At 41.6% G+C, this 51,367-nt stretch overlaps 1 protein-coding gene across 1 annotated transcript; it reads left to right on the plus strand.

The window, feature by feature from the left end:
- Nucleotides 1-8,374: 8,374 nt before the first annotated feature.
- LOC132481809 (homeobox protein ESX1-like) lies at nt 8,375-35,747 on the plus strand. Its single transcript, XM_060086611.1, has 5 exons — nt 8,375-8,480; nt 8,636-9,017; nt 31,828-31,873; nt 35,007-35,402; nt 35,538-35,747. Exons 1-5 carry the CDS (start codon nt 8,375-8,377, stop codon nt 35,745-35,747), a joined length of 1,140 nt encoding a protein of 379 aa, XP_059942594.1.
- The last annotated feature ends 15,620 nt before the right edge of the window (nt 35,748-51,367 follow it).

Below are 51,367 nucleotides of genomic sequence, written 5' to 3' on the forward strand. Positions count from 1 at the left end.
CAGGCTTCCACTGCAGGGGGTGCGGGTTCAATCCCTGGTCCGGAAACTAAGATTAAAAAAAGAAAGAAAAAAAAAAAAAAGCAAGCACGAACAGAACATGGTGTATTTCATTTCACCTTCAACTCCAAACACTGAGTATTTGTGGTTTTCTCCCCCTCAGAAAGGAGCTTACAAGATGCATGTGTGTGACTGAAGCCAGAATATAGGTCAGTAAACCTGAAAAAATTGTGGAGGCAACCATTCTAAAACCTGCTTCAGGACTTACCTTTGCCCTAGATATTCTGAAGTTGTGTGTTTTGTTGCCTTTTCCATGTTTGGGGAATAAGTTTTGAACTTTGGGTCTTTGTGAGTGGAAACTGGGATATGTAAACCCCAGCTTCTGGGAATTTCCTATTACCACCAGAAACATGATTTCCTAAAGGAAAAAGAAAAATAGAACTGAACCACTTCTTCTAGTCTCTGTATACAATTAAATATATATATGGATAATTTATAAGTAACACATAAAATCTGGCAACCACCTGTATGTACTCTGTATCTATAACTCTGTTCTGCTTTGTTTGTTCATTTGTTTTTTTAGATTCCACATATAAATGAACTCATACAGTATTTGTCTTACTGTCTGACTTATTTCACTTAACATAACACCTCCTAAGTTCATCCATGTCGTTGCACATGGCAAGATTTCATTCTTTTTTATGGTTGAGTAATGTCCCATTGTGTATATATACATCTTCTTTATCTATCCATCTATTGATGGGCATTTAGGTTGCTTCCATATCTTGACTATTGTGAATAATGCCGCAATGAACTTAGGGGTGCATATATCTTTTCTAATTAGTGTTTTTGCTTTCTTTGGATAAATACCCAGGAGTAAAATTGCTGGGTCATATGGTAGTTCTATTTTTAATTTTTTGAGGAATATCCATACTGTTTTCCATAGTGGCTGCAGCGATTTACATTCCCACCAGCAGTGAACGAGGATTCCCTTTTCTCTACATTCACTACATGTTTTTTAAAAATTAGAATCAGATTTGAGTAACATAAGCATAATCCTCTGAAATGTAGCCTGTCCAACTATGATTTCTGTCCCATCGATCTGCTAGATTCTAGCAGTCTATGAAATGCTACCACAAATTTTTTTCTTTCACTCAAACCATAGTACCAGATTGACAGACCATTGATGACATAATTGCCTGAGAGTTGCAGTAGTGAAATGTTGGAAATATTTCTACTAAAAGGCATATATATCTAAGTTGACTATTGGATATCACCAAATTTTGAGCACTTTCTCTAGCTATCCCAAAAATTGAGCCTAAGCATCCTTAAATTTGGTGGACAATGAACTTAAAACATAATTTACTTAGGGACTTCCCTGGTGGCACAGTGGTTAAGACTCCACGCTCCCAACGCAGGGGGCCTGGGTTCGATCCCTGGTCCGGGAACTAGATCCCACATGCATGCCTCAACTAAGAGTTCGCATGCCACAACTAAGGAGCCCTCGAGCTGCAGCTAAGGAGCCTGCCTGCCGCAACTAAGACCCGATGCAACCAAATAACTAAATAAAATAAATATTTTTTTAAAAACTTCCTATTTAAAAAAACCCCCAGAAAACATAATTTACTTATATTTTACAATGAAAAAAACAACCAAAATGGAAATCAAAGACATCTGGGAGTTCTATAACAAGTCATTAAATCTTCTTTCATGACATAACATACACAAGTACGTAGCACAATGTCTAGCCACAGAAGAAGCCCTCAGAAATGTTCACTACTGTTACTCCATAATATATCCTTATCACCACGGTGTATTACCTGTGGAATATGTGGCATAATGGAAAGAGGCCTGATTAGGAATCACACATTCTGGTTCTTTAAGAGACACACACTGAAATATTTACAGATGAGATGATGTCTAGATTTGCATCTAAATAATCAAGGGGCAGATGCAAGTGTGTTGGAGAACTGGTTAGGGTGTTGATGAAACAACACTGGTGATGGATAATTGTTGATACCGCGTGAGGAGTACATGGGGTTTATCCTAAGATTCTCTCTGCTATTATTTTGAATAATTAAAAAAACATGTTTTTAAATGATCAGGGTTACAAACAAATGCTGACAAAGGCAGGCCGATAATTTAATAGCAAGGAGCGTGGGGACTGGCAAATTGGGGAAGAATACGTCTCTTCCAAAGAAGATGGCCCATACTCAGCTCCAGCTCAGTGTTGCCAGGCAGGAATGTTGGGCCAGGACTGCCAGATTTTCCCAGTTTTTCAAGACTGGCCCCAAATCAAAATGTTTATATGAAACCTTCCATTCTTTAAATGTTGGCAACTAACTGAAATATGTTTTATCGAAAAGCATGCTGCCTATCTAAAACAGGTCTGTGGAATAGACTCAGTCTGCAGCTGCCAATTTGCAGCCTCTGCCTGAGAAGCTAATAACATTAAACAATTTTCATTTTCTGGAGCAGAAGAATGTAATTGAAAGCACACCTAAAGCTAACAATCATAGGATGCCACTGTTCTGCCCTGTTGTGTCTCATTGTAAGTCCTGCTCCCATACATGCTTTGGTCTCTCCCCTCCATCCCTGCCTGTGAGTTTCTCTAACTTGATCCTTCACTCTGCTTACCTAGTTCTGATCTCAACTTTCTGACCACTGAGGACTAAGACATCACGAGTGTCCAGGACAGGAAGTCCCATGGTAATGAACCAGGTCCCACTTGTCCTAGTCATACTTGCTGGCGAATTTTGGAGCTGTTATTAGTGATAAGCATGCATCTTGGGAGAGTCTTTTTTGTTAAATAAATTTATTTATTCATTTATTTATTTTTGGCTGCGTTGGATCTTCGTTGCTGTGCACCGGCTTTCTTCAGTTGCGGCGAGCGGGGGCTTCTCTTCGTTGCAGTGCACGGGCTTCTCATTGCGGTGGCTTCTCTTGTTGTGGAGCACGGGCTCTAGGCGCGCGGGCTTCAGTAGTTGTGGCACGCAGGCTCAGTAGTTGTGGCACACAGGCTCAGTAGTTGTGGTGCACGGGCTTAGTTGCTCCACGGCATGTGGGATCTTCCCGGACCAGGGATCAAACCCGTGTCCCTTGCATTGGCAGGCAGATTCTTAACCACTGCACCACCAGGGAGGCCCCTTGGGAGAGTATGAAGAAACATTATGCCTCAGGGACAAGGTAACTGGCTGGGAAGGTCAGAGTACCCTGGAGAAGAAAAAGGGGATTTTATGAATCCCCTTTTGTCCCTCATGTGGTCAAGAACGTTTTCCTGAAGTTCAGCAGTTTTTTTCAATCTCCTTTGTTTCTTTTCTTCTGTTAAACGAAGTAAAATTTAATTATAATACTCTATATTTTAAAAGTGTATGTGGTATGATTCCAGTCTTATTAGATTCTCCTGCTGCACACACGGCCCCATTCACCCTCTCTTCTTCATCCTTGTGTGCATAGGGATGTCGGAGGGAAGGTACATCAATATCATCAACCCTGATTATCTCATCTTCATCAGATGTGAGTAGATTTGTTCTTTTTACTTTGGACCTTTATGAAGTCCTTGTATTTTCATAATGCCAATTATCATTTTATGACTAAAATGAAGTATTACATAAAGGAACAACTAGTATATATCCAGGGCTGTCTTAAATTTCCTGCTCCCCTTTCTAAGGCTGGGATTACATATGCAAATCCCCTCCCCCTGAGTTTTCCTTTTACTTTATCAGTGTAGACACAGAAAAACTTATATCCTATAAAAACCAACTGTAAGAAGTCATTTTTGAGGCAATCAGGGAATTTGGAATACAAGTGACTGGGTGATGGCACCAAGGGATTATTATTACCATTCAGGTGCCTGGATGGCACTGTGGTTATGTAGGAAAAAAAGTCTGTATTTTGTAGAAAGTGCATACACATAAAGATATAGGGATGAAAATACATGTTGTGTTGAGTTTCTTTTAAATTAGCACAGCAAGAAGAGGAGAGTGAGTGGGGAGGGGAGGAGTAGAAAAAGACAGAAAGAAAGAAGGGAGGGAACAAAGGAGAGAGGGAAGAAAGAAAACAGGATAGATGAAGCAAGTTTAGCAAAATCCTGATATTGAATCTGGATGATGATTTCTATGGGGGTTCATTATTGCATTACTGTATTCTTTCTACTCTTGTGTATGTTTGAAAATTTCATGATAAATGGTATTTAAAAAATAAAGACAAATCCCTTAGCACAAATGACAATAATAAAAATCACCCCTTATAGTTTTACTCAGTTAAAATTAATAAAGTACCTTTCCACACTTCATTCTCGCTTCACAAGAATTCTGTAAGTAGCAAGACATACAAACAACCTGAGTGTCCATTGATGGATGAATGGATAAAGAAGATCGGGTGTACATATACAATGGGATATTTTTCAGTCACGAGAAAGAAGGAAATCCTGCCACAACATGGATGAATCTAGAGGGCATTATGCTAAGTGAAATGTAGACAGAGACTAAGAAATTAAAAAAAAGAAAAGTATTTTGTAAGATGATTATCTTTATTTTAGCTAGTAGTAGTAGGTAATGATAGTCACCCTATTTTACAGTTGGGAAACTGAAGCTCAGAGAGATGTCAGGCATGCTCAGTGTCGCGTGACAAGAACATGGGGCCAAAGTTCTTGCTATGAGAAGGGAACTAGAAGAACAGTGCTGTGCGCTGAAGCCAGATTCAGGTGTTCCAACTCTAAAGCCTGGCATCTTTACTCAACACTCTGGCCTTCTGTGTTTCGGGAGGAGATAGTTAGTGTCATCATGTACACCTTTGATTATCTGGTGAAAGGTGCACACACTCTTAAGATTTACATTCAAGTTCAAACAGACTCATGGTCTCCCCAATGGCCAACCATGGCCTCCAAGTCAGGAACCCCATGTCTGGTTGATGTACCCCACTGCAACAACTGCAATGAACTGAGCAGGGTGCCACGTTAGAGACTCTCCCCCTCTACTCCACATCCTAAGACACCACTTTCATTATCACCGCCCCCAACCAAAACCATTCCAGTTATCCATGCCCAGATGCTGGCATTCTGACTCCTTCCGTAACTTTGACCTCAATCCACCTTTTAAACTTCACTTCTCATCCACTACAGTGTTATCTTCAGGTTCTCCCTCCAACTCCCTCTCAAGGCCACACTTTGCATGCACTTGACTGGCCACCCTGGCTGTGTTGGGGTTCCCTGAGACAAGCTTGCACTCATCCCTCCTGGGGCTGCTCACCTACCTTTTTTTTTTATTTTTTAAGTATACTTGATTTACACCATGCTACTTCTTTTAACTGGGATTCCCAGCACAACCTGCACAGCATCTGCCAGTGTCTGATCCAGCCTGTGATGTACAAACAACACACGACCCACAAAAACCAAACCTGCTTCTACCACAGGCTGCTAAGTACAAAGTCTTTTCAAAGATTTGAATCCTGTCCCTACCTTTGGGCCGTGTAACCGTGGGAAAGTCACTGAACCTCTCAGAGCCTCCATTTCCTTAGTTAGGAACTAAAAGAATGATGCCCCCTCCTCAGGGGACGGCTATAAGATCGATTAGCCAGGCCCTGGTGCACAGTGAGCACCCGCATGGTGTCACCAGCATGAGCAAGCACAGCTATGTGCCACTCCACAGACTCTCATATCCACTCAGGAGCAGGGGCGACACTCTGTGTCCAGCATCTTCAGTCACAGTGCAGGCCCCTGTGCAGAATGACCGCAGTCAGTCCCGACCCCTTAACTCTAGCATCAGCTAAAGTTATCTGAGCCCTCACCATGGGCCTTACTTGTATTCCTTCATGTAAATTTCACAACACGGTACAGCAGGTACCATCATGATCCCCATCCTACAGATGTGGTACCCAAAGCTCTAAGAGGTCAGCTACCTTGCCCAGGGTCACAGAGTAAGTAAGGTGTGGGGCTTGGAGGTCTGCCTCCATACTGTGGGTCCTCCTACTCCTAGGTGGGCCAGTTTGCCTCCCCAGATTGTGAGAACCTCCAGCACAATGGCCAGGTTGCCTTTCACAGGCCTTCCCACATTGCTGTCCTTTACATGCAGCAGCCAACATAGGCTTATTGCCTGAAGCACGTGTAGGTACAAGAAGACACGGCAGGGACATTATTTTCACAAGAAAATATCCTCTCTTCATTGCCAACACTCAGATGATAACCATCTTTATCTTCTCTCCTGGGCCCTCATGAAAAATAATTACTAAAAAGATGGAAGGAAATGGGAGGCAACATGGTATGGTCACTTATAAAGATTTTAACAAATTATCTCCATTAATCCTCAAAACAACCCCAAGAATTAGGTACTGTTGTTATCTCGACTTTGGAGATAAGGAAACTAAGGCTAAAGGAGAATAAGTAACTCAGGTGAGCCAGGTAGCAAGTGAGGAGACAGCAAGGTTTCTGATGTCAGTAGTTTGGCTCCAGGAAGTGCTATCCTGAGAACGTAATATCTTGGTCAAAGACAGAGGCCGTCAGATTGCAATCTCTTACCATCTTTTTGAGAGTGAATTGGCCAACCAAACATTTTTTTTTAATTTATTTTTTGGCTGCGTTGGGTCTTGTTGCTGCACGCGGGCTTTCTCTAGTTGTGGTGAGCGGGGTCTACTACTTTGTTGTGGTGCACAGGCTTCTCATTGCGGTGGCTTCTCTTGTTGCAGAGCACAGGCTCTAGAGCGCAGGCTCAGTAGTTGTGGCACACGGGCTTACTTGCTCCACAGCATGTGGGATCTTCCCGGACTAGGGATCGAGCCCGTGTCCCCTGCATTGGCAGGCAGATTCTCAACCACTGCGCCACCAGGGAAGTCCCCAACCAAACATTTGAGCTGTTTTCTTACCCATTCTCTGGGAGCATGAGGCAGGGGGTAGTTATCTATTGGGCATAGTACATGAGGTGACTAGGGTGCATGATACATTTGGGGCCCATGAACGTAGTTTAATTTCTGATATAAAATAGGGTTAATGAGAATGGTGGTCGTGCAGGTAAAATTACGATACTTCACATACATTGTCAAGCATAGGGTCCATTGTTAGAAGCTAGTCTTAATATTTAGAATATTAACACGTCCTGAAGCATCCACAAAACACTCCTTGCAGGAAGAATCTCAGGGCCCTCAATCTGGTCTGGCTCTCTGTATTTGACAATAAATAAATTTTATTTATTCCGCAGCAAGAGCTCAGGAAGCTATTTCTAGAAAAGGGAGGTTTAGAGGAAAAGGGGAGGAGGCAGCCGCAGGAAAGGGAGGAATTCGACCAGGTCCACAGCACTCGCCCAGCACAGGGAACAAGTAGGCTTTTGAAGAAGGTCTATAGCCAGACGCAGCGCAGAAGTTGCATTAGCCATAGTCAAAACCAGGACGAAGAGGAGCCCTTGCACTTTATGCATTCTCAGATGCTCTAAGCACTGTGCAGGTTTCAACTTCTGCAATCTGATGTGGATTCATTACTAAAAAGCTACAGGCCATGGACTTTCTTAAGGGGTGTGCTAGGTTGGTTTTTACCCCTGTAGTGCATCTGAGCGCCCTGCATGATCACGAAACCCAAGCTCCTGTTCCCGGAGACCCTGGGGGAGTATAGTGGACTCTAACTTTAGCCTCATTGCAAAACTTCAGAGCAAGCAAACTCCTAGCTAATCAAATACACGGCTTTTGAACTTGCAAGTCCACTTAAACACAGGTTTTTTTTTTTTTAATTTCAATAAGTATACAGGCGGCCCTCCATATCCATGGGTATCGCATCAGCAGATGCAGAGGGCCGACTATGGGACTTGAGCATCCGCCGATTTTGGTACCCGCGGCGGGTCCTGGAACCAATCGCCTGCGGATACCTAGGGGCGACCGTTATTACTTTGATTACTGTTCCCTTCTTGGTACTGGCTGTTGGATATGGAGGGCTCGGTCAAGAGATAGTCCCCAAACGCTTCTCCAAGGTCTATGGAGCTTGGGTGAGTTCTCTCTCTTACCCTCCACAAATCGGGCACAGCCCCTTGGTCTGGGAAGACGCCCGACCCAGGGCGGAGTACTTAGTCAGTTAGGTTGCAACCTTTGACCCAGAGTTCTGCTCTCACGCATGCTCCCTACCAGCGGCCGGTTGGCGCGCAACGTGCCCCGGCCCCCGCCCGTGGCCCCTAGAAGGCCGAGGCCCTGCCGCATGCGCACATCAGCTCACCCAACCCCCGGCAGTCTGTGGTAAACCCACAGGGGGCGGGCGTCATACCAGACTCCCTGAAACCCGACCAGACGCCAGAGGAGCCGGGTCGTGGGCCACCGCTCTAGCCTTTAGTCGTGAGCCGGGGGTCTCAGGAGATCCAGCGCAGCCTCCGCTGAAGCTCACAGCCTTCTCGACAGCAGTCGGGACATGGAGCGTCAGCCGCAGAGCAGCTACGATGCCTATGCCATCGCCTGCGCAGCCGTCGCCAGCTTCTTCAAGCTGAGTGTCGACGAGGAGCGGGAAGAAGCGCACGGTCAGTGGCGGGCGGGGCACTCGCTTTATAAGATTCCAGGAAAGGAACTTTCCCAGGGCGGGGCGAACGCCAGGACCCCCCTCAGACGCAGCCCCTCCACAGAGCTGGGCTCCCTCGACGGCCTGATCTTTCTCTTTGGGTTTCCTCCCTTTCAGAGGTGAAGCCCGCGGAGATCTCGCCTCCCGGAGACGGGGGAGAGGAGCAGAAGGCTCAGTCCGAACCGGAGCAGGGAGCAGCCGCGGAAGGGAAAGAGGCGGGAGACGAAGGAGAAGGAGAGGAAGGCTGCGATGTCAGCGTCGGAGCCGCCGGCCCCGCGGACGGCGAAAGCCGCGAGGCCGAGGCCGAGGCCGAGGCCGGGGCGGGCGGCGGCCTAGGCGGAGAGCAGGGCGATGAGGAGCAGCCCCCGCGGGCCGCCGTCGAGGGTCCCGAGGCCGCAGATGGGCAGCGGTGCGCCCCCTACTCCAGGCTCACGAAGAGGCAGCTGCAGGACCTGGAGCGCGTTTTCCGGCATACTCAGTACCTCAGCGTGCCCATGCGGTAAGCGGGCGTCTCGGGTGGCGCGGGCTGCTGCGCGGGTGGCGGGCGGCGGGCGGCGCTCTCGTGGGTCCCCCTCCTCAGCTCCGGACCTGAAAGCCCCGGGGCCTGGCGGCGGCCCGGCCCCTCTGGCGCACTCGGGGCCTAGGACGGGGGCGGGGGCTCTGCCTGGTGGGAATCGAGGTCGATATTTCCCTGTGGTGTTTGAATAAGTCACGTTGCGGAGCTTTGTCGGCCGCGGGTTAACATAAATAACGAGTCGCCTGAGGCGTGGTGGAGCAAATGCGGAGTTGGAGGCTACTTTTATCTGAAGTTTTGATCATCAGTTATTCATGGATTATATTTGCATTAATTTAAACACTACATTAAAACATCCTCGGGCTTCCCTGGTGGCGCAGTGGTTGAGAGTCCGCCTGCCGATGCAGGGGACGCGGGTTCGTGCCCCGGTCCGGGAGGATCCCACGTGCCGCGGAGCGGCTGGGCCCGTGAGCCATGGCCGCTGAGCCTGCGCGTCCGGAGCCCGTGCTCCGCAGCGGGAGAGGCCACAGCAGTGAGAGGTCCGCGTACCGCAAAACAAACAAACAAACAAAGAACATCCTTTATCTTGATTACTAAATTTTTAAAACTAAATCAAGTTATTTATTTATGGCTGCATTGGGTCTTTGTTGCTGCGCTCGGTCTCTGGGCGCGGGCTTTCTCTAGTTGCGGCGAGCGGGGGCTACCCTAAGGTGCGTTGCGCGGGCTGCTCATTGTGGTGGCTCCTCTTGTTGCAGAGCGCGGGCTCTAGGCGGGTGGGCTTCCGTAGTAGTTGTGGCACGTGGGCTCAGTAGTTGTGGCTCACGGGCTCTAGAGCGCAGTCTCGGTAGTGGTGGCACACGGGCTTAGTTGCCCCGCGTCATGTGGGATCTTCCCGGACCATGGCACGGACCTGTGTCCCCTGCATTGGCAGGTGGATTCTTAACCACTGTGCCACCAGGGAAGCCCGATTACTGAATTTTTAGTTACCCCAAAGTTTGTGCCTGAGGTAGAATTGTTCCCTAAAGCAAACTTCAGTGTGGAGAATGAATGGGTTGCTGAGTACCTGTGAATGCGGCTAAAATTTAAAGAGCTATCATTTACATTGTGCTTACTGTGTGTTAAGCACTTGTTTTAAAGGCTTTTTCTACATACTGTCATTGAATCTTCACAACCCCTTGTAAATGTGGTAGCCACTGTTATTATCCCCACTTAACCTGTGAAAAAGCTGAAGCTCAGAGAAGTGATGAGACTTGCCCAAGATGGCACAGCTGGAATGTGGCAGAGCTGGGATTCGATCCTAGGAGGCTGTTCAGTAGGCAAGGCCAGAGGTGATGGTGTGTTGGTCCAGGGTAGTGGCGATGGAGAGAAGTGAACAGATTAAAGAGATATTTAGCAGGTAAAATTGATAGCAATTCATGGTAATTTGAACATGGGGGTAAAAGGAAATGTTTAAGAAAAATGTATAAATTTCTGATTTGCCCAAATGAATGGCTGCTGGTATATTCACTGAGCTAGGGAATATTGAAAGACAATAAAAGAAGCTTGCAAGAGACAGAGGAGGAGTGTTTGGAGAGGCTGTTTGTAGGCAAACCCGTATCGTGGAAGCCTGGATGGCGATAGGAGACGATTCAACAAGAAGGGATGGTAACTAGCATCAACTTCGGTTTAGGATTTTCTGTTCAACTCGATTACTCCAAGTTCGGTTGCTTTTGCTGTGGTGTGATAACTGGATCAGCCCAATTTCTCCGTTTCTCAGAAGTGTCAAACTCAAGATGCCCCTTGATTTGGATGTCTAGAGCTGCCTGATAAATATTTTTTCTTCCAGTTTATTATGATACAATTAACATTCAGTACTGTACAAGTTTAAGGTGCACAGCATAATGAGTTGGCTTACGTGCATCATGAAATGATTATCATAATAAGCTTGGTGACCATCCATCATCTCATATAGATACATAATTAAACAGAAAAAATTTTTTTGTGTGATGAGAACTTTTAGGAACTCTCTTAAATTTCATATATAACATACAGCAGTGTTAATTTTATTTATCATGTTGTACATTATATCCCTAGTACTTATTTATCTTATAACTGGAAGTTTGTACCTTTTGACTGCCTTCATCCAATTTCCCCACCTCACCCCCACCTCTGGTAACCACAAATCGGATCTCTTTTTCTCTGAGTTTCCTTTGTTCGTTTACTTTCGAAGTATAATTGACCTACAACAATATGTTAGTTCCTGTTACACAACATAGTGATTCTATATTTCTATACATTTAAAAATGATCGCCGTGATACACCTAGTTACCATCTGTCACCATACAAAGATATTACATAATTATTGACTGTATTCCCCACACTGTACATTTCATACCAGTTATTTATTTTGCAACTGGAAGTTTGTACCTCTTAATCTCCCTCACCTATTTCTCTCCCTCCCCACCCCTTCCCTTCTGGCAGCCACCTGTTTGCTCTCTGTATCTATACTTCTGTTTCTGTTTAGTTATGTTTGTTCATTTGTTTTGTTTTTTAGATTCCACATATAAGTGAAATCATACAGTATTTGTCTTTCTCTGTCTGACTTATTTCACTAAGGATAATACTCTCTAGGTCCATCCACGTTGTTACAAATGGCAGAATTTCATTCGTTATTATGGCTGAGAAGCTTTCCACTGTGTGTGTGTGTGTGTGTGTGTATATATATATATATATATATATATATATATATATATATATACACCACATCTCCTTTTTTTTTCTTTGCGGTACGTGGGCCTCTCACTGTTGTGGCCTCTCCCATTGCAGAGCACAGGCTCCGGATGCGCAGGCTCAGCGGCCGTGGCTCAGGGGCCCAGCCGCTCCGTGGCATGTGGGATCTTCCCGGACCGGAGCATGAACCCGTGACCCCTGCATCGGCAGGCGGACTCTCAACCACTGCGCCACCAGGGAAGCCAGATACCACATCTTCTTTATCCATTAATCTGTTGCTGGGTACTGAGGTTGCTTCCATATCTTGACTATTGGAAATAGTGCTGCTGTGAACATTAGGGTGCATGTATCTTCTTGAATTAGTGTTTTTGTTTCCTTTGGATAACAAAAGGAGTGGAACTGCTGGACCATATGGTAGTTCTATTTTTAGTTTCTTGAGAAACCTCCACATTGTTTTCTATAGTGGCTGTATCAATTTACACTCCCCCAACAGCGTAGGAAGGCTCCCTTTTCTCCACATCCTCGCCAACATTTGTTATCCTTTTGAGGATGACCATTTTGACAGGTGTGAGGTGATCTCATTATGGTTTTGATTTGCATTTCTCTGATGATTAGCAGTGTTGAGCATTTTTTTCATGTGCCTGTTGGCCATCTGTGTGTCTTCTTTGGCAAAATGTCTATTCAGGTTTTCTGCCCATTTTTGAATTAGGTTCTTTGTTTGTTTGTTTTTTAACATCGGTTCTTTGTTTTTTTGATACTGAGTTGTATGAGCTGTTTATAAATTTTGGATATTAACCCCTTGTCAGTAATGTCCTTTGCAAAAATTTTCTCCCATTCAGTAGGTTGTCTTTGCATTTTGTATGTGGTTTCCTTTGCTGTGCAAAAGCTTTTACGTTTAATTAGGTCTCATTTGTTTATTTTTGCTTTTATTTCTTTTGCCTTGGTAGACAGATCCCCAAAAATATTGCTGCGATTTATGTCACAGAGTGTTCTGCCTATGTTTTCCTCTAGGAGCTTTATAGTATCAGGTCTTACATTTAGGTCTTTAATCCGTTTTGAGTTTATTTTTTAATATGCTGTGAGCACATGCTCTAATTTCTGTCTTTTACGTGTAGCTGTCCAGTTTTCCCAGCACCGCTTATTGAAGAGACTGTCTTTTCCCCATTGTATATTCTTGCTTCCTTTGTCATAGATTAATTGACCATAAGTGCGTGGGTTTATTTCTGGGCTCTCTATTCTGTTCCATTGATCTGTGTGTCTGTTTTTGTGCCAGTACCATACTGGGGTTTTTATTATTATTTTTTGGCCATGCCCCGCGGCATGCGCGATCTTCCCCAACCAGGGATCGAACCTGCGCCCCCTGTAGTGGAAGGGCTGAGTCTTAACCACTGGACTGCCAGGGAAGTCCATTGATGACTATAGCTTTGTAGTATACAGTAGTCTGAAGTCAGGGAGTGTGATACCTCTAGGTTTGTTATTTTTTCTCAAGATTACTTCGGCCATTCGGGGGTCTTTTGTGGTTCCATATAAATTTTGGGGTTATTTGTTCTAGTTGGTGAAAAATGTCATGTATTTTGATAGCGATTGCATTAAATCTGTAGATTGCTTTGGGTTGTATGGATATTTTAACAATATTAATTCTTCCAATCCAAGAACACGGTATATCTTGCCATTTTTTGGTATCATTTTCAAATTCCTTCATCAGTGTTTTATATATAGTTTTCAGAGTCTAGGTCTTTCACTTCCTTGATTAAGTTTATTCCTAGGTATTTTATTCTTTTTGATGCTATTTCATTTTTTATTATTATTTTAAATTAATTAATTAATTAATTATATTTTTGGCTGCGTTGGGTCTTTGTTGCTGCACGTGGGCTTTCTTTAGTTGCGGCAAGTGGGGGCTTCTCATTGCGGTGGCTCCTCTTGTTGCAGAGCACAGGCTCTAGGCGTGCGGGCTTTAGTAGTTGTGGCACACGGGCTCAGTAGCTGTGGCTCGCGGGCTCCAGAGCGCAGGCTCAGTAGTTGCGTCCCACAGGCTTAGTTGCTCCGCGGCATGTGGGATCTTCCCAGACCAGGGCTTGAACCCGTGGCCCCTGCATTGGCAGGTGGATTCTTAACTACTGCGCCACCAGGGAAGCCCTTGATGCTATTTTAAATGGGATTGTTTTCTTGCTTTCTCTCTGAGAGTATAGTGTATTATAGCGCACAGAAAAGCAGCAGATTTGTGTATATTAATCTTGAATCCTGAAACTTTACTGAATTCATTTATTAGTTCTAGCAGTTTTTTGGGGGAGACTTTAGGGTTATCGTTTTTTTTTTAAATTGAGTTATAGTTGATGTACAATATTATATGTTTCAGGTGTACAATACAGTGATTCACAATTTTTAAAGGTTACACTCCATTATAGTTATTATAAAATATTGGCTATATTCCCCATGCTGTACAATATATCCTTGTAGCTTATTTATTTTATACATAGTAGTTTGTACCTATTAATCCACTGCCCCTATCTTGTCCTTCTCCCCTGTTTCTCCCCACTGGTAACCACTAGTTTGTTCTCTATATCTATGAGACTGTTTCTTTTCTGTTGTATTCAATAGTTTGTTTTAATTTTTAGATTCCACATATAAGTGATATCATTTGTCTTTCTCTGTCCTACTTGTTTCACTAAGCATAATACCCTCCAAGTCCATCCATGTTGTTGCAAATGGCAAATTTTTATTCTTTTTAACGTCCATTGTATATATATACCACATCTTCTTTATCCGTTCCTCTATTGATGGACACTCAGGTTGCTTCCATATCTTGGCTATTGTAAATGATGCTGCTATGAACATTGGGGTGCATGCATCTTTTTGAATTAGTGTTTTTGTTTTTCTCAGATATATACCCAGGATTGAAATTGCTGGGTCATATGGTAGTTCTATTTTTAGTTTTTTGAGAAACCTCCATACCGTTTGCCACAGTGGCTGCACCAATTTACATTCCCACCAACAGTGTACAAGGGTTCCCCCTTCTCCACATCCTCACCAATATTTGTTATCTGTAGTCTTTTTAAGAATTAATTAATTTACTTAGTTTTGGCTGCATTGGGTCTTCAATGCTTTGCGCGAGCTTCCTCTAGTTGCAGTGAGCCAGAGCTGCTCTTTGTTGCGGTGCACAGGCTTCTCATTGCGGTGGCTTCTCTTGTTGCAGAGCACGGGCTGCAGGTGCGCAGGCTTCAGTAGTTGTGGCACATGGGCTCAGTAGTTGTGGCTCGAGGGCTCTAGAGCGCAGGCTCAGTAGTTGTGGCACACGGGCTTAGCTGCTCTGTGGCATGTAGGATCTTCCTGGACCAGGGCTCAAACCCGCGTCCCCTGCATTGGCAGGTGGATTCTTAACCACTGTGCCACCAGGGAAGCCCCTGTAGTCTTTTGGACGGTAGCTACTCTAAGGTGATATCTCACTGTAGTTGTGGTTTGCATTTCTCTGATGATTAGTGATGTCTGTTTTAATTTTTTTATATATATTTTTTTGAATTTTTGAATTTTATTTATTTTTTTATACAGCGGGTTCTTATTAGTTATCCATTTTATACATATTAGTGTATATATGTCAATACCAGTCTCCCAGTTCATCCCACCACCACCACCACCCCACTTTCCCCCCTTGGTGTCCATATGTTTGTTCTGTACATGTGCGTCTCTATTTCTGCCCTGCAAACTGGTTCATCTGTACCATTCTTCTAGGTTCCACATATATGCATTAATATATGATATTAGTTTTTTGCTTTCTGACTTACTTCACTCTATATGACAGTCTCTAGATCCATCCACGTCTCTACAAATGACCCAATTTCGTTCCTTTTCATGGCTGAGTAATATTCCATTGTACAAATGTACCACATCTTCTTTATCCATTCATCTGTCAATAGGCATTTAGGTTGCTTCCATGACCTGGCTATTGTAAATAGTGCTACAATGAACATTGGGGAGCATGTGTCTTTTCGAGTTATGGTTTTCTCTGGGAATATGCCCAGGAGTGGGATTGCTGGGTCATATGGTAATTCTATTTTTAGTTTTTTAAGGAGCCTCCATACTGTTCTCCATAGTGGCTATATCAATTTACATTCCCACCAACAGTGCAAGAGGGTTTCCTTTTCTCCACACCCTCTCCAGCATTTGTTGTTTGTAGATTTTCTGATGATACCCATCCTAACTGGTATGTGGTGATACCTCATTGTAGTTTTGATTTGCATTTCTCTAATAATTAGTGATGTTGAGCAGCTTGTCATGTGCTTCTTGGCCATCTGTATGTCTTCTTTGGAGAAATGTCTATTTAGGTCTTCTGCCAATTTTGGATTGGGTTGTTTGTTTTTTTTGATATTGAGCTGCATGAGCTGCTTGTAAATTTTGGAGATTAATCCTTTGTCACTTGCTTCATTTGCAAATATTTTCTCCCATTCTGAGGGTTGTCTTTTGGTCTTGTTTATGGTTTCCTTTGCTGTACAAAAGCTTTTAAGTTTCATTAGGTCCCATTTGTTTATTTTTGTTTTTATTTTCATTACTCTAGGAGGTGGAACAAAAAAGATCTTGCTGCAATTTATCTCAAAGAGTGTTCTTCCTATGTTTTCCTCTAAGAGTTTTATAGTGCCCGGTCTTACATTTAGGTCTCTAATCCATTTTGAGTTTATATTTGTGTATGGTGTTAGGGAGTGTTCTAATTGCTTTCTTTTACTTGGAGCTGTCCAGTTCTCCCAGCACCACTTATTGAAGAGACTGTCTTTTCTCCATTGTACATCCCTGCCTCCTTTGTCATAGATTAGTTGACCATAGGTGCGTGGGTTTATGTCTGGGCTTTCTATCCTGTTCCATTGATCTATATTTCTGTTTTTGTGCCAGTACCATATTGTCTTGATTACTGTAGCTTTGTAGTGTAGTCTGAAGTCAGGGAGTCTGATTCCTCCAGCTCCGATTCTTTCCCTCAAGACTGCTTTGGATATTCGGGGTCTTTTGTGTCTCTATACAAATTTTAAGATTTTTTGTTCTAGTTCTGTAAAACATGCCATTGGTAATTTGATAGGGATTGCATTGAATCTGTAGGTTGCTTTGGGTAGTATAGCCATTTTCACAGTGTTGATTCTTCCAATCCAAGCACATGGTATATCTCTCCATCTGTTGGTATCATCTTTAATTTCTTTCACCAGTGTCTTACAGTTTTCTGCATACAGGTCTTTTGTCTCTCTAGGTAGGTTTATTCCCAGGTATTTTATTCTTTTTGTTGCCATGGTAAATGGGAATGTTTCCTTAATTTCTCTTTCAGATTTTTCATCATTAGTGTATAGGAATGCCAGAGATTTCTGTGCATTAATTTTGTATCCTGCACCTTTACCAAATGCACTGGTTAGCTCTAGTAGTATTCTGGTGGCATCTTTAGGATTCTCTATCTATAGTATCATGTCATCTGCAAAGAGCGACAGCTTTACTTCTTCTATTCCAATTTGTATTCCTTTTATTTATTTTTCTTCTCTGATTGCCATGGCTAGGACTTCCAAAACTATGTTGAATAATAGTGGTGAGAGTGGGCAACCTTGTCTTGTTCCTGATCTTAGGAAATGCTTTCAGTTTTTCACCACTGAGAATGTTGTTTGCTGTGGGTTTGTCGTATATGGGCTTTATTATATTGAGGTAGGGTCCCTCTATGCACACTTTCTGGAGAGCTTTTATCATAAATGGGTGTTGAATTTTCTCAAAAGCTTTTTCTTCATCTATTGAGATGATCATATGGCTTTTCTTCTTCAATTTGTTAATATGGTGTATCACATTGATTGATTTGCATATATTGAAGAATCCTTGCATTCCTGGGATAAATCCCACTTGATCACGGTGTCTGATCTTTTTAATGTGTTGTTGTATTCTGTTTGCCAGTATTTTGTTGAGGGTTTTTGCATCTATATTCATCAGTGATATTGCTCTGTAATTTTCTTTTTTGTGGTATCTTTGTTTGGTTTTGGTATCAGGGTGATGATGGCCTCATAGAATGAGTTTGGAAGTGTTCCTTCCTCTCAATTTTTTGGAAGAGTTTGAGAAGGATGGGTGTTAGCTCTTCTCTAAGTGTTTGATAGAATTCACCTGTGAAGCTATCTGGTCCTGGACTTTTGTTTGCTGGAAGATTTTTAATCACAGTTTCAACTTCATTACTTGTGATTGGTATGTTGATATTTACTATTTCTTCCTGGTTCAGTCTTGGAAGGTTATACCTTTCTAAGAATTTGTCCATTTCTTCCAGGTTGTCCATTTTATTGGTATAGAGTTGCTTGTAGTAGTCTCTTAGGTTGCTTTGTATTTCTGCAGTGTCTGTTGTAACATTTCCTTTTTCATTTCTAATTTAATTGATTTGAGTTCTCTCCCTCTTTTCCTTGAGGGGTCTGGCTAATGGTTTATCAATTTCATTTATCTTCTCAAAGAACCAGCTTTTAGTTCTATTGATCTTTGCTATTGTTTTCTTTGTTTCTGTTTCATTTATTTCTGCTCTGATCTTTATGGTTTCTTTCCTTCTGCTAACTTTGGGGTTTGTTTGTTCTTCTTTCTCTAGTTCCTTTAGGTGTAAGGTTAGATTGTTTATTTGAGATTTTTCTTGTTTCTTGAGGTAGGCTTGTATTGCTATAAACTTCCGTCTCAGAACTGCTCTTGCTGCATCCCATAGGTTTTGGATCGTCATGTTTTCATTGTCATTCGTCTCTAGGTACTTTTTGATTTCCTCTTTGATTTCTTCAGTGATCTCTTGGTTATTTAGTAACGTATTGTTTAGCCTGCATGTGTTTGTGTTTTTTACGTTTTTTTTCCCTGTAATTGATTTCTAATCTCATAGCACTGTGGTCAGAAAAGATGCTTGATATGATTTCAATTTTCTTAAATTTACTGAGGCTTGATTTGTGACCCAAGATGTGATCTGTCCTGGAGAATGTTCCGTGTGCACTTGAGAAGAAAGTGTAATCTGCTGTTTTTGGATGGAATGTCCTATAAATATCAATTAAATCTATCTGGTCTATTGTGTCATTTAAAGCTTGTGTTTCCTTATTAATTTTCTGTTTGGGTGATCTGTCCATTGGTGTAAGTGAGGTGTTAAAGTCCCCCACTATTATTGTGTTGCTGTCGATTTCCTCTTTTATAGCTGTCAGCAGTTGCCTTATGTATTGAGGTGCTCCTATGTTGGGTGCATATATATTTATAATTCTTATATCTTCTTCCTGGATTGATCATTATGTAGTGTCCTTCCTTGTCTCTTGTAACATTCTTTATTTGAAAGTCTATTCTATCTGATATGAGTATTGCTACTCCAGCTTTCTTTTGATTTCCATTTGCATGGAATATCTTTTTCCATCCCCTCACTTTCAGTCTGTATGTGTCCCTAGGTCTGAAGTGGGTCTCTTGTAGACAGCATATATATGGGTCTTATTTTTGTGTCCATTCAGCGAGCCTGTGTCTTTTAGTTGGAGCATTTAGTCCATTCACGTTTAAGGTAATTATCGATACGTATGTTCCTGTTACCATTGTCTTAATTGTTATGGGTTTGTTTTTGTAGGTCCTTTTCTTCTCTTGTGTTTCCCACTTAGAGAACTTCCTGTAGCAGTTGTTGTAAAGCTGGTTTGGTGGTGCTGAATTCTCTTAGCTTTTGCTTGTCTGTAAAGCTTTTGATTTCTCCGTCGAATCTGAATGAGATCCTTGCCGGGTAGAGTAATCTTGGTTGTAGGCTCTTCCCTTACATCACTTTAAATATGTCCTGCCACTCCCTTCTGGCTTGTAGAGTTCCTGCTGAGAAATCAGCTGTTAACCTTATGGGAGTTCCCTTGTATATTATTTGTTGTTTTTCCCTTGTTGCTTTCAGTAATTTTTCTTTGTCTTTAACTTTTTCAATTTGATTACTATGTGTCTCGGCGTGTGTCTCCTTGGGTTTATCCTGCCTGGGACTCTCTGTGCTTCCTGGACTTGGGTGGCTATTTCCTTTCCCACGTTAGGGAAGTTTTTGACTATAATCTCTTCAAATATTTTCTCGGGTCCTTTCTCTCTCTCTTCTCCTTCTGGGACCCCTATAATGCGAATGTTGTTGCGTTTAATGTTGTCCCAGAGGTCTCTTAGGCTGTCTTCATTTCTTTTCATTCTTTTTTTCTTTATTCTGTTCCGCAGCAGTGAACTCCACCATTCTGTCTTCCAGGTCACTTATCTGTTCTTCTACCTCAGTTATTCTGCTATTGATTCCTTCCAGTGCATTTTTTATTTCAGTTATTGTATCGTTCATCTCTGTTTGTTTGTGCTTTGATTCTCCTAGATCTTTGTTAAACATTTCTTGCATCTTCTCAATCTTTGCCTCCATTCATTTTCCGAGGTCCTGGATCATCTTCACTATCATTATTCTGAATTCCTTTTGTGGAAGGTTTCCTATCTCCACTTCATTTAGTCGTTTTTCTGGGGTTTTATCGTGTTCCTTCATCTGGTACATAGCCCTCTGCCTTTTCATCTTGTCTATCTTTCTGTGAATGTGGTTTTTGTTCCACAGGCTGTGGGATTGTAGTTCTTCTTGCTTCTGCTGTCTGCCCCCTGATGTCTGTTTTTATTGAGGTATAGTTGATTTACAATATTATATTAGTTTCAGATGTGCAACACAGTGATTCAACATTTTCACAGATTATTCTCCATTTAAAGTTATTATAAAATATTGGCTGTATTCCTGGTGCTGTAAAATATATCCTTTTTTATTATCCAATTCAGTTTCATTACTGATAATTGATCTATTCAAATTTTCTATTTCTTACTGCTTTAGTCTTGGGAGATGGTACATTTCTAGGAATTTGTTCATTTCTTCTAGTTTGTCCATTTTATTGATGTATAATTGCTCATAGTAATCTCTTATGATCCTTTGTATTTCTGTGGTGTTGGTTGTACCCTCTTTTTCATTTCTGATTTTATTGATTTGGACCCTCGTTCTCTTTTTCTAGATGAGTCTGGCTAAAGGTTTATCAATTTTATTTACCTTTTCAAAGAATCAACTCTTACTTGCATTGATATTTTATATATTTTAAAATCTATTTCATTTCTTTCTTCTCTGATCTTTATGACTTTGTCGCTTGGACTAACTTTGGGTTTAGTTCTCTTTTTTTGGTTTTTGTTATTTGTTTTTTGTTTTTTAAACATCTTTATTGGAGTATAATTGCTTTACAATGGTGTGTTAGTTTCTGCTTTATAACCAAGTGAATCAGTTATACATATACATATGTTCCCATATCTCTTCCCTCTTGCGTCTCCCTCCCTCCCACCCTCCCTATCCCACCACTCTAGGTGGCCACAAAGCACCGAGCTGATCTCCCTGTGCTATGCGGCTGCTTCCCACTAGCTATCTATTTTATGTTTGGTAGTGTATATATGTCCATGCCACTCTCTCACTTTGTCCCAGCTTACCCTTCCCCCCCCCATATCCTCAAATCCATTCTCTAGTAGGTCTGTGTCTTTATTCCTGTCTTACCCCTAGGATCTTCATGACCTTTTTTTCCCCTTAGATTCCATATATATGTGTTAGTATACGGTATTTGTTTTCCTCTTTCTGACTTACTTCACTCTGTATGACAGACTCTAGGTCCATCCACCTCACTATAAATAACTCAATTTCGTTTCTTTTTATGGCTGAGTAATATTCCATTGTATATATGTGCCACATCTTCTTTATCCATTCCTCTGTTGATGGACACTTAGGTTGCTTCCATGTCCTGGCTGTTGTAAATAGAGCTGCAATGAACATTTTGGTACATGACTCTTTTTGAATTATGGTTTTCTCAGGGTATATTCCCAGTAGTGGGATTGCTGGGTCGTATGGTAGTTCTATTTTTAGTTTTTTAAGGAATCTCCATACTGTTCTCCGTAGTGGCTGTATCAATTTACATTCCCACCAACAGTGCAAGAGTGTTCCCTTTTCTGCACACCCTCTCCAGCATTTATTGTTTCTAGATTCTTTGATGATGGCCATTCTGACCAGTGTGATATAACATCTCATTGTAGTTTTGATTTGCATTTCTCTAATGATTAATGATGTTGAACAGGGCTTCCCTGGTGGTGCAGTGGTTGAGAATCTGCCTGCCGATGCAGGGGACACGGGTTCGAGCCCTGGTCTGGGAAGATCCCACATGCCACGGAGCAACTAAGCCCGTGCACCACAACTACTGAGCCTGCGCGTCTGGAGCCTGTGCTCCGCAACAAGAGAGGCCGCGATAGTGAGAGGCCCATGCACCGCGATGAGGAGTGGCCCCCGCTGGCCGCAACTACAGAGAGCCCTCACACAGAAATAAAGACCCAACACAGCCAAAAATAAATAAAATAAATTTAAAAAAGAAATGATGTTGAGCATTCTTTCATGTGTTTGTTGGCAATCTGTATATCTTCTGTGGAGAAATGTCTATTTAGGTCTTCTGTCCGTTTTTGGATTGGGCTGTTGTTTTTTTGATATTGAGCTGCATGAACTGCTTGTAAATTTTGGAGATTAATCCTTTTGTCAGTTGCTTCATTTGCAAATATTTTCTCCCATTCTGAGGGTTGTCTTTTGGTCTTGTTTATGGTTTCCTTTGCTGTGCAAAAGCTTTGAAGTTTCATTAGGTCCCCTTTGTTTATTTTTGTTTTTATTTCCATTTCTCTAGGAGGTGGGTCCAAAAGGATCTTGCTGTGATTTATGTCATAGAGTGTTCTGCCTATGTTTTCCTCTAAGAGTTTGATAGTGTCTGGCGTTACATTTAGGTCTTTAATCCATTTTTAGTTTATTTTTGTGTATGGTGTTAGGGAGCGTTCTAATTTCATACTTTTACATGTACCTGTCCTGTTTTCCCAGCACCACTTATTGACGAGGCTGTCTTTTCTCTACTGTATATTCTTGCCTCCTTTATCAAAGATAAGGTGACCATATGTGCGTGGGTTTATGTCTGGGCTTTCTATCCTGCTCCATTGAACTATATTTCTGGTTTTGTGCCAGTACCATACTGTCTTGATTACTGTAGCTTTGTAGTATAGTCTGTAGTCAGGGAGCCTGATTCCTCCAGCTCCATTTTTCATTCTCAAGATTGCTTTGGCTATTCGGGGTCTTTTGTGTTTCCATACAAATTGTGAAAGTTTTTGTTCTAGTTCTGTGAAAAATGCCAGTGGTAGTTTGATAGGGATTGCATTAAATCTGTAGATTGCTTTGGGTAGTAGAGTCCTTTTCACAATGTTGATTCTTCCAATCCAATCCATGGTATATCTCTCCATCTATTTGTATCATCTTTAATTTCTTTCATCAGTGTCTTATAATTTTCTGCATACAGGTCTTTTGTCTCCTTAGGTAGGTTTATTCCTAGATATTTTATTCTTTTTGTTGCAGTGGTAAATGGCAGTGTTTTCTTAATTTCACTTTCAGATTTTTCATCATTAGTGTATAGGAATGCCAGAGATTTCTGTGCATTAATTTTGTATCCTGCTACTTTACCAAGTTCATTGATTAGCTCTAGTAGTTTTCTGGTAGCATCTTTAGGATTCTCTATGTATAGTATCATGTCATCTGCAAACAATGACAGCTTTACTTCTTCTTTTCCAGTTTGGATTCCTTTTATTTCTTTTTCTTCTCTGATTACTGTGGCTAAAACGCCCAAAACTATGTTGAATAAGAGTGGTGAGAGTGGGCAACCTTTTCTTGTTCCTGATCTTAGTGGAAATGGTTTCAGTTTTTCACCATTGGGGACGATGTTGGCTGTGGGTTTGTCATATATGGCCTTTATTATGTTGAGGAAAGTTCCCTCTATGCCTACTTTCTGCAGGGTTTTTATCATAATTGGGTGTTGAATTTTGTTGAAAGCTTTCTCTGCATCGATTGAGATGATCATATGGGTTTCCTCTTTCAATCTGTCAACATGGTGTGTCACGTTGATTGATTTGCGTATATTGAAAAATCCTTGCATTCCTGGAATAAACCCCATTTGATCATGGTGCATGATCCTTTTACTGTGCTGTTGGATTCTGTTTGCTAGTATTTTGTTGAGGATTTTTGCATCTATGTTCATCAGTGATATTGGCCTGTAGTTTTCTTTCTTTGTGACATCTTTGTCTGGTTTTGGTATCAGGGTTATGGTAGCCTCGTAGAATGAGTTTGGGAGTGTTCCTCCCTCTGCTATATTTTGGAAGAGTTTGAGAAGGATACGTGTTAGCTCTTCTCTAAATGTTTGATAGAATTTGCCTGTGAAGCCATCTGGTCCTGGGCTTTTGTTTGTTGGAAGATTTTTAATCACAGTTTCCATTTCAGTGCTTGTGATTGGTCTGTTCATATGTTCTATTTCTTCCTGGTTCAGTCTCGGCAGGTTGTGCATTTCTAAGAATTTCTCCGTTTCTTCCAGGTTGTCCAATTTGTTGGCATAGAGTTGCTCGTAGTAATCTCTCGTGATCATTTGTGTTTCTGCAGTGTCAGTTGTTACTTCTCCTTTTCCATTTCTAATTCTATTGATTTGAGTCTTCTCCCTTTTTTTCTTGATGAGTCTGGCTAATGGTTTATCAATTTTGTTTATCTTCTCAAAGAACCAGCTTTTAGTTTTATTGATCTTTGCTATCATTTCCTTCATTTCTTTTTCATTTATTTCTGATCTGATCTTTATGATTTCTTTCCTTCTGCTAACTTTGGGCTTTTTTTTGTGCTTCTTTCTCTAATTGCTTTAGGTGCAAGGTTAGGTTGTTTATTTGAGGTGTTTCCTGTTTCTTAAGGTAGGATTGTATTGCTATAAACTTCCCTCTTAGAACTGCTTTTGCTGCATCCCATAGGTTTTGGGTCGTCGTGTCTCCATTTTCATCTGTTTCTAGGTATTTTTTGATTTCCTCTTTGATTTCTTCAGTGACCACTTGGTTATTAAGTAGTGTATTGTTTAGCCTCCATGTGTTTGTATTTTTTACAGATATTTTCCTGTAATTGATATCTAGTCTCATAGCATTGTTGTCGGAAAAGATACTTGATACGATTTCAATTTTCTTAAATTTACCAAGGCTTGATTTGTGGCCTAAGATATGATCTATCCTGGAAAATGTTCCATGAGCACTTGAGAAGAATGTGTATTGTGTTGTTTTGGCATGGAATGTCCTGTAAATATCAATTAAGTCCATCTGGTTTAATGTATCATTTAAAGCTTGTGTTTCCTTATTTATTTTCATTTTGGATGATCTGTCCACTGGTGAAAGTGGGGTGTTAAAGTCCCCTACTGTGATTGTGTTACTGTCGATTTCCCCTTTTATGGCTGTTAGTATTTGCCTTATGTATTGAGGTGCTCCTATGTTGGGTGCGTAAATATTTACAACTGTTATATCTTCTTCTTGGATCGATCTCTTGATCATTATGTAGTGTCCTTCTTTGTGCCTTGTAATAGTCTTTATTTTAAAGTCTATTTTGTCTGATATGAGAATTGCTACTCCAGCTTACTTTTTATTTCTATTTGCATGGAATATCTTTTTCCAACCCCTCACTTTCAGTTCGTATGTCTCACTAGGTCTGAAGTAGGTCTCCTGTAGACAGCATATATACGGGTTTGTTTTTGTATCCATTCAGCGAGCCTGTGTCTTTTGGTGGGAGCATTTAATCCATTTACATTTAAGGTAATTGTCGATATGTATGTTCCTATTCCCATTTTCTTAATTGTTTTGGTTTTGTTATTGTAGGTCTTTCCCTTCTCTTGTGTTTCCTGCCTAGAGAAGTTCCTTTAGCATTTGTTGTAAAGCTGGTTTGGTGGTGCTGAATTCTCTTAGCTTTTGCTTGTCTGTAAAGTTTTTAAATTCTCCGTCAAATCTGAATGAAATCCTTGCTGGGTAGAGTAATCTTGGTTGTAGGTTTTTCTCCTTCATCACTTTAAACATGTCCTGCCACTCCCTTCTGGCTTGCAGAGTTTCTGCTGAAAGATCAGCTGTTAACCTTATGGGGATTCCCTTGTGTGCTATTTGTTGTCTTTCCCTTGCTGCTTTTAATATGTTTTCTTTGTATTTAATTTTTGATAGTTTGATTAATATGCCTCTTGGTGTGTTTCTCCTTGGATTTATCCTGTATGGGACTCTCTGTGCTTCCTGGACTTGATTAACTATTTCCTTTCCCTTATTCGGGAAGTTTTCAACTATAATCTCTTGAAATATTTTCTCAGTCCCTTTCTTTTTCTCTTCTTCTTCTGGGACCCCTATAATTCGAATGTTGGTGCATTTAGTGTTGTCCCAGAGGTCTCTGAGACTGTCCTCAGTTCCTTTCATTCTTTTTTCTTTATTCTGCTCTGCAGTAGTTATTTCCACTATTTTATCTTCCAGGTCACTTATCCGTTCTTCTGCCTCAGTTATTCTGCTATTGATCCCTTCTAGATAATTTTTAATTTCATTTAGTGTGTTGTTCATCATTGTTTGTTTGCTCTTTAGTTCTTCTAAGTCCTTGTTAGACGTTTCTTGTATTTTCTCTATTCTATTTCCAAGATTTTGGATCATCTTTACTATCATTATTCTGAATTCTTTTTCGGGTAGACTGCCTATTTCCTCTTCATTTATTAGGTCTGTTGGGTTTTTACCTTGCTCCTTCATCTGCTGTGTCTTTTTCTGTCTTCTCATTTTGCTTAACTTACTGTGTTTGGGGTCTCCTTTTCGCAGGCTGCAGGTTCGTAGTTCCCGTTGTTTTTGGTGTCTGTCCCCTGTAGCTAAGGTTGGTTCAATGGGTTGGGTAGGCTTCCTGGTGGAGGGGACTAGTGCCTGCGTTCTGGTGGATGAGGCTGGATCTTGTCTTTTGGTGGGCAGGTCCACGTCTGGTGGTGTGTTTTGGGGTGTCTGTGGTCTTATTATGATTTTAGGCAGCCTCTCTGCTAATGGATGGGGCTGTGTTCCTGTCTTGCAAGTTGTTTGGCATAGGGTGTCCAGCACTGTAGCTTGCTGGTCGTTGAGTGAAGCTGGGTCTTGGCGTTGAGATGGAGATCTCTGGGAGATTTTCACTGTTTGATATTACGTGGAGCTGGGAGGTCTCTTGGGGACCAGTGTCCTGAAGTTGGCTCTCCCACCTCACAGGCACAGCACCGACTCCTGGCTGCAGCATCAAGAGCCTTTCATCCACATGGCTCAGAATCAAAGGGAGAAAAAATAGAAAGAAAGAATGAAAGAGGATAAAATAAAATAAAGTAAAGTAAAGTTATTAAAATAAAAAATAATTATTAAGAAAAAATTGTATAAAGTAAAAAAAAAAAAAAAAAAAAAAAACGGACGGACAGAACCCTAGGACAAATGGTGAAAGCAAAGGTATACAGACAAAATCACACACAGAAGCATACACATACACATACACACTCACATAAACAGAAAAAGGGGAAAAATAATATATGTTTGCTCCCAAAGTCCACCTCCTCAATTTGGGATGCTTCGTTGTCTATCCAGGTATTGCACAGATGCAGGGTACATCAAGTTGATTGTGGAGCTTTAATCCGCTGCTCCTGAGGCGGCTGGGAGAAATTTCCCTTTCTCTTCTTTGTTCACCCAGCTCCTGGGGTTCAGCTTTGGATTTGAACCCGCCTCTGTGTGTAGGTCGACTGAGGGCGTATGTTCTTCGCTCAGACAGGACAGGGTTAAAGGAGCAGCTGATTCGGGGGCTCTGGCTCACTCAGGCCGGGGGGAGGGAGGGGTATGGATGCGGGGCAAGCCTGCGGCGGCAGAGGCCGGCATGACGTTGCACCAGCCTGAGGAGCGCCGTGCGTTCTCCCGGGGAAGTTGTCCCTGGATCACGGGACCCTGGCAGTGGCGGGCTGCACAGGCTCCCGGGAGGGGAGGTGTGGATAGTGACCTGTGCTCGCACACAGGCTTCTTGGTGGCGGCAGCAGCAGCCTTAGCGTCTCATGCCCGTCTCTGCGGTCTGCACTGATAGCCGTGGCTGGCGCCCGTCTCTGGAGCTCCTTTAAGCAGCGCTCTTAATCCCCTCTCCTCGCGCACCAGGAAACAAAGAGGCAAGAAAAGTCTCTTGCCTCTTCGGCAGCTCCGGACTTTTTCCCGGACTGCCTCCCGGCTAGCCGTGGCGCACTAGCCCCCTTCAGGCTGTGTTTATGCCGCCAACCCCAGTCCTCTCCCTGTGATCCGACCGAAGCCCGAGCCTCAGCCCCCAGCCCCCACCCGCCCTGGCGCGTGAGCAGACAAGCCTCTCGGGCTGGTGAGTGCTGGTGGCGCCGATCCTCTGTGTGGGAATCTCCCCGCTTTGCCCTCCGCACCCCTGTTTCTGTGCTCTCCTCTGTGGCTCCGAAGCTCCCCCCTCCGCCACCCCCATCTCTGCCCGTGAAGGAGCTTCCTAGTGTGTGGAAACCTTTCCTCCTTCACAGCTCCCTCTCACTGGTGCAGGTCCCATCCCTATTCTTTTGTCTCTGGTTTTTCTTTTTTCTTTTGCCCTACCCAGGTACGTGGGGAGTTTCTTGCCTTTTGGGAAGTCTGAGGTCTTCTGCCAGCGTTCAGTAGGTGTTCTATAGAAGCAGTTCCACGTGTAGATGTATTTCTGATGTATCTGTGGGGAGGAAGGTGACCTCCACGACTTACTCTTCCGCCATCTTGAAGCTCCTGTTCTCTTTTTTTCTAGTTCCTTTAGGAGTGTGGTTAGGTTTCTTATGTGAGATTTTTCTTGTTTCCTGAGGTAGACTTGAATTGCTATAAACTTCCCTCTTAAAACTGCTTTTGCTGCATCCCATAGATTTTGGATTATTGTGTTTTCATTTTCATTTGTCTCCAGGTATTTTTTTATTTTGTCTTTGATTTCTTCAGTGACTCATTGGTTGTTCAGTAGCATTTTGTTTAACCTCCACATGTTAGTGTTTTTTTGAAGTTTTCTTCTTGTAGTTCATTTCTAGTCTCACAGGATTATAGTTGGAAAAGATGCTTGACAGGATTTCAATTCTCTTAAATTTACTGAGGCTTGTATTTTGGAGAATGTTCCATGTGCACTTGAGAAGAGTGTGTATTCTGCTGCTTTTGGATGGAATGCTCTATAAATATCTATTAAGATATTAGACCTGAGCTTCCCTGGTGGCACAGTGGTTGAGAGTCCACCTGCCGATGCAGGGGACACGGGTTCATGCCCCGGTCTGGGAAGATCCCACATGCCGCGGAGCGGCTGGGCCTGTGAGCCGTGGCCACTGAGCCTGCGCGTCCGGAGCCTGTGCTCCACAGCGGGAGAGGCCAGAACAGTGAGAGGCCCGCACACTGCAAATAAATAAATAAATAAATAAATAAATAAATAAATAAGATATTAGACCTAATGGAGGTCTAATATGTCATTTAAGGCCAGTGTTTCCTTATTGATTTTCTGTCTGGGTGATCTGTCCATTTATGTAAGTGGGGTGTGAAAGTCCTGAATATTATTGTGACTGTCAGTTTCTCCTTTATGTCTGTTAATATTTGCTGTATGTACTTAGGTGCTCCTAGGTTGGGTGCATATATATTTACAATTGTTATATCTTCTTGCGTTGATTCCATGTTCACTATGTAATGTCTTTCTCTGTCTCTTGTTATGGTCTTTGTTTTAAAGTCTATTTTATCTGACATAAGTATTGCTACCCCAGCTTTCTTTTGATTTCCATTTGCATGGAATACCTTTTTCCATCCCTTCACTTTCTGTCTGAGTCTTTAGATCTGAAGTGAGTCTCTTGTAGGTAGCATGTATGTGGGTCTTGTTTTTGTATCCATTCAGCCACTCTTTGTCTTTTGATTGGAGCATTTATTCCATTTATATTTAAAGTAATTATTGGTAGGTATGTACTTACTGACATTTTGCTAATTGTTTTTGGAGTTCTTTTTTGTTCCTTCTTCTTTTGCTCTCTTCCCTTGTGATTTGATGACTATCTTTAGTGTTATGTTTGGATTCCTTTCTCGTTTTTTGTGTGTGTATCTATTATAGATTTTTGGTTTGTGGTTACCATGAGGTTTATATATAGCAGTGTATTAGATTATACATATATATTTATATATCTATATTCTTTTTCCTTATTCTTTTCCATTATGGTTTATTACAAGATATTGAATAGAGTTCCCTGCGCTATACAATAAATCCTTGTGGTTTATCTGGTATATATGGTAGTGTGCATCTGTTAATCCTGTGCTCCCAATTTATCCCCCCACTTGGTAGCCATAAGTTTGTTTTTTTATGTCTGTGAGTCTGTTTTTGTTTTGTAAATAAGTTCACTTGTACTGTTTTTTAGATTCCACATGCCAGTGATATCATGTAATATTTGTCTTTCTCTGTCTGACTTACTTCACTTAGGATAATACTCTCTAAGTCCGTCCATGTTGTTACAAATGGCAGAATTTCATACCTTCTTATGGCTGAGTAATACTCCATTGTATATATATACGACATCATCTTTATCCATTCATCTGTTGATGTACACTTAGGTTGCTTCCACATCTTAGTTATTGTAAACAGTGCCGCTCTGAACATTGGGGTGCATGTATCTTTTCGAATTAGAGCTTTCATCTTTTTCAGGTATAGGCCCAGGTATGGGATTAGTGATACTGAGCATCTTTTCATGTGCCTGTTGGCCATCTGTATGTCTTCTTTGGAGAAATGTCTATTCAGGTCTTCTGCCCATTTTTTGATTGCGTTGTTTGTTTTTTTGTTATTGAGTTGTATGAGCTATTGGCATATTATGGAAATTAAGCCCTTGTCAGTTGCATTGTGTGCAAATATTTTCTCCCAGTTCGTAAACCTATGGACTTTTCATTTTCTTTATGGTTTCCTTTGCTGTGCAAAAGCTTATAACCTTGCTTTCATTCTTTTTTTATTTGTGGTAATGGCCTTTTCTTTTTGCTTAGAGAAGTTCCTTTAACATTTCTTGTAAAGCAGGTTTTGTGGTGTTGAACTCTTTTAGCTTTTGCTGTCTCTAAAGGTCTTCATCTGTCCTTCAAATCTGACTGATAGCCTTGCCAGGTAGAGTATTCTTGGTTGTAGGCTTTTTTCCTTTGATCACGTTAAATATATTGTGTCACTTCCTCTGGTCACCAGAGCTATATGCTCCAGGGGTGCCCTCTATATGGGCTGCATGGGCCCTTCTATTGTGATGGGCTGACTACTGTGGATGTGCTGGTAGGCGGGGCTGGACCCCTGGTCTGTTGGTTGCCAGGCACTGCCCAGTGCAGAGGCTGCTGGCTCACTGGTGGGTGGGGCCGGGTCCTGGGACCTCTGGTGGGCGGGTCTGGTTCTTGGGCAGCTGGGGACCCAGGAGCCCCTATGGCAACTGACTTGTTGGTGGGTGATTCTGTGTCCCTGCCTGGCCAGCTGCTTGGCCTGGGGCGTCCCAGGAATGGTGTCAACAGACTGGTGGGCAGGGCAGGTCCCAGTACTGGTAAGCTAGAGGGAGGATTCCAAAATGGTGCTTGCCAGCAGCAGAGTCCTCATGGTAGAATGAGCACCCTAAAATGGCTGCTGCCAGTGTCTGTGTCCCCAGGGTGAGCTGTAGTTGCTTCCTGCCTCTCCAGGAGATTCTTCAGATCAGCAGATAGGTCTGATCCAGGCTCCTTTCAAATTCCTGCTTCTGCCCTGGGTCCTGGAGCATGTGAGATTTTGTGTGCACCCTTTAAGAGTGGAATCTCTATTTCCCACAGCCCTCTGGCTCTCCTGAAAGTAAGCCCCACTGGGTTGCAAAGCCAAACGCCCTGGGGGCTTTCTTCCCAGTGCAGGGCCCCGAGCTAGGAAATCCAATGTGCTTGGACCCCTTGCTTCTTGGGGAGAACCTCTGCAATTGTAATTATCCTCCCGTTTATGGGTCGCCAACCTGGGGGTGTGGGTCTTGACTGTACCACACCTCGGCCCTTCCTATCCATCTCGTTGTGTTTCCTTCTTTATATCTGTAGCTGTGGAAGATCTTTTCTGCTAGTCTTCAGGTCATTCTCATCAATAGTTGCTCTGTAAATAGTTGTAATTTTGGTGTACCCATGGGAGGAGGTAAGCTCGGGGTTTTCCTATGCCACCATCTTGGCTACTCTCTGAATAAACATTTTAACATAGCATGAAATGTGCATTGTATATTTCATTTCATGCATAATGTCAAATGCTGAATATTTGCAATATTTTTCCCCTCAGAAAGGAGCTTGCAAGACGCCTGGGAGTGACTGAAGCCAGAGTGCAGGTCGGTAAACCTGAAAAAAGCAACTTGGCAGGGCAGCTTTAGGAATTGGATACCTTGTCCTAGACATTCTCAAGTTGGTGTGTTTTTGTACCCTTGTCTATGTTTTGGAAATAAGGTTTGGACTTTTGGGGCTTTGGGGCCAGAATATATGTATCTTCAGTAAAGTTAAACTCCTTCCAAAACTGGTATCCCTTAGGGGGCAGTTCTCTGTGGAATCATGTTGGGACTGATTCTGACTTGGCAATTATTCAAATTAATGCACCAAATAGCTGGGTTAGAAGAGGGTTCAAGTATACTAAATTATTTAAAAACTTTAAAGCCAGGCATAAGCTCTTTGTATAAGGGGTGAATTTACAAGTATTCAGGCAATTGGGTAAGGGAATAACTCACCTCGGAACACAACATATGAGCAACTAATATATGTTTAGTTTAGATGAGACTGATGGGGAGGGGAATAGCTTAAAATTCCAAGTGCCTGGTCCTCTTGCTGTTATTTTTATGTGTTTGGTAGAGCAGTGTAGAGGGTTTCAGCCGTACATTTTAATTTTCTGAAATTTTTTGATGTGCAGCCTGAAAACTTTGCTAGCATAGTAGGTTGTGCAGTATGATGGAGATGGGGGAAAGGTTTGCAACCTTTAGGAATTTGTCTAAACATATAAAACAATAAAACAAACAAAAAGAACAAATTTGAATAAATTTCCACTGACCTCAAAAGGTGGACGGGTTTGAGAATAATTGGGTACTATCGATATATGTCTTGGAAATACAGCGTAAATTCAACATTATGAAACTACCAAATGTATCAGTGAGTATTATTTTGAGCAATTTCTAATGTCTAAGAATTTTTTTCTTCCCTTTTCATACAGTTAAGAGGTATTGGTTTTGAAGAATTTGTTTGTGATGGTCAGTGGTTGGCTCTCAGCTAGTCGCTTACCTGTGTTAATTTGAAATACTTGCTCATTCACTCAGGTAGTGGTTACTAGTTGGTAGCTCATGGCACAGAAGCTGATTATTTGTCCATAGGACACAGTAAGTTGTATCAAAGGAATATATACATATATTTTTTAAAATTTATTTATTTATTTATTTTTGGCTGCGTTGGGTCTTCGTTGCTGTGCGTGGGCTCTTCTTTAGTTGAGGAGAGCCGGGGTTACTCTTCGTTGTGGTGCGAGGGCTTCTCAGTGCAGTGGCTTTGCTTGTTGTGGAAGAGGGATATTTAAAAAAAAAAAAAACAAGATTGATAAAGAAAGGAAGAAAGAAGGAAGGAAGGAAAGAAGAATCAGGATGGGTTCGCTAGCTTTGCTGCAGAGAGCGTGTGTGAGGGCAGTGATTTACACGGGCTGCAGAGCTGGTGGTGGGGTCTGGAAAGCAGTGCTGGCAGCCTAGGGCCACGGGCTGGGCTCACAGTCAGGTCTGGCCAGGGCTTGGGAGGCCCAGGCCTCTGCTTTCTCAAGCAGGCAAAGCAAGCTCAGGGGAAAAGAAAATCTGAAGTTTTGGTGTCTTGCTTCTCCTGGGTTTACATAGTAGTCTCTTAATGGAGTTCTGAAGGAAAAAAGAGCAACAAGAAACAAATGAAGAAAAGGGGAGAATGTTTTCATCTATTTCCAAACTCTACAGCATGAATGCCCCAAAGAAACATTTAATGAACACCCTCCCTTGTTTTGCAAAGACAGTAGGAGTTGTTTTATGAAACCAGTATTGGAAATATGGAAGTAGTGTCAGCCTGGACCTCAGATAGCCAGCTTTGCATATTGCTTATGTTTATGCAGATTTGACCATTGGTACACTCGAACCCCCCAAAATGAGCTCTATTACACTGGCTCTTTTTGACTACATATTCATGCAGCAGGAGGACCCAGATACTAAGATGGGAGAGGGAAAATGGGGCGACAGAGAGAGGAGGCCCTTGGTCTCATGTAAAATTTGCCGAGTGGAAACATCCAAAAATACTAAATATGATATAATTCCATTAACTGAGATGCTGAGGGAGCAGTGGAGTCCACAGGACAGGTTTTACTTTCAGTTGTTAATAGCTGGCAGATATTTAGGGGAGAGCCATTTTGTGACCCCTCACTCACGTGGTTGTCGCCTGTCTTCCTAAAATGCAGGTTGCACCCTCTTGCCTTAAGCATAAGGGACAGGATGGGGATCTCCTGGTGGATTAGCAGCTCCTAGAGGGCACAACCGTGCTGGGCACCAGAGGCTCTGGTCCAAGGTCCTGCAACTGTAGCCAGAGCAGAGTGAGCTGACCTGGTCCTGAGCCCAGGAAGGTTTGGAGGGTGGGGCAGGGTGGAGAGTGCAGAATTGACAGTGGTGACAATGGTATGCCTCTTTCCCCCCAAACTCTTGTCTGGGCAAAGATTTTAAGAGTTTTAGTAAATTTGGGCCGAGTTCGACCAAACATTCGTTACCCCTATAGTCTAATATTAAGGCAGTGTCCAGGGCTTCAGCTCTGCCGGTGTCCAGCAAGACAAGCCACAAAGTCCCTGGGCCCCCCATGACCAAACCTCCCTCACAATACCATCTCCATCTTTTTAACCATCCCAAGGTTCCAGAGGATGAATGACCCTTTTTAGTCATCCTTGAGGAAAGCTTTTGTTTAAAAATCCAACCCACTCCTATTGATTATTTACTGTAGCCAAAGATGGGTTTTTCAAAATGGGGACCGTTCCCCTCAGTATGATTTTAAAAGGCACCCACTTTTTCCTATGCTCAACTTCCCCCATAACTAAGGTGACACCTGCCCAATGAGTAGGGATTAGTGGCAGCTGGAGCTGACGGTCAGTTGGACGCAGACCTACCAGGCATAGTAATAGCAGCAGGGACAGAGTGCAGTTGGTCAGCTCCACCTGCGTCTAAGAGTGGGGGAAATAATAGTAAAGGTGGGAGGGGAGAGACAAAGCCATATGCCAATCCAGAGCCTGGCACAGAGTCGGTGATCGCTCTTGGGGAGGAGGGGGGCTGAAGGGAGCGCCTTCAGCTACATATCCTAAGATATTTTAGCAAGAAGGAAATAGCTTCTCCTGATGCAGTTTAAAATCTTCAAGGCACCAAGAGCTCCCTGCTGCGATTTTTCAGGTCTAACATGAAATGCTCAATATACTAATCAATCCCTTTTTCTCTCTGCTTGAAGATGTGGTTTAAGAATAGAAGGGCCAAGAGTCGGAGGTATCACAAGGCACTAATGCTCAAAAACGTGCCCCTCGTGCCCCTGGTCCCCACTGCTGTCGTCAGCATGTGTGAACCCTGCAGTGCCATCCTGCTTCAGGAGCTGGGCTGGGTCGACGTTCTTCTGGAGCAACTGCTGCTGGAGCTGTCCCTGCTGCCCGAGGCACATATGCCACCCATGCCGCCCGTGCCGCCCGTGCCACCCAACCCACCCATGCTACCCATGCTGCCCGTGCCGCCCGTGCCACCCATACCGCCCGAGCCACCCAACCCACCCATGCTACCCATGCTGCCCGTGCCGCCCGAGCCACCCAACCCACCCATGCTACCCATGCTGCCCGTGCCGCCCGTGCCACCCAACCCACCCATGCTACCCATGCTGCCCGTGCCACCCGAGCCACCCAACCCACCCATGCTACCCATGCTACCCATGCTGCCCGTGCCGCCCGAGCCACCCAACCCACCCATGCTACCCATGCTACCCATGCTGCCCGTGCCGCCCGTGCCACCCATACCGCCCGAGCCACCCAACTCACCCGTGCCTCCCGTGCCACCCATGCCGCCCTTTCCTGCTATTCTGTTGCCTCCTCCGCACTTTCAGATTAAACACTTGCTTCTATGTAGGTGCCCTCATGCGGCATGGCATGGTCCCTTACCATTGGCGGTCCTTCAGGAGCCCGTGGTTCATCTTAAATTGTCTCTGTGACAGTGTTTTTCAAAGTGCCTTTGAGCCAGAGTCAAATTCTGCATACCTCACCACCAAAACAGTTCCCCAAATGCCTGCCAAGTGTATTAAATAGAAGTAGAGTCATTGACCCACTGTTTTAGGGCATGTTTTTGTGTGTTCAATAAAGTTGTCAATTCTCTGCATATTTGTTCTCTGTGTCACGTGGAGTTGGTAAATTTGATGGAAATTGCTAAGCCAACGCCATTCAGACCGAATGCCCAGGAGGCTTCCTTTCATGCAGTAACAGCCCTGAGTCACCATCATAGGCCATGCACATCTCAGAAGTTTCCCAGGTGCCCGTGAGGGGTTTACACAGACCCACCTGTTCTCTTCCACCCTCTCCCCCAGCACCCATGCTCCCCACACCCTGCCCCATTGGGACCACCTATATGTGCAAGATGGGTGGTGTGAGTCTCGAAAGGGAGAACAGTGTGTTTCAAAGCAGGCCTGAGGCCCATTCATGGTGACCAGCTCAGGTACAAGGAGGACTCCAAGGGACACTTCTGCAGTGACTACTCACAAGGCTTTATGGAGGAGAGGGAGCAGGGCACCGTCGGCTTCTCTCCCAGTTCTGTTCACCGCCTTCCCTGTTGTGGAGGGCACATGGGGATACAAACCACGCTAGCGGAGGGGGAGAGGCCTACCTCTGCGAAGGTAACACAAGAGGAGACTGTCTAGGCCCGCATGCAGCTCTTCTCACCCCCTCTCCCCCACCCCCAGACGCGGAAAGCACACCATAGCTCCTTCCCCAGCTCAGAGCTGACGGATTATGTGGCCTTCAAGTGTATTTGGTCACCTTCAACATCCTTGGGAGAAACCTGGTTCCAGATAATTCAACACTGAAAGGGAGCCTCTTGGTTGAGTGTTGCCTGAAGCCAGGAGGTGGTGGTCCCTGAGCACTGATCCAGGATAATCACGTTATTTAAAAGAAGCAGGTAGGGATTCCCTGGTGGCGCAGTGGTTAAAAGTCTGCCTGCGGGAAGATCCCACATGCCGCGGAGCAACTAAGCCCGAGCGCCACAACTACTGAGCCTGTGTGCCACAACTACTGAAGCCCGCACACCTACAGCACCATCTTCCCTTGTGACTCCAGGATACTTCTGTACAAATGGCAGTTTTTGAAACTGCCTCTTGGTATGTTCCTTGATGGAGGTCTTGCTGTTCTTTTCCTCTGTGCATTTTAATAGTCAGGTGCTAGAGGGAAACTGGCTATTTTCATTTATTTATTTTATTTGAGTGGGATAATGACATCTTTATTTTGGACTACCTCGGAAAGAAATGTAGCATTTCCTTCCTCCCCCCAGTTTTACTGAGATATAATTGACATACAACACTGTATAAGTTTAAGGTGTACAGTATAATGATTTGACTTACATACATCATGAGATTATTAGCACAAGTTTCGTGAACATCGATCATCTCATATAGATACATAAATAAATAGAAAAGAATTTTTGTGTGTGATGAGAACTCTCAGGATTTATTCTCTTAACTTTCATATGTAACATACAGTTGTGTTGATTATATTTATCGTGTTGTACATTACATCCCCAGTACTTATTTGTCTTGTAACTGGAAGTTTGTATCATTTGATTGCCTTCATCCATTCCCCCACCCCACCACAAATCTGGTCTCTTTTTCTATGAGTTTGTGTGTTTCTTTTTGAAGTATAATTGACCTACAACACTCAGTTAGTTCCTGTTACATAGTGATTGGGTATTTCTATATATTTCAAAATGATTTCCACGATAAGTCTAGTTATGATATGTCACCAAAGATGTCATATAGGTATTGATTATATTCCCCACACTGTACATTTCATACCTGTGACTCATTTATTTTGCAAGTGGAAATTTGTACCTCTTAATTTCCCTCACCTATTTCTTTCCTTCTTCCACCCCCCTCCCCTCTGGCAACCACGTTTTTTCTCTGTATCTGTGACTTTGTTTCTGTTTTGTAATGTTTATTCACTTGTTTTCTTTTTCAGATTCCACACATAAGTGAAATCATACAGTGTTTGTTGTCCTCTGTCTGACTTATTTCACATACCATAGTACCCTCTAGGTCCATCCACATTGTCACAAGTCGTGATATTTCATTCTTTTTTATGGCAGAGTAATATTCCATTGTGTGTATATATATATATATATATATATATATATATATATATATATATATATATATATATATATATGTATGTATATATATACAACTTCTTTATTCATCTATTGATGGGCACTTAGGTTGCTTCCATATATTGGCTAATGTAAATAATGGTGCAATGAACATACAGATGTATATATATTTTCTAATTAGTGTTTTTGTTTTCTTTGGATAAATACCAAGGACTGGATCATATGGTAGTTCTATTTTTAATTTTTTGAGGAATCTCCGTACTGTTTTCCATAGAGGCTGTATCACTTTACATTCCCACCAACAGCATACAAGGGTTCCTTTTTCTCCACATCCTCACCAACACTTGTTATCTGTTGTCTTTTTGATAAAAGCCATTCTGACAGGAGTGAGGTGATATCTCATTGTGGTTTTGATTTGCATATCCTTGATGATTAGTGATGCTGAGCATCTTTCAATGTTCCTGTTGGCCATTTGTACATCTTCTTTGGAAAAATGTCTATTCAGACCCCCTGCCCTTTTTTTTTTTTTTTGTGGTACGCAGGCCTCTCACTGTTGTGGCCTCTCCCGCTGCGGAGCACAGGCTCTGGACATGCAGGCTCACGGGCCCAGCTGCTCCACGGCATGTGGGATCTTCCCGGACTGGGGCACGAACCCGTGTCCCCTGCATCAGCAGGTGGACTCTCAACCACTGCGCCACCAGGGAAGACCCCCAGCCCATTTTTAAATCAGGTTGTTTGCTTTTTGATGTTGAGTTGTGGCAGTTCTTTGTATATTTTGAATATTAACCCTTTATCAGGTATTTGTTTGCAAATACTTCTCCCATTTAGTAGGTGGCCTTTTCGTTTCGTTGACAGTTTCCTTCACTGTGCAAAAGCTTTTTAGTTTGATGTAGTCCCGTTTGTTTAGTTTTGCTTTTGTTTCTCTTGCCTGAGGAGAAATATCCAAAGAATATTACTAAGACCAATGTGAAAGAGACTATTGCCTATATTTTCTTCTAGAAGTTTTATGGTTTCAGGTCTTACATTTAAGTCTTTAATCCATTTTGAATTGATTTTTGTGCATGGTGTGAGAGTAGTACAATTTGATGCTTTTGCGTGTTGCTGTCCACTTTTCCAAACACCATTTATTGACGAGACTGTTTTTTGCCCATTGTACTTGACTTCTTTGTCATAGATTAATTGCTCATTTAAGTGTGGGTTCATTTCTGAGCCCTATGTTCTGTTCCATTGATCTACGTGTCTGTTTTTATGCCAGTACTGTACTCTTTTGATGACTGTAGCTTTGTAGTATAGTTTGAAATCAGGGAGCATGATACCTCCAGCTTTGTTCTTTCTCAAGGTCATTTTGGCTATTTGGGGCCTTTTGTGTTTCCATGCAAATTTTAGAATTATTTGTTCTAGTTCTGTGATAATCCCATTGGTATTTTGATAGGGATTGCATTGAATATGTAGACTGCCTTTCTTTTATAATGCAAAACAGATTTATCAGCATGCACAACTATGAGGATCAGGATCCAAGATGAAAAGGAAAGACTACTTCTGTCAAACAGAGAAGATCAAGATTCTTAAGTAGCTGACTTTCGGACCTGCTGGGTGGGAAGACTTGCCTTGTTGCCTTCAGATGTTGTCTCTTTACCTGATGCTTCAGATGCTTTAGCAGCCTTTTCAAGCTGTCCTTCACTCTGGGCTGCCTTTTCTAAGTCCTTCGGATAGTTAAGCTGGTATCCCAGATAGCTTATGTTCCTGGTCTGTTCATCCAGGAGCTTTTTCATGAAGCGTGAGAGATTGGTTTGTTTATTTTTGGAAGCCGAGGCCTTCAGGTGTTGCAGGAGGTTGGTTAATGCGTTCTCCAACTGCGGAGTAGACTCTACAGCTTGTTTGCCAGTTCCCTTGTGTCGTATGGCCATTTTAACAATATTAATTATATTCTTCCAGTCCATTACCATGATATGTCTTTCCATCTGTGTTGTATTCAGTTTCCCTTGTGATTTGGTGGCTATCTTTAGTGTTATGTTTGGATTCCTTTCTTTTTTCTTTGTGTGTATCTATTATAGATTTTTGGTTTGTGGTTACTGGGAGATTTATTTATAGCAACCTATATCTATATCTATATAGGGATATGATTGTTTTAAGTTGCTGTTCTCTTAATTTCAAACACATTTTAGCAACCCTGCATTTTTATCCCATTGTAAGTAGTTTTAACATTATATTTTACCTATTTTTGATTTGTGTGTCCCTTAACTAATTATTGTGGATATAGATGATTTTACTACTTTTGTCTTTTAATCTTTCTACTAGCTATATATATGGTTGACTTACTACCTTTACTGTATATTTGCCTTTACCAATGAGCTTTTTCTGTTCATAATTGTTATGTTTCTAGTTGTGGCCTTTTCTTTTTTGCTTAGAGAAGTCCCTTTAAGATTTCTTGTAAATTTGATCTCTCCATCAAATCTGAATGAAAGCCTTGCTGGGTAGAGTATTTTGGTTGCAGGTTTTTCCCTTTCATCAGTTTATGTTATTTATTTATTTATTTGGTCACGCCATGCAGGTTGTGGGATCTTAGTTCCCCAACCAGGGATTGAACCTGGGCCCTCAGCAGTGAGAGTGCAGCATCCTAACCACTGGCCCACCAGGGAGCTCCCCCATTTCATCACTTTGATTATATCATGTCGCTCCCTTCTGGCCTGCAAAGTTTCTGCTGTAAAGTCAGCTGATAGGCTTATGGGAGTTCCCTTGTAGGCAACTTGTTGCTTTTCCCTTGCTCCTTTAGTATTGTTATTTATTTATTTATTTATTTATTTATTTATTTAATTTTTGGCTGCGTCGGGTCTTAGTTTCTTCATGCAGGATCTTTGCTGAAGCATGCGGGATCTTTCATTGTGGCGCCTGGGCTTCTCTCTAGTTGCGGTGCACGGGTTTTCTCTCTCTAGTTGTGGCTCGTGGGCTCCAGAGCATGTGGGTTCTGTAGTTTGTGGCACGCAGGCTCTCTAGTTGAGGCGTGTGGGCTCAGTAGTTGTGGCATGCAGGCTTAGTTGCCCCACAGCATGTGGGATCTTAGTTCCCCAACCAGGGATCAAACCCATGTCCCCTGCATTGAAAGGCAGAGTCTTTACCACTGGACCACCAGGGAAGTCCCCAGTATTCTCTCTTTATCTTTAAGCTTTGCCAGTTTTATGACAATGTGTCTTGCTGTGGTCCTGTTTGGGTTGATCCTGTTTGGGACTCTATGTGCTCTCTGGACCTAGATGTGTGTTTCCTTTCCCAGGTTAGGGAAGTTTTCTGCTGTTATGTCTTCAGATATGTTCTCTGCCCCTTTCTTTCTCTCTTTCTCTTTTCCTTCTGTGACTCCTATAATGTGAATATTAGTATCCTGGACATCTCTTAAACTGTCCTCATTTATTTTTATTCTTTTTTCTTTGTTCTGTTCAGCTTCAGTGATTTCCACTACCCTGTCTTTGCATTCACTGATCTGGAATGCAAAGACAGGGTAGTCTGTTGATTTCTTCTAGTGTATTTTTCATTTCAGTTATTATAGTCTTCATCTCTGTTTTGTTCCTCTTTATATTTTCTAACTCTTTGTTAAAAAACTTCTAATTTTTCACAAACTGGCTATTTTGAATTGTAACAACTGGCTTCATTGGTCCTCTGGCTTTGATTGTCTCATGACTATCTTAAGGGATTTAACTACTGTGAGACCTCAGATGGAATGCTGCTATGACATAGGTCATGTTTTTAGTGCTCATTTAAAGTCTTACTTGCATCATCTGCATTAATTTCAGTATAAAAACATAAGTCCAAATCTAGCATATGGTTTTAAGCTCTTACCTGACCTTGAAATCTGGGCATTAGATCTCATTTTTCCATAGATAAAAATGTCATCAAGCATCTCACAATTCAAAAGTTGAAACAAATTTCAGAAAGAATTAAAAATATAAAAGGACTAATTACCTAATTTTAGATGTAGCCCCTTTATACCTGAAGGCTTTTCTTCTCAATATTTATTCTGTTATCAGCAGGTGCATCCAACAGGACAATAGGTGCCCAAACAAACAAACAAAAATAAGATTTAATGAGAGTGGGATTGGGTTAGGGGAACACCAATACATAAAAGAGGCTTAGGACAGTCAAATTGATGCCTTGTCCCACGTCTTATTCCACTCATACCCTTTATCACAGTCTATGCACAACAATTATTTTTCTCATATCATTTTTTTTAATTTTTAAATTTAAAATTCAAATAATATAAAATTACCCATTTTAAAGTGTATGGTTCAGTGGCATTTAGTACATTCATGATGTTCTGCCACCATCACCACCACCTAGTTTCAAAACATATTCATCAGGACTTCCCTAGTTGTCCAGCGGTTAAGCCTCTGCACTCTAATGCAGGGGGCCTGGGTTCAATCTCTGGTCAGGGACCTAGATCCCACATGCCCCAGTTAAAGATCCTACACGTAAATGGACTAAATGCTCCCACCAAAAGACACAGAGTGGCTGAATGGATACAAAAACAAGACCCATATATATGCTGTCTACAAGAGACCCACTTCAGACCTAGAGAAACATACAGATTGAAAGTAAGGGGATGGAAAAAGATATCCCATGCAAATGGAAATCAAAAGAAAGCTGGAGTAGCAATTCTTATATCAGACAAAATAGACTTTAGAATAAAGACTATTAGAAGAGACAAAGAAGGACACTACATAATGATAAAGGGATCGATCCAAGAAGAAGATATAACAATTGTAAATATTTATGCACCCAACATAGGAGCACCTCAATACATAAGGCAAATACTAACAGCCATAAAAGGGGAAATCAACAGTAACACAATCATAGTAGGGGACTTTAACACCCCACTTTCACCAATGGACAGATCATCCAAAATGAAAATAAATAAGGAAACACAAGCTTTAAATGATACATTAAACAAGATGGACTTAGTTGATATTTATAGGACATTCCATCCAAAAACAACAGAATACACATTTTTCTCAAGTGCCCATGGAACATTCTCCAGGATAGATCATATCTTGGGTCACAAATCAAGCCTTGGTAAATTTAAGAAAATTGAAATTGTATCAAGTATCTCTTCTGACCACAATGCTATGAGACTAGACATCAATTACAGGAAAAGATCTGTAAAAAATACAAACACATGGAGGCTAAACAATACACTACTCAATAACGAAGTGATCACTGAAGAAATCAAAGAGGAAATTTAAAAATACCTAGAAACAAATGACAATGGAGACACGACAACCCAAAACCTATGGGACGCAGCAAAAGCAGTTCTAAGGGGGAAGTTCATAGTAATACAATCCCACCTTAAGAAACAGGAAACATCTCGAGTAAACAACCTGACCCTGCACCTAAAGCAATTAGAGAAAGAAGCACAAAAAAAGCCCAAAGTTAGCAGAAGGAAAGAAATCATAAAGATCAGATCAGAAATAAATGAAAAAGAAATGAAGGAAACGATAGCAAATATCAACCAAACTAAAAGCTGGTTCTTTGAGAAGATAAACAAAATTGACAAACCATTAGCCAGACTCATCAAGAAAAGAAGGGAGAAGACTCAAATCAATAGAATTAGAAATGAAAAAGGAGAAGTAACAACTGACACTGCAGAAATACAAAAGATCATGAGAGATTACTACAAGCAACTCTATGCCAATAAAATAGACAACCTGGAAGAAATGGACAAATTCTAAGAAATGCACAACCTGCCAAGACTGAATCAGGAAGAAATAGAAAATATGAATAGACCAATCACAAGCACTGAAATTGAAACTGTGATTAAAAATCTTCCAACAAACAAAAGCCCAGGACCAGATGGCTTCACAGGCGAATTCTATCAAACATTTAGAGAAGAGCTAACACCAATCCTTCTCAAACTCTTCCAAACAATATCAGAGGAAGGAACACTCCCAAACTCATTCTACGAGGCCACCATCACCTTGATACCAAAACCAGGCAAGGATGTCACAAAGAAAGAAAACTACAGGCCAATATCACTGATGAACATAGATGCAAAAATCCTCAACAAAATACTAGCAAACAGAATCCAACAGCACATTAAGAGGATCATACACCATGATCAAGTGGGGTTTATTCCAGGAATGCAAGGATTCTTCAATATACGCAAATCAATCAATGTGATACACCATATTAACAAGTTGAAGGAGAAAAAACATATGATCATCTCAATAGATGCAGAGAAAGCTGTCAACAAAATTCAACACCCATTTATGATAAAAACCCTGCAGAAAGTAGGCATAGAGGGAACTTTCCTCAACATAATAAAGGCCATATATGACAAACCCACAGCCAACATCGTCCTCAATGGTGAAAAACTGAAACCATTTCCACTAAGATCAGGAACAAGACAAGGCTGCCCACTCTCACCACTCTTATTCAACCTAGTTTTGGAAGTTTTAGCCACAGCAATCAGAGAAGAAAAGGAAATAAAAGGAATCCAAATTGGAAAAGAAGAAGTAAAGTTGTCACTGTTTGCAGATGACATGATACTATACATAGAGAATCCTAAAGATGCTACCAGAAAACTACTAGAGCTAATCAATGAATTTGGTAAAGTAGCAGGATACAAAATTAATGCACAGAAATCTCTGGCATTCCTGTACACTAATGATGAAAAATCTGAAAATGAAATCAAGAAAACACTCCCATTTACCATTGCAAAAAAAGAATAAAATATCTAAGAATAAACCTACCTAAGGAGACAAAAGACCTGTATGCAGAAAATTATAAGACACTGATGAAAGAAATTAAAGATGATACAAATAGATGGAGAGATATACTATGCTCTTGGATTGGAAGAATCAATATTGTGAAAAGGACTCTACTACCCAAAGCAATCTACAGATTCAATGCAATCCCTATCAAACTACCACTGGCATTTTTCACAGAACTAGAACAAAAACTTTCACAATTTGTATGGAAACACAAAAGACCCCGAATAGCCAAAGCAATCTTGAGAACAAAAAATGGAGCTGGAGGAATCAGGCTCCCTGACTTCAGACTATACTACAAAGCTACAGTAATCAAGACAGTGTGGTACTGGCATAAAAACAGAAAGATAGATCAATGGAACAAGATAGAAAGCCCAGAGATAAGCCCACGCACATATGGTCAACTTATCTTTGATAAAGGAGGCAGGAATGTACAGTGGAGAAAGGACAGCCTCTTCAATAAGTGGTGCTGGGAAAACTGGACAGGGACATGTAAAAGTTTGAGATTAGATCATTCCCTAACACCATACACAAAAATAAGCTCAAAATGGATTAAAGACCTAAATGTAAGGCCAGAAACTATCAAACTCTTAGAGGAAAACATAGGCAGAACACTCTATGACATAAATCACAGCAAGATCCTTTTGGACCCACCTCCTAGAGAAATGGAAATAAAAACAAAGATAAACACATGGGACCTAATGAAACTTCAAAGCTTTTGCACAGCAAAGGAAACCATAAACAAGACCAAAAGACAACCCTCAGAATGGGAGAAAATATTTGCAAATGAAGCAACTGACAAAGGATTAATCTCCAAAATTTATAAACAGCTCATGCAGCTCAATAGCAAAAAAACAAACAACCCAATCCAAAAATGGGCAGAAGACTTAAATAGACATTTCTCCAAAGAAGATATACAGATTGCCAACAAACACATGAAAGAATGCTCAACATCATTAATCATTAGAGAAATGCAAATCAAAACTACAATGAGATATCATCTCACACCAGTCAGAATGGCCATCATCAAGAAATCTAGAAACAATAAATGCTGGAGAGGTTGTGGAGAAAAGGGAACACTCTTGCACTGCTGGTGGGAATGTGAATTGGTACAGTCACTATGGAGAACAGTATGGAGGTTCCTTAAAAACTACAAATAGAACTACCATATGACCCAGCAATCCCACTACTAGGCATATACCCTGAGAAAACCATAATTCAAAAAGAGTCATGTACCAAAATATTCATTGCAGCTCTATTCACAATAGCCCGGAGTTGGAAACAACCTAAGTGTCCATCATCGGATGAATGGATAAAGAAGATGTGGCACATATATACAATGGAATATTACTCAGCCATAAAAAGAAATGAAACTGAGCTATTTGTAATGAGGTGGATAGACCTAGAGTCTGTCATACAGAGTGAAGTAAGTCAGAAAGAGAAAGACAAATACTGTATGCTAACACATATATATGGAATTAAAAAAAATGTCATGAAGAACCTAGGGGTAAAACGGGAATAAAGACACAGACCTACTTGAGAATGGACTTGAGGATATGGGGAGGGGGAAGGGTGAGTTGTGACAAAGCGAAAGAGAGGCATGGACATATATACAGTACCAAACATAAGGTAGATAGATAGTGGGAAGCAGCCGCAGAGCACAGGGAGATCAGCTCGGTGCTTTGTGACCGCCTGGATGGGTGGGATGGGGAGGGTGGGAGGGAGGGAGATGCATGAGGGAAGGGATGTGGGAACAGATGTATATGTATGACTGATTCACTTTGTTATAAAGCAGAAACTAATAAAAAAAAGAAAGCACAATAAAAAGCCAGTGAATATATTATATTTCCATAAAAGTTAAAAAAAAAAAAAAGATCCTACATGCGGCAGCAAAGATCCCGCATGCCGCAACTAAGACCTGGTGCAGCCAAATAAAAACAAACAAACATATTCATCACCCCAAAATGACACCCCTATTTATTTAACAGTCATTGCCCAGTCCTCCCTCCTCCAGCCCCTGGCAACCAGTAATCTGCTTTCTGTCTCTGGATTTGCCCACTCTGGATATTTAATATTTGTGGAATCATACAATATGTGACCTTTTCTGCCAGCTTCTTTCACTTGGCATAATGTTTTTGAGGTTCATCCACACTGTAGGAGGTGTTAGTACCTCATTCTTTTTTTCTCTATGTGTTATTATATGTTAAGATTTATAGGTGACAAAAGAACTGAACGGGGCCCTGGGCATTTACAAATTTACACATGTAAAAAGTATAGTCAAATATTTAAGTTTAAAACAAAACCAAACCAAATAATTCTAAAAGGAAGAGAAGAAAGTACTTTCAAATCTCAGATTCCTCTTACTAGATCAATAAACTGGCCTTGATTTTATAATCACTAATGTTAACAGAATAATATGGATGTATAATTTTTCATTTTCTGATAACATAAAACATATCACTTTAAATGAAAGAACTGTACCCTACACCCAGGAGACTAGTGTCAAGCGATAATCACCTGGATCATTATATAAAGTACCTTCAGTGAGTCAGAGTACAATAAAGTCAAGTCCTTTTTATAAAATAGCCAACATGAGATAGAAACTATTTTTTTCATTCCACAGATGAGGAAATTGAGGCTCAGGTGTTTAAAGCCATTTGCTGGGAATTCCCTGATGGTCCAGTGGTTAGGACTCAGTGCTTTCACTGCCAGGGGCCCTGGTTCAATCCCTGGTCGGGAAACTAAGATCCCGTAAGCTGCACTGTGTGGCCAGAAAACGAAACCAAACCAAACCAAAACACTCACTTGCTTAAATCAGTAGGGGAGCAGATAAACTAAGGGTAGAATTGCAGGCTTGCCTCTGCATGTTCCGGGTGTTGGGGTTTGGAGAAAAGGAACTTTTGGGTTTTACTGTGTATTATCAAAACTTTTGAATAAGATGTACTGATGAATTAATTATGTAATAAAAAAGTGAATTCAGCTTCTAGAATACACTTTGTAGGTAGTGGGGCACAAAACAAATCTAAGCTATCACTTTGTAAGCTGCCAAAACAGACTTGGACAAGTGGCTGCTTGTACTCATGATTTAATCATCAAACAAGTACCTATATCACATGATTTCTGTTAGGAATTAAGATGATACTATCATTTCTCCTAACTAGCTATAATCTATTTCTATATAGAGCATAATGTTACATGATTCTTTATGGTGTAATACAAGTGAGACAAAGATAACCTCTGTATATTGGTTCTATATTGTTTACTTCTTCACAGCAGACCAGGACCCGTTAGCTCAAAGGTACCTGTCCAACAGGTTTAAATATAGCCTAAATAAGCAGACACTTATAATATTGTTAAAATGGCCATACGACACAAGGGAACTGGCAAACAAGCTGTAGAGTCTACTCCGCAGTTGGAGAACGCATTAACCAACCTCCTGCAACACCTGAAGGCCTCGGCTTCCAAAAATAAACAAACCAATCTCTCACGCTTCATGAAAAAGCTCCTGGATGAACAGACCAGGAACATAAGCTATCTGGGATACCAGCTTAACTATCCGAAGGACTTAGAAAAGGCAGCCCAGAGTGAAGGACAGCTTGAAAAGGCTGCTAAAGCATCTGAAGCATCAGGTAAAGAGACAACATCTGAAGGCAACAAGGCAAGTCTTCCCACCCAGCAGGTCCGAAAGTCAGCTACTTAAGAATCTTGATCTTCTCTGTTTGACAGAAGTAGTCTTTCCTTTTCATCTTGGATCCTGATCCTCATAGTTGTGCATGCTGATAAATCTGTTTTGCATTATAAAAGAAAGGCAGTCTACATATTCAATGCAATCCCTATCAAAATACCAATGGGATTATCACAGAACTAGAACAAATAATTCTAAAATTTGCATGGAAACACAAAAGGCCCCAAATAGCCAAAATGACCTTGAGAAAGAACAAAGCTGGAGGTATCATGCTCCCTGATTTCAAACTATACTACAAAGCTACAGTCATCAAAAGAGTACAGTACTGGCATAAAAACAGACACGTAGATCAATGGAACAGAACATAGGGCTCAGAAATGAACCCACACTTAAATGAGCAATTAATCTATGACAAAGAAGTCAAGTACAATGGGCAAAAAACAGTCTCGTCAATAAATGGTGTTTGGAAAAGTGGACAGCAACACGCAAAAGCATCAAATTGTACTACTCTCACACCATGCACAAAAATCAATTCAAAATGGATTAAAGACTTAAATGTAAGACCTGAAACCATAAAACTTCTAGAAGAAAATATAGGCAATAGTCTCTTTCACATTGGTCTTAGTAATATTCTTTGGATATTTCTCCTCAGGCAAGAGAAACAAAAGCAAAACTAAACAAACGGGACTACATCAAACTAAAAAGCTTTTGCACAGTGAAGGAAACTGTCAACGAAACGAAAAGGCCACCTACTAAATGGGAGAAGTATTTGCAAACAAATACCTGATAAAGGGTTAATATTCAAAATATACAAAGAACTGCCACAACTCAACATCAAAAAGCAAACAACCTGATTTAAAAATGGGCTGGGGGTCTTCCCTGGTGGCGCAGTGGTTGAGAGTCCACCTGCTGATGCAGGGGACACGGGTTCGTGCCCCAGTCCGGGAAGATCCCACATGCCGTGGAGCAGCTGGGCCCGTGAGCCTGCATGTCCAGAGCCTGTGCTCCGCAGCGGGAGAGGCCACAACAGTGAGAGGCCTGCGTACCACAAAAAAAAAAAAAAAGGGCAGGGGGTCTGAATAGACATTTTTCCAAAGAAGATGTACAAATGGCCAACAGGAACATTGAAAGATGCTCAGCATCACTAATCATCAAGGATATGCAAATCAAAACCACAATGAGATATCACCTCACTCCTGTCAGAATGGCTTTTATCAAAAAGACAACAGATAACAAGTGTTGGTGAGGATGTGGAGAAAAAGGAACCCTTGTATGCTGTTGGTGGGAATGTAAAGTGATACAGCCTCTATGGAAAACAGTACGGAGATTCCTCAAAAAATTAAAAATAGAACTACCATATGATCCAGTCCTTGGTATTTATCCAAAGAAAACAAAAACACTAATTAGAAAATATATATACATCTGTATGTTCATTGCACCATTATTTACATTAGCCAATATATGGAAGCAACCTAAGTGCCCATCAATAGATGAATAAAGAAGTTGTATATATATACATACATATATATATATATATATATATATATATATATATATATATATATATATATACACACAATGGAATATTACTCTGCCATAAAAAAGAATGAAATATCACGACTTGTGACAATGTGGATGGACCTAGAGGGTACTATGGTATGTGAAATAAGTCAGACAGAGGACAACAAACACTGTATGATTTCACTTATGTGTGGAATCTGAAAAAGAAAACAAGTGAATAAACATTACAAAACAGAAACAAAGTCACAGATACAGAGAAAAAACGTGGTTGCCAGAGGGGAGGGGGGTGGAAGAAGGAAAGAAATAGGTGAGGGAAATTAAGAGGTACAAATTTCCACTTGCAAAATAAATGAGTCACAGGTATGAAATGTACAGTGTGGGGAATATAATCAATACCTATATGACATCTTTGGTGACATATCATAACTAGACTTATCGTGGAAATCATTTTGAAATATATAGAAATACCCAATCACTATGTAACAGGAACTAACTGAGTGTTGTAGGTCAATTATACTTCAAAAAGAAACACACAAACTCATAGAAAAAGAGACCAGATTTGTGGTGGGGTGGGGGAATGGATGAAGGCAATCAAATGATACAAACTTCCAGTTACAAGACAAATAAGTACTGGGGATGTAATGTACAACACGATAAATATAATCAACACAACTGTATGTTACATATGAAAGTTAAGAGAATAAATCCTGAGAGTTCTCATCACACACAAAAATTCTTTTCTATTTATTTATGTATCTATATGAGATGATCGATGTTCACGAAACTTGTGCTAATAATCTCATGATGTATGTAAGTCAAATCATTATACTGTACACCTTAAACTTATACAGTGTTGTATGTCAATTATATCTCAGTAAAACTGGGGGGAGGAAGGAAATGCTACATTTCTTTCCGAGGTAGTCCAAAATAAAGATGTCATTATCCCACTCAAATAAAATAAATAAATGAAAATAGCCAGTTTCCCTCTAGCACCTGACTATTAAAATGCACAGAGGAAAAGAACAGCAAGACCTCCATCAAGGAACATACCAAGAGGCAGTTTCAAAAACTGCCATTTGTACAGAAGTATCCTGGAGTCACAAGGGAAGATGGTGCTGTAGGTGTGCGGGCTTCAGTAGTTGTGGCACACAGGCTCAGTAGTTGTGGCGCTCGGGCTTAGTTGCTCCGCGGCATGTGGGATCTTCCCGCAGGCAGACTTTTAACCACTGCGCCACCAGGGAATCCCTACCTGCTTCTTTTAAATAACGTGATTATCCTGGATCAGTGCTCAGGGACCACCACCTCCTGGCTTCAGGCAACACTCAACCAAGAGGCTCCCTTTCAGTGTTGAATTATCTGGAACCAGGTTTCTCCCAAGGATGTTGAAGGTGACCAAATACACTTGAAGGCCACATAATCCGTCAGCTCTGAGCTGGGGAAGGAGCTATGGTGTGCTTTCCGCGTCTGGGGGTGGGGGAGAGGGGGTGAGAAGAGCTGCATGCGGGC

The sequence above is a fragment of the Mesoplodon densirostris genome, chromosome X (assembly GCF_025265405.1).
Source record: "Mesoplodon densirostris isolate mMesDen1 chromosome X, mMesDen1 primary haplotype, whole genome shotgun sequence".
Classification (NCBI taxonomy): domain Eukaryota; kingdom Metazoa; phylum Chordata; class Mammalia; order Artiodactyla; family Ziphiidae; genus Mesoplodon; species Mesoplodon densirostris.

What these genes read in the sequence shown, in the direction of transcription:
- LOC132481809 (XM_060086611.1), top strand. Translation starts at nt 8,375, where the DNA reads ATGGAGCGTCAGCCGCAGAGCAGCTACGATGCCTATGCCATCGCCTGC. An exon ending in GGAGCGGGAAGAAGCGCACG is followed by an intron (nt 8,481 to 8,635) that starts GTCAGTGGCGGG and finishes CCTCCCTTTCAG; the next exon opens with AGGTGAAGCCCGCGGAGATC. An exon ending in TGCCGCCCGTGCCACCCAAC is followed by an intron (nt 35,403 to 35,537) that starts CCACCCATGCTA and finishes ATGCTGCCCGTG; the next exon opens with CCGCCCGTGCCACCCATACC.